The sequence below is a fragment of the Amphiura filiformis genome, unplaced genomic scaffold (genome assembly GCF_039555335.1).
Source record: "Amphiura filiformis unplaced genomic scaffold, Afil_fr2py scaffold_295, whole genome shotgun sequence".
In the NCBI taxonomy this organism is placed as follows: Eukaryota; Metazoa; Echinodermata; class Ophiuroidea; order Amphilepidida; family Amphiuridae; genus Amphiura; species Amphiura filiformis.
Window position 1 is genome coordinate 1 of NW_027305759.1, and position 62,137 is coordinate 62,137.

General features: G+C 37.0%; 1 protein-coding gene across 1 annotated transcript; it reads right to left on the minus strand.

Annotated features, from left to right (window-relative positions):
- Nucleotides 1–4,053: 4,053 nt before the first annotated feature.
- Nucleotides 4,054–29,874, minus strand: LOC140145462 (uncharacterized). Its single transcript, XM_072167173.1, has 9 exons — nt 29,742–29,874; nt 27,015–27,104; nt 25,589–25,708; nt 24,651–24,761; nt 23,600–23,716; nt 9,364–9,504; nt 8,342–8,437; nt 7,206–7,430; nt 4,054–5,914 (listed from the first exon to the last, which is right to left on the minus strand). The coding sequence occupies exons 2-9, from the start codon at nt 27,076–27,078 to the stop codon at nt 5,850–5,852; spliced, it is 939 nt and encodes a 312-aa protein (XP_072023274.1). The 5' UTR covers nt 27,079–27,104; nt 29,742–29,874; the 3' UTR covers nt 4,054–5,849.
- Between the last annotated feature and the right edge of the window lie 32,263 nt (nt 29,875–62,137).

Sequence of the window (62,137 nt, forward strand, 5' to 3'; positions counted from 1 at the left end):
TCGGCACCGATGGCAAGAAACCTTGGTGCTTTTTTTTTAAATACAAGTTTCAAGTTAAAGTAAAAATGAAATGGAATAGCGAGTGCCAGATAGTTAAGAAATAATGTAAGTAGTTAGGTCTAGCGATCTAAATTAACGTTATGGATTCTGACAGTTATCTTATCTAATCCAGATTCCAGACAAATCCTGTCATAATTTCTTGAGATTAACAAAACAGTATTCCCCTTTGCGAAATAAAACAACTAAATGGCCGGCAAACACACTCGTTGGACCGAGAGTGCAGCGGTCTTGCAGGGGCAATTTATTTTTCCGTTCATCATTTTTTATCTGGCAACACTGACATAATCGCGCACAACGTGTACAGATCTGACAATTTCCCACAATGCCTTGCGCATTTCCAGAAGAAGGCCTGGCGATTTCCCACATTTCCGGCAAAATGGTAAACAACACATAACGATTCGATAGGGAAAATGGAGATATCGAAGTCGCATTCTACATCAAACAGCCGCAAGAATAAAACGTTCTGAAGGATCGGTAATGATTAACAGCTGGTCTGCTGTATTTGAAGTGCATATTGAAGTTTGTAAGTTTGTGACTTCGTATGTTATGAGCAATAGATATTACAGGGAGCTTAAAATTGGCAGGCCGTCCTGGAATTTATCGGTGTCTTCCAAGATTGTATCGATGTTCTGGACACGTCACACCGGAAGTGTGACGTGACCACACTGGACATAGATAATCATTGCTGGGGACACTTGATTTTAGAGAACAAGTTTATACGTCTTTTACACGTTTTTATACGTTTCTTTTCGTATCCTTAAAGGACCTTTCAGTGATTCCAGCGAAAGTGCAAAAAAAATTAGAATTTTGTATAAATTGTCTAAAAGTAAAGGATAAGTCATTAAAATTTTGTCTTAAGGGATGGGGTATGAACGTTAGGACAGTATTTATTGTTGGACATTAGAGCACATTAGACATATCGAATTGCATTCTGAATACGAAGAATGTCCTTCTGATATCAAATAATTTTAGCTTTCGGCTGAACTTACTCGGAGAACTCTAGCTCCGAATTTGCACACGATAGTTACGGTGAGCAAATTCTTGGCTAGACTTCTCGAACAAGGCTGAACCACTGTCATAGACTCGCTTGCCAGTCCTATACGCCTAGACTGCGGAACTCAGTCTTCAATGATAGTCAATAATTTATCTGTTGGCCGTTATATGACTATCATATGTGACTATATGACTATATGACTATGACTATACGCCGTGCTTTATAACCCAAAATCTAAATTTTGACGATTTTTCGATCGTCGGGATGAGCAAATCACTAAATGGGTCTGTAAGTGGTACAGATTTCAGTACGCTGAACTGAAATGAATTTTGTAATTAATATTACAATACTAAAAGAAAAACATAACATTCTAGGGCACTTACTTGTTTAGTAGCACTGCAAAACTCAGATCGGGAAAATGATTGCCAGAAAACCTGGAAAGCGTTGCAAGGCTCAACTACCGATGCTGATTCTGGTCAATTGATTCAACAGTGCATACACAGAGAACCTATTCTTGAGAGGGCACTCTATTCACGTGGTTTCTTTTCCAACGCTAAAAGATTACGAATTTTGGTGGTTTGCAAATGAAAAGTGTCCGCACTATCGATTGATTACGTAACTGTTATGAATAATTTATTAGGTTTTTCAATGCAATCGCCTCGACCCATTAATACATATTATAGACTTATTATCTGTATTATCAAAGTACTTGGAATAGCAATCCGATGAGTTCACTGAACTACGCCCTAATACTGATGGAGTTTTAATGGCGTTTCTCCTCTCCATACACAGTTGAACAAATACAATAGATGAAGGTCAACACGTATGACCTCCTATGTGACATGTTATATGTGATGTACAAAAACCTGAATATCATAAAGATCAGTATTCGTTTGTGCATATGAACTGCACGTTTACGTTGCTAAATATTACTCATTATATATTATGATAAATATTGGTATTATGACAATACGGTATCAGAGGATGTTTAAAGACATTCCCACAACCCAATGGGGTTTCTGACCTTGTATGTCTGGCTTTTGTACACATGTGGTATAGTTGATCATACCTTGCATTGGGATTGTGTGCAAATATCTGGTGTTTTCATCCTATTATTAAACATTCAAAACATCGAGACTTAGGAATAAAATTAATGCAGTGGGACAATATGAATGTTTCCTGCAAGAAAATCAAATATCAGTCCTAAGTCTCAACTATTAGCTCGTTGGATGCAGTTTTAAAATTACCATTTTGTGTGTGTGGCAATGGGGACTTTGCCTTTAAAATTGGGTTATATTGATCAAATTTCCCAATCATAGTGCATTGTAGGAATGCCTTTAAACCTCCTCTGATACGGTATATACATTGTATATAAAACGACTAATAGATCCTGCTATCATGGCGTCAGGTCAATGTTCATCATATCCCGTATGTTTCTTAAAATTCACTCATATTTGAGGCAAATTGCTGCGCCCATTTTATAGGTGCACAGGTAGATCCGTGTTGTTTTTTATTTTCATTTCTTTTTAATGAAAGAATTAAGGTTTTCCACTACACGGGGGCCACAAGGGTGATACTAAATTTAATGCTATATTTTCAAAACGAATACGTGTTCCCGGTTGGCTCTATAGCGATTTCACAGAAAAGGTATTTCTAGTACAATGCAGCGTCGGACTCTAGCTGAGAGCGTAGCCTAAGTCATTATAGACTCCAATAATGGCTCTCCATACACAAATGAACAAACACAAAGGAGGGTAGTCTCTTCCGTGGCCAGCTTGATTTCGATGGAGCGAAACCAAATTGGCTGCGGAGGAGACGGGTAATTTTGCCATGCAAATATATATATACTTTTCCTGAATCGTAATGACAGAGGAATATTGATGTGTGGTTTTAAACAAAATTTGACCAATTTTACAATTTAATTTGAGCCCAGTTCAAGAAACATGTTCTTGTATTTCGCAAAATGCATTGTGACAAAATCAATTTGGCTTTTTTTTTACCTTTCTAGCTTTAGGAGCCAATTTTACTGGCCTGGGCATAAAGGGAGTCAGAACAAAACTAGTGGCAGAAGATAGAGAGGAAGAAAATGTGACTAAAAGTCACGAATCGAACCCAGGACCTCAGGTTTACGAGACCTGTGCCTTAACCACTTGCCACGAGAGCTTCATGATTAGGCTGGTTGAAATTCGAACCCATAAGCGGTCACTTAAACTTATCTCCTCCCCCCCCCAAAAAAAAAAATTCCCAGGCGGGATCACTTTTTCTACTTGTCTCCTTTATTATTTACGACGGCGAACCTGGTAAAAAATAATGTTTATTTATATAATTCCCGTCGATTATGCCACTGTTTTTCCGTGTAATATTTCCTCACAGGGAGGATGGCAATTTATTTCTCGCATTTACGGCCCTAGCTACTATGGGCTATTTGCGGGGAGGAGATAAGTTTAAGTGACCGCTTATGGGTTCGAATTTCAACCAGCCTAATCATGAAGCTCTCGTGGCCAAGTGGTCTCGTAAACCTGAGACCCTGGGTTCGATTCCCAGGCGGGATCACTTTTTCTACTTTTCTCCTTTATTATTTACTACGGTGAACCTGGTGAGAAATAATGTTCATTTATATAATTCCCGTGTCGATCATGCCACTGTTTTTCCGTGTAAAAGTCACGTACTTGGCCCAATCGGGACACAAGTCCCTTTCCCTATGTGACAGCCATTATAACCACTGATAAAATAATACAAAAAGACAAATTTTAATTATTGCTTTCATATTGTTTTTAATGAATGTTACATGTTTATTCTTGGATTTTTGTTAGTTTGTTAGTATGAATCTTTGAATCGCAGTTGCGTACCATGGCTTCAGGGACCCGAGCCCATGGTTTGATAAAAACAAATATCTAAAAATCATCGGTGTGTAACCCCGGCTTCCACCGTTGAAGGTTTGGCCTGTGCGGACACCAATTCAAAACTTAAGGGATTATCGGGGAGAAGAAAAAAAAAAAAAAGGGGGTCATTTGGTGAGAACCCAAAAAAAGGGGCCTTTCTGTGAGATTGGGGAAATTTTTACCGAAAAGGGGGGGTATTTTTGTGAGACTGGGAAAAAATGCGGTTTAAAAGGGTTTTTAAGTTTAAAAGTTGACAAGTTCTTTGTATAAAATTGTCAAAGTCATCAAAATTATATTTGTTGTTGAAACATAATTAAATTTTGTAAAGTGAGTCTTTTGGTGACAGTAGAATGTTCGTTTCGTTGGTTAGTTTTTAAACGTTGCTTTCATTTAGATAATTAATACATTCCATGCCTATGATATACATGTTACTGAGAAGAAACTATAGAGATCGACCCTTGATTGTTTAACTAAATGACACATCTGCATGTTTAATAACAAACATGCGCAGATTTTATGCATTAATAATATTTACGATACAATTATGCGACAGTAAACATATACATGTATTAGCATGCGTGTGATTTCAATGCAACAGCAGACTTACTAGGCTTACCTATGCCTAGGTCAGTAAGTGATTTTAAGGTAGAATGTACCCAAATAAAATATACTATCAAAACAGCACTAGCTTTGCAGTTGCTTGTATGAAACTGAAGGTTGGTGAATTATTGTAATTCACTTTTGCTTTAGATATTAATAACTTACATTTGGCAGCCGAAAGCAGCTAAATTTGCTATTAAAACTTATAACATTTGACTTTCTTATTTTTGTCGAAATTGCTTTTTAAGTTTGTATTATTAATCTTATGTAAATTTAGTAACATTCACAACTTTAAATTCCACAAGGAAAGCATGTGCCAACAATATCGGCATTTATGGGTAAGCATGGCAAGTGCGTGATAGAATATAGCGATTCCAAGTTATCGCAACCCTAATGATTTCGGATTTGGTAGAAAATCGCAAAATACATGGTACAATTAAAATATATATATACTTCTAAGAACCACATACAAGCTTAGAATGTGCCATGATGTATAATATAAAAGCCAAACTTCATTAAAAATCACAGGATGAAAAACAACATTGAATCGATTGAACAAAGAATATTATTATGAAGTAAGACTTTCATGCTAGTATGAAGTAAGACTTTTAATACATGCCTTTATTTTTTGGTTTAAAGCTATAGTCCCTACAGCCGTTGTCGAATGTTATTGTAAGCCTAAATTATATTTTTTGCAAACGTTTTTAACAAAAGGATTTGTTACTTCAACAACATTTTGATACGTTTTGTGGCAACAAAGCGTTGTTGTGGAGGTATAACCATGATAACGTAAACCTCACATATTCTGGCAACCTTTGTGTGCTCTTTTGCTAGGAAACGTTTGGTGTTCGATGGGTATAGCACTATGGGGGTCCCTCTTATTGACGGTATACGGGGACGTGCCACGTACCTTTTCAGCGGTTTTGGTATATATCGATGGGCGAGTTTTCAGTGGAGACCAATGGGCGCACTTGGGCAAAAGTGTCCCTAAATCGCCCAAGTAGTACACATTTGGGTGTTTTTTGTGTGACGAAAACAGCAAAACCAGCAAAAGTAGGCATAGAGAAATTCAGCATCCGAAAGTCTGCATGGCACATACCCGTACGAAATTTTCGAAGAACCCTTCCCTCCTAGTACTATCTGACTACCATATGCTGAAGTTTTAACCACAGCATTCAAAAGTACAACATTGCATGACGATGGGAGTATTTGGCTCTGCAGGTTTGTACTTAAAAAGAATTGTTGTATGTGTTATGAATCCAAGGTGTCCATAGTCTATCTCAGCATTAACTTGCACGTGGTCGAATCACATGTTACTCACTGTCAGTCTCAAGCTCACGCTTCAGCCAATTCAATAAACGTGTTTCCTCAGACATCCCTGTTAACACAGATAAGATATAATGCATAATTATTGAACAGAAGGATAACTCCCTCACAAGTAAAAACGTAGTAAATGCAAAATATTAATGACGAAACAAATACTGCCTTTTTCCTAAATATGCATCGTCAAGCAAACAAAAAGCAGTTAGGCTAACTGTATGTCACGACAACTGTATTTGACTAAATAATGCATCGTCAAGCAAATAAATACTGAGCAGATTCTAACTGTATGTCATGACAACTGTGTTTCACTAAATATGCATCGTCAAGCAAATAAGTAGCAGTTAGCCGCGGTTAGGCTAACTCACGACAACTGCCAAATGACTGCGTTTAAATATTTTGAATAAGTCTGCTGCTAAAGTTAAATAGCATCTGATACAATCAATTAACACTTACTAGTGGAAATTTAAAATGAGAATTCTTTCAAACCGATGAGAACTGGACAAAACTACGAGAATTGAAAATGTTCTCTTCAATACCCAAAGACAAACATTTTTTACCATGTAAACTTGTCTTCGAGAAATTACGCTAAAATTATCAAGTTCTCCTCTGTTTGCTCAATATAACAATAATGCCTGGTCCAAATAAACAGCTGCATTCTTTATTTATACTGGTTACATATTGCCTACCATCACAAATGTTACTTTTGAGTTTCAATTTATCCGACAAAGCTTGGTAAAAGTAACACAGTTACACCCAAGTTTCCCATTTTAACGATGAAAATCCGTTGAATATTAATGAAAATCACTGAAAATATAATAGGCCTACGCATTATATTATCTGATGTTTTTCTACACACAAATCATGCAGTGCATATCGTGTGCAACTTTGTTGAAATTCACTGACATGGGTCAAGAAAGAGTCCCGGGGAAAGACTGTGCCTTGTACATTTTGATGACTCTTTTTGTTGTTTTTGACCCAGTTGTTATAGTCTTTGTCAAAGACTACTCAAAATCGAGGGAGGGATCGACGAGCGGCTTCGCTGCGACATCGATCCACGAAGTAGCGAGTCGCGATTGAGGGATGACGAACAGTTGCATTTTATCTGATCTAATACAGATAATAGTCAATGAACAGTGATGAACTGAAAACTGAGCAATTGTGATATCATCCCGGGATATCATACAGCAGGACCAATGACATGCCTTCTTACATACTAAACGGAGAGTGCATGCCTCTGCTACAACTCCTGCCCTATGCATTCTCATGAATATTAAACCAAGCAAATGTGCTAACATGTGGACAAATAGTTCCTGCGCTAGGGCAACCATTGCGAACAAAATACTTACTTTTGTCGTTTCCACTGCACGAGGTTGCCTTGACTTCACAGAGTGTCAGAAGATCAAACCCTGGTAATTCAACACTAATGTATTGTCCACTCAGATTGCATTCTATTTCGATACGATCGCCGGGAGAACTGATTTGATCCATTGATACTCGGCTTTCACATTCTGGGTTCTGTCCGTACTCAGGGTTGGATCCTACTCGTACAATGGCCCCTTCAAGTCGCTCTTCTGCAAAAGGATATAATAATATTCGTAATCTGGATATGATTTGAGATTCCGTCAACGTTTGCTTAGTACAGGAACCTATATCCTATACGTTGATTTTGTTCATAATGGTGGAAAGTAGGGATAAAATTCAAACTGAGAAAAAATTCTAGTATGACTTTATATGGTACAATGGAATCGTAACGCCCTTTGCCCCCGAAGGGGGCTATAGGCACACTGGCCCCTAGTAAGATTTCGTGATTTTATTGCAATCGACGGGGGCGCATCGGTGCGCAATCGTTTCTCTAGGTTTGTGGGTAAGGGAGTTGCCGGGAGTTGTCGGATGCGATATCGCCAAGTAGCCATTGGATAATCTCCACAAACAATTCTAAATGTCATGGTTAGGGACGCACCATTAGATTCTCAGGGGGGGGGGGGCATGGGAGTTTGGGTCAGGCAGAATTTTTTTTCGCCGCCGAAGGCGGCGGAATTTTTTTTTTTTCGCCTCCAAGAGCACCAAATTTTTTTTTCGCCGCAGTTATTTTTTTCAATTTTAATGTACATTTTATACAAAGTTGGGTGGGGAAATTTTTTTTTACACATCAGTGAGGCAAAAATTATTTTTTTTCGTCTCACTAGTGGGCAAAGTTTTTTTTTTCTCACTAGTGGGCAAATTTTTTTTTTTTCAAAAACTCCCATGCCCCCCCTGGAAATCTAATGGTGCGCCCCTTAGTTTGAATGGCCTGTCAGCCTTGTAATTTTTTTCAGCTCGTACATCATGTGTCACGTTTCATATATATACATTTCAGTGGCATACGCACAGCGGGTAAACCTACTACGTAGCCTGGGGGAGTAAATTTTCAAATCGTTTGCGGGTTGGCCACGTGCCCCTGCCCCATGCGCCATTGGTTGTAAGCCTACCAGATTATACCTACCACAGCAATCGGCTCTGTTGTAGAGGACAACTTTATCAACACATTCGTCTTGCTGCATGTCAACGGCCCACCAAGGGTTTCCTACATTATTAAATGCTGAACACATGAAACGAATAAATAGGACATTATTATATTGGTCTGTTGCATCAAATCATTTTGAATCATTAATAATTATACTCGTGTATACATATATACAATTTAAAAAAGTGTCTGCCCTAGTGCTGTAGCGACAACTATGACCATAGCATGTATAGTGCTAGATAATAATGACTATGTATAGGCCTAGGATTGTCCAGGGCCGACAAAGTACCACAGGACCTACTATCAACGAAAAAAGTCTTGAAACGCTTGCGTGTTACCCGGGGCGTGTTAGTAACGGAAAACTGTCACCCCCTCTCCCCGTGCAATGTTGAGAAATACCAAAGTCTTCAGCTGTTTCCCAATGTGTTCCAACATTGATTGATGGGGGAGAGGGGAAGGGTAAATCCTTGTTGTAGATGTCATGCTTGTTCCCAGGAAAAATATACGTCATTTCCATGATCATATGAAATGCTGCACGGAATTTCGACAGAGTGTACCAAGCGTTCCAAGGACTTTTTTCGTAGATTGTAGTTAGTCCGAGGTTGCTCAGACTGATAAATCCTTGTCGCTTCGTACGTAGTGGAGAAGGCTACAGAAACTGAGAAAATACAACAGACAAGTTGCATTTTAGTCTTTTTTACATGTAGTAGACATCTTTTGCGCTGCCAGACTAACAACAAAATCGAGACATTAGGTATTTTCAGATAGTGTGTTTATTTTATTCAAAAGACAGATTTCATACAATTTTCCGGGACAATTTTAGCCTAAGGGGTATCGGTGGTGGTGTGGGACCATAAAATTTTGTTGCCGAAATAGGGGTTGCAATTTTATCATTGACGCAGACTTTTTGTAAATTTCGGCCCCCCCTTTCCGAAGAAAATGTCAGCTCCCTTTACATCCCTTTGTAACAAAGTTAGTTATAAATCAACTTTCGCACTCACCTGTATGTGTGCAAGACTCAGAGAAATAATATCCGTTGGTGTTGCCATCCACTGCGTGGTCAGAGGTGCCCTGGGAAGCATGTGTAGAACTTTGGCTGGTAGGTTTGCCGATCAGGGAAATTTCATTCTGGGGTGGAGCAACTGCATAGTGAGAAAATTAAAGCTATACAACATCAGAATTTTAGGACTACGGATTGGTATAGCATGCTGCACCAGTAGTGTAGTGGGGATTTTTCCGGTGGGAAAAAAAAAAAGGTACATGAGGTGGAGGAGAAGGTAATAATGCCCTTGTTTGCATTGCACTTTTCGATCGACTCAAATATGAAAAAATAGGACCGCGGTTTTTTTTCCATATATGAATTTTAATATAGACCCTAATTGGTATCAAATTCGCAAAAATATTTTGCCTGTTTGTAATTCCTACTACCATGACTACTGACTGACAAGCTTGATAAACATGATAAACCTTATAAAATACCGATCGACTGACCCTGACTTTGGAGCTTCAAGAGGAATGCAAACTTTTTTGATGCCTTCTGGCATGCCAAGGTTTGCATCTAATATGAAAAAATACCGAATGACGATTGGCACATCCGTCACATTTAAGCTAATACCATATCAATTTAATTTGTGCTTGCCTTGAACAAAGGGAAATTAAGGGTGTATGCAGGATCCTGCTTGGCTGGAAATGTTTTAATTTTATTTTCGCTATCTTTTATCTTGTGAAATTTGAAAACAATTACCAATTTTTACAAGTTACGCTTCTAAATGATAAATGTGCATGCATTCATGTAATGGGTGCACGTGTCACCACTTTGCTATGTTATTTGTGGCAGAAGGGGCATTTTGAAGGTTTATCGTCTCAGACCGGAAGTGACCCCTTAATGACCTTTGACCCCAAATAAAAAAATACCACATATGAATTGGGTAACCACAATTCATGTGTGAATATACCGTTACTGTCCTATGTTTTTCTTAGCAAATAAAATTTTTTGGAAGGTTTTTCGTTTTATACCGGAAGTGGCCCCTTAATGACCTTTGACCCCAATTCTGTGAGGACCCCATAGACACTGAGTAATAACAATTCATGTGTGCAAGTGGCGTCACTGTCATACGTAATTTGTGGGAGAAGAAGCATTTTAAAGGTATTTCGTTTTATACCGGAAGTAGCCCCTTAATGACATTTGACCCTAAATAAAAAATACCACATATGCACAGGGTAACTACAATTTATGTGTGAACATACCGTTACTGTCCTATGTTTTTCTTAGCAAATAAAAAAATTTGAAGTTTTTTCGTTTTATACCGGAAGTGACCCCTTAATGACCTTTGACCCCAAATCTGTGAGGACCCCATAGACACAAGATAATAACAATGCATGTGTGCAAGTGGTGTCACTGTCCTACGTAATCTGTGAGAGAAGAAGCATTTTGAATTGAAATCACGTTTTTGACCCCTATTACCCCTGCGTGACCTTTGACCCCACGAGTTTCATATGACATGTAGGGGCATGGTCAATAATGGTTGTGACCAAGTTAGGTTAAAATCGGTGTAAGCATGTAAGTGCTAGAGCAAATGAAGTGGTCGGCAGAAGAAAGAAAGAAGAAGAAACTAGACTTAGCTGTGGTCTAAGACCACGAACACAGCCGTGTTGTGACCCCTTAATGACCTTTGACCCCAAAATATATAAAAACGCCCATAGACATTTGCTAATGTCAATATATGGGTGCACGTGGCACCACTTTGCTATGTTATTTGTGACAGAAGGGCATTTTCGTCTCAGACCGGAAGTGACCCCTTAATGACCTTTGACCCCAAATAAAAAAATATCACATATGAATTGGGTAACCACAATTCATGTGTGAACATACCGTTACTCTCCTATGTTTTTCTTAGCAAATAAAAATTGTTGAAGGTTTTTCGTTTTATACCGGAAGTGACCCTTAATATCCTTTGACCCCAAATCTGTGAGGACCCCATAGACACTGGGTAATAACAATGCATGTGTGCAAGTGTTGTCACTGCCCTACGTAATTTGTGGGAGAAGAAGCATTTTAAAGGTATTTCGTTTCATACCGGAAGTGGCCCCTTAATGACCTTTGACCCTTAATAAAAAAATACCACATATACACAGGGTAACTACAATATATGTGTGAACATACCGTTACTGTCCTATGTTTTTCTTAGCAAATAAAAAAAAATTGAAGTTTTTTCGTTTTATACCGGAAGTGACCCCTTTATGACCTTTGACCCCAAATCTGTGAGGACCCCATGGACACAAGATAATAACAATGCATGTGTGCAAGTGGTGTCACTGTCCTACGTAATCTGTGAGAGAAGAAGCATTTTGAGTTGAAAACACGTTTTTGACCCCTATGACCCCTGCGTGACCTTTGACCCCACGAGTTTCATATGACATGTAGGGGCATGCATGGTCAATGATTGTTGTGACCAAGTTAGGTTAAAATCGGTGTAAGCATGTAAGTGCTAGAGCAAATGTAGTGGTCGGCAGAAAGAAGAAGAAAGAAAGAAAGAAAGAAGAAAGAACCTGTAAGAAAAAAGACACAGCCGTGACTAACGTCACGGCTGTGTAAGAACCTGTAAGACGAGATCTGATTGCGTTCGCCTGCGACCGCGAGCATGCACAGCCAGCAGTGACAAATGAATCTGTGAGAACCGGAAGTGATCCCTGAATTACCTTTGACCCCGCAAAAATATTACATAGTGCTTAGGATGTCATAAGGAATATTCCTGGTGAATTTCAGCTTAATCGGAACTTAAACATGGATTATGATTTTTTTTTAAATTTATGATTGACCTTTTGACCCCCTTAATGACCTTTGAACTCAATGAAAAAAAAACCTTATGTACAACGACAAAATGTATTGTTCCAATTTTAATTTAAAAATTCTATTATGTTTAGTTGTCGAGATAAAAATTCTTGAAGTTATTTTGGTTTTTGACCGGAAGTGACCCCTTATTGACCTTTGATCCCAATTCTGTGAACAACTTTTAGACACTGGGCATAGATGATGCATGTGTGCAAGTGACGTCACGGTGCTATGTAATATGTGGAAGGAGAAGCATTTTTAGTGAAAATCCCAGTTTTAGCCATTGACCGGAAGTGGATGACATTTGACCGGAAGTTGATCATGTGACATCTGTGGCACCACCAAACAGTTCTACTGACCAAGTATGGTCAACATGCCTGAAAGCATGTGGCTACGATGGCTGATTATGATGTTGACAGAAGAAAGAAAGAAAGAACTAGATCTGGTTACAGATCTGGACCTAGCCGGAGCCGGAAATGCTAGTCTTAAAGTTTATGGACATCTCATACCAATAATGGTGCGTCACTGTAGCATGTAGGGGCTTTATCCGTCTTCCATAGGCTGAGATACAGCTACTTTTCCGTAATTTTAAACATTTTTGCAAATTTGACGTTTTGACCTCCTTAATGACCTTTGACCCCAATACAAAAAAACCTCATATACACCGCGAAAATGCATTGTTACAGTTTAAATAAAAAAATCTACTTTGCTTAGTTATGGAGATAAAAATTCTTGAAGTTATTTAGCTTAAAACCGGAAATGACGTGTAAATGACCTTTGACCATAAAAATAAAAATATCGTGCACACATCGGGTAACACTAATGCATATATGAAGTTTATGCAACTCTGGTCTTGTTACGTTTTGAGATAAAAAAAAATAAACATATTTGATGATTTTTGGTTTTTGACCGGAAGCGACCCCTTAATGACCTTTGACCCCAAAACTGTAGACACCCCAAAGACCCTTGTTGGTAGCAATGCATGTGTGCTAATGACAACACTCTGCTATGTAATTTGTAAAAACAGTGATTTTTTGAATATTTTTAGCTTTCAGACCGGAAATGACCCCCTTAATGACCTTTGACCCAAATTCTGTGAATAATTTATAGGCACTAGGTATATCCGGTGCATATGTGCAAGTGATGTCATTGTAGGATGTAACATGTAGGAGAAGAAGCATTTTGAAGATATTTGGTTTTATACCGGAAATGACCCCTTAATGACCTTTGACCTCAAATTTGTGAATATCATATAGACACTGGATATAGCCGATGCATATGTGCAAGTGACGTCATTGTAGGATGTAACATGTAGGAGAAGAAGCATTTTGAAATTTGTTGCCAGAAGAAAGAAAGAAGCAGAAGAAAGAAGAACTAGACTAAGCTGTGGTCTAACCCACGAACACAGCCGTGTTGTTACCCCTAATGACCTTATGACCCCAAAATATATGAAAACGGCCATAGACATAGGCTAATGTCAATGCATGGGTGCATGTGGCACCACTTTGCTATGTTACTTGTGGCAGAAGGGGCATTTTGAAGGTTTTTCGTCTCAGACCGGAAGTGACCCCTTAATGACATTTGACCCCAAATAAAAAATACCACATATGAATTGAGTACCCACAATTCATGTGTGAACATACCGTTACTGTCCTATGTTTTTCTTAGCAAATAAAAATTTTTGACGGTTTTTCGTTTTATACCGGAAGTGACCCCTTAATGACGTTTGACCCCAAATAAAAAAATACCACATATGAATTGGGTATCCACAATTCATGTGTGAACATACCGTTACTGTCCTATGTTTTTCTTAGCAAATAAAATTTTTGACGGTTTTTCGTTTTATACCGGAAGTGACCCCTTAATGACCTTTGACCCCAAATCTGTGAGGACCCCATAGACACTGGATAATAACAATGCATGTATGCAAGTGGTGTTACTGTCCTACGTAATTTGTGGGAGAAGAAGCATTTTAAAGGTATTTCGTTTTGTACCGGAAGTGGCCCCTTAATGACCTTTGACCCTAAATACAAAAATACCACATATACACAGGGTAACTACAATTTATGTGTGAACATACCGTTACTGTCCTATGTTTTTCTTAGCAAATAAAAATTTTTGAAGATTTTTCGTTTTATACCGGAAGTGACCCTTTAATGACCTTTGACCCCAAATCTGTGAGGACACCATAGACACGGGATAATAACAATTCATGTGTGCAAGTGGTGTCACCGTCCTATGTAATCTGTGAGAGAAGAAGCATTTTGAGTTGAAATCACGTTTTTGACCCCTATGACCCCTGCGTGACCTTTGACCCCACGAGTTTCATATGACATGTAGGGGCATGGTCAATGATGGTTATGACCAAGTTAGGTCAAAATCGGTGTAAGCATGTAAGTGCTAGAGCAAATGAAGTGGTCGGCAGAAAGAAGAAAGAAAGAAGAACGAGATCTGATTGGTTGCGGTCACCTGCGACCGCGAGCACAGCCACCAGGCGGTTTTGTTGATAACCGGAAGTGATCCCTTAATAACCTTTGACCCCGCAAAATATTACATACTGCTCAGGATGTCATAAGGAATATTCCTGGTGAATTCCAGCTTAATCGGAATTTATAAATGGATTTTGATTTTTTTTTAAATTTATGATTGACCTTTTAACCCCTTAATGACGTTTGACCTCAATGAAAAAAAAAACCTTATGTACACCGACAAAATGCATTGTTCCAATTTTGATTAAAAAATTCTACTTTGTTTAGTTGTTGAGATAAAAATTCTTAAAGTTATTTAGCTAAAAACAGGAAGTGAACCTTTAATGACCTTTGACCCCCAAAATAAAAATACCGTGCATACATCAGGTAATACCAATTCATGTATGATGTTTATATTGCTCTGGTCTGTTTACATTTTGAGATAAAATTTTTTTAAATTTTTGATAATTTTGGTTTTTGACCGGAAGTAACCCCTTAATGACCTTTGACCCCAAAACTGTAGGCATCCTAAAGACCCTAGCTAGTAGCAATGCATGTGTGCTAATGGCGACTCTCTGCTATGTAATTTGTAAAGACAGTGATTTTTTGAATATTTTTTACACATTTTCATACTTTTACCGAAGTGACCCTTAATGACCTTTGATCCCAATTCTGTGAAGGACTTTTAGACACTGGTAATAGGCGATGCATGTGTGCAAGTGACGTCACGGTGCTATGTAAAATGTGGAAGAAGAAGCATTTTTAGTGAAAATCACCTTTTTGGCCACTGACCGGAAGTGGATGACATTTGATCGGAAGTTGATCATGTGACATATGTGGCACCACCCAATAGTCCCAGTGACCAACTACGATCAACATGGCTGAAAGCATGTGGCTACGATGGTTGATTTAATGATGTTGACAGAAAGAAGAAGAAGAAGAAAGAAGAACGCGGTAAAAAGAATGCACAGCGCCGATGGCGGCTGTGCAAAGAAGAAAGAACCTGTAAGAAAAAAGACACAGCCGTGACTAACGTCACGGCTGTGTAAAGAACCTGTAAGAAAAAAGACACAGCCGTGACTAACGTCACGGCTGTGTAAAGAATTAGCTGTGGTCTAAGACCACGAACACAGCCGTGTTGTAACCCCCAATGACCTTTGACCCCAAAATATATGAAAACCCCATAGACATTGGCTAATGTCAATGCATGGGTGCACGTGGCATCACTTTGCTATGTTATTTGTGGCAGAAGGGGCATTTTGAAGGTTTTTCGTCTCAGGCCGGAAGTGACCCCTTAATGACCTTTGACCCGAAATAAAAAAATACCACATATGAATTGGGTAACAACAATTCATGTGTGAACATACCGTTATTGTTCTATGTTTTTCTTAGCAAATAAAAAATTTGGAAGGTTTTTCGTTTTATACCGGAAGTGACCCCTTAATGACCTTTGACCCCAAATCTGTGAGGACCCCATAGACACTGGGTAATAACAATTCATGTGTGCAAGTGGTGTCACTGTCCTACGTTATTTGTGGGAGAAGAAGCATTTTAAATGTATTTCGTTTTATACCGGAAGTGGCCCTTTAATGACCTTTGACCCTAAATTTTAAAAAACCACATAAACACAGGGTAACTACAATTTATGTGTGAACATACCGTTACTGTCCTATGTTGTTCTTAGCAAATAAAAAATTTTGAAGGTTTTTCGTTTTATACCGGAAGTGACCCCTTAATGACCTTTGACCCCAAATCTGTGAGGACCCCATAGACACAGGATAATAACAATGCATGTGTGCAAGTGGTGTCACTCTCCTACGTAATCTGTGAGAGAAGAAGCATTTTGAGTTGAAATCACGTTTTTGACCCCTATGACCCCTGCTTGACCTTTGACCCCACGAGTTTCATATGACATGTAGGGGCATGGTCAATGATGGTTGTGACCAAGTTAGGTCAAAATCAGTACAAGCATGTAAGTGCTAGAGCAAATGTAGTGGTCGGCAGAAAGAAGAAAGAAGAAAGAAAGAAAGAAGAAAGAACCTGTAAGAAAAAAGACACAGCCGTGACTAACGTCACGGCTGTGTAAAGATCCGATAGCATCACAAGACCTAGCCGGTGTCCCGGCTAGGTAACGAGATCTGATTGCGTTCGCCTGCGACCGCGAGGATGCACAGCCAGCAGTGACAAATGAATCTGTGAGAACCGGAAGTGATCCCTTAATTACCTTTGACCCCGCAAAATATTACATAGTGCTTAGGATGTCATAAGGAATATTCCTGGTGAATTTCAGCTTAATCGGAACTTATACATGGATTTTGATTTTTTTTTAAATTTATGATTGACCTTTTGACCCCCTTAATGACCTTTGACCTCAATGAAAGAAAAAACCTTATGTACAACGACAAAATGCATTGTTCCAATTTTACTCAAAAAATTCTACCATGTTTAGTTGTCGAGATAAGAATTCTTGAAGTTATTTAGCTAAAAACAGGAAGTGACCCCTTAATGACCTTTGACCCCCAAAATAAAAATACCATGCATACATCAGGTAACACTGATTCATGTATGATGATTATATTACTCTGGTCTGTTTACATTTTGAGATAAAAATTTTAAAACATTTTTGATAATTTTGGTTTTTGACCGGAAGTAACCCTTAATGACCTTTGACCCCAAAACTGTAGGCATCCTAAAGACCTTAGCTAGTAGCGATGCATGTGTGCTAATGGCGACTCTCTGCTAGGTAATATGTAAAGACAGTGATTTTTTGAATATTTTTACAAATTTTTCAGACTTTTACCGGAAGTGACCCCTTAATGAACTTTGATCCCAATTCTGTGAAGGACTTTTAGACACTGGCTATAGGTGATGTATGTGTGCAAGTGACGTCACGATGCTATGTTATATGTGGGAGGAGTAGCATTTTTAGTGAAAATCACGTTTTGGCCACTGACCGGAAGTGGATGACATTTGATCGGAAGTTGATCATGTGACATCTGTGGCACCACCCAATAGTCCTAGTGACCAACTATGATCAACATGGCTGAAAACATGTGGCTACGATGGCTGATTTAATGATGTTGACATGATGTTGACAGAAAGAAGAAGAAGTGGCGTTAGAAAGAAGAACGCAGGTAAAACCTTTTGACCTCTTGAATGCATGCATGGGGCATGGTCACCACTGATGGTTGTTACTGGGTGTAAGTATGTAAGTGCTAGAGCAAATGTAGTGGTGGCAGCGCCGATGGCGGCTGTGCAAGAACGCTGAGACCGGAAGTAAAAATTTGGCAATGCACAGCGCCGATGGCGGCTGTGCAAAAAAAGACACAGCCGTGACTAATGTCACGGCTGTGTAAAGACTAGACTCAAGCTGTGGTCTAACCCACGAACACAGCCGTGTTGTTACCCCTAATGACCTCTGTCCCAAAAATATATGAAAACGCCCATAGACATTGGCTAATGTCAATGCATGGGTGCATGTGGCACCACTTTGCTATGTTACTTGTGACAGAAGGGGCATTTTGAAGGTTTTTCGTCTCAGACCGGAAGTGACCCACGGCTTAATGACATTTGACCCCAAATAAAAAAAACACAACATATGAATTGGGTACCCACAATTCATGTGTGAACATAGACATTGGCTAATGTTACTGTCCTGTTTTTCTTAGCAAATAAACAATTTTGACGGTTTTTCGTTTTATACCGGAAGTGACCCCTTAATGACGTTTGACCCCAAATAAAAAAAATACCACATATGAATTGGGTACTAACAATTCATGTGTGAACATACCGTTACTGTCCTATGTTTTTCTTAGCAAATAAAAAATTTGAAGGTTTTTCGTTTTATACCGGAAGTGACCCCTTAATGACCTTTGACCCAAAATCTGTGAGGACCCCATAGACACTGGGTAATAACTATGCATGTATGCAAGTGGTGTTACTGTCCTACGTAATTTGTGGGAGAAGAAGCATTTTAAAGGTATTTCGTTTTGTACCGGAAGTGGCCCCTTAATGACCTTTGACCCTAAAAAAAAAATACCACATATACACAGGGTAATTACAATTTGTGTGTGAACATACCGTTACTGTTCTATGTTTTTCTTAGCAAATAAAAAGTTTTGAAGGTTTTTCGTTTTATACCGGAAGTGACCCCTTAATGACCTTTGACCCCAAATCTGTGAGGACCCCATAGACACTGGGTAATAGTAATGCATGTGTGCAAGTGGGGTCACCGTCATACGTAATCTGTAGGAGAAGAAGCATTTTGAGTTGAAATCACGTTTTTGACCCCTATGACCCCAGCGTGACCTTTGACCACACGAGTTTCATGTGACATGTAGGGGCATGGTCAATGATGATTGTGACCAAGTTAGGTCCAAATCGGTGTAAGCATGTGAGTGCTAGAGCAAATGTAGTGGTCGGCAGAAAGAAAGAAAGAACCTGTAAGAAAAAAGACACAGCCGTGACTAACGTCACGGCGGTTTTAAGAAGAAAGAAGAAGAAACTAGACTTAGCTGTGGTCTAAGACCACGAACACAGCCGTGTTGTGACCCCTAATGACCTTTGACCCCAAAATATATGAAAACGCCCATAGACATTGGCTAATGTCAATTCATGGGTGCACGTGGCACCACTTTGCTATGTTATTTGTGGCAGAAGGGGCATTTTGAAGGTTTTTCGTCTCAGACCGGAAGTGACCCCTTAATGACCTTTGACCCCAAATAAAAAAATACCACATATTAATTGGGTAACCACAATTCATGTGTGAACATACCGTTACTGTCCTATGTTTTTCTTAAAAGTAAATAAAATGTTTTGAAGGTTTTTCGTTTTATACCGGAAGTGACCCCTTAATGACCTTTGACACCAAATCTGTGAGGACCCCATAGACACTGGGTAATAGCAATGCATATGTGCAAGTGGTGTCACTGTCCTACGTAATTTGTGGGAGAAGAAGCATTTTAAAGGTATTTCGTTTTATACCGGAAGTAGCCCTTTAATGACCTTTGACCCTAAATAAAAAAAATACCACATATACACAGGGTAACTACAATTTATGTGTGAACATACCGTTACTGTTCTCTGTTCTTCTTAGCAAATAAAAAAATTTGAAGGTTTTTCGTTTTATACCGGAAGTGACCCCTTGATGACCTTTGACCCCAAATCTGTGAGGACCCCATAGACACTGGATAATATCAATGCATGTGTGCAAGTGGTGTCACTGTCCTACGTAATCTGTGAGAGAAGAAGCATTTTGAGTTGAAATCACGTTTTTGACCCCTATGACCCCTGTGTGACCTTTGACCCCACGAGTTTCATAGGACATGTAGGGGCATGGTCAATGATGGTTGTGACTAAGTTAGGTCAAAATCGGTGTAAGCATGTAAGTGCTAGAGCAAATGTAGTGGTCGGCAGAAAGAAAGAAAGAACCTGTAAGAAAAAAGACACAGCCGTGACTAACGTCACGGCTGTGTAAATATCATAGTTAACGTGCAGCCTGCAAAGAGAATTTCAGAATATAAATCAAATCGGTCGTCATGAGAAGACCACGGGAGAAGAGGCGCTATTTACAAGATCTATCGTTATATCCACACAATGTCATGCTGGCAGGATTAACCAACAAAATGTCATACACGGGGGTCATTCAAAAAGTTCCTCCATCATCATATCTCTGTTACCTTACGTGTCAGGATATTAAAATTACTTATGATTATACTCTTAAATCGTGGTTACAAAATAAAAGTTATTTTATGAAAGTGTGGTTTTTGATTGTTCAGATATGTTGGTTAAAGCGAAAATAGATTTCGTACTTCGGATACGGTAAAAAACCTAAGCCAAAGTTTAGTAAGCATCATATTGTAGCCTTGGATATTAATCTCCATAAAAATGTTTTTAAGGTGCGGTTGTCAAACTGTTTACTCGGGATTAATAATTTGTTACTATTTTGAGCTCCCTGACATGCCTTGGGACTTCGAAACAAAAATAAAACACGTTTCATATGAGAAGGGTTCAACAGACACAAAAATATTAGTGAAATTTGCCCGATTTCAACTAGACTACGTTTAAGGATAAAGAAAGTTTCGAATGGCTTTTCCTCATGACAAATATTATTACTTTATATAAAATGAGTAAGAGCTTCTATGTAAAACACACCACTATCGGACTACTGTCTCATGGGTTGGGGGAGGGTTCTCAAGTTCGGTTTGGGTAGGGGTGTGCTGAAAATAGACCCATCATTATACCATTCTTTTAAAAGGTGAACCCATCGATATACCAAAAGAAGTCAAAATGTTTGGCCAAATTTAACCCAAATTGTCTTAGTTTCTACAAACAGTCCACAAAAATTTAGAGACATTTTTAAAATTGAGGCAAAATTTAGCTATTTTCCAAAAAAAATTGGAAAAAAAGACAGTCCATATGGCAAAAGTGTCTTAGAAAGACGGGTCATTCAGGTACCAAAACGCCAAAAATGCTACCCATGTTTGCGGCACGTCCCCTAATGATTTAATTGGATCCTAGTAGTTGACCCGTTACCGGTATCCCGATTTTACTCTTTTTTACAGCAAATCCGACTGGAATTTGAATGCAGTGGTTTTTAGCCTCGAATGTGAAGCTATCGGTGAGAAAATTCGTGACTAGACACTAACGACACCTTTATGGATATGTGGTGACCTCAATACATGATACAATGGCGAGCTAACTTGTTTTAGTGTGAATTATTCATTTCCGATCGATAGTTTGCCTCGCTTTTAAGGCAAACTAATGGAGTTCGTCATAGGTTTGCGTTGTTAATAACAACCGTGAATTTAGTGTCACCTCTTTGATATGTGTTTTCCCATCAAAGAACCAGAGATAGCTCAAAGAGTAGAACACTGGACTCGCAATCCATAGGTCACCGTTTCGAATACCTCTTCCGGCTACTTTTCTTCGCTGCCATTTAAACAATAATGTAATACATATTTATTATGTAAAAACGTGCTCGTACCTGTAGGACAAGATCGCTCATCAGCGTAGTCTCCACAATCATTTTCACCATCACATTTCCAAAGCTTTACATGAAAAAATATCGAATGACGATTGGCACATCCTTCATATTTAAGCTATTACCATACCAATTTAATTTGTGTTTGCCTTGAACAAAAGGGTCTTAAGGGTGTAGGCCTATACAGGATCCTGCTTGGCTGGAATTTTTTATTTTCGCTATCTTTTTGTGAAATTTAAAAACAAATACCAATTTTTACAAGTTACTCTTACACTTCTAAATGAGTTGCATACATGTAAGTCCATTGTTATTCTAGAGACAATAATCCAGTTACAAATATTTTTAGTTACTATTTTGTCAAAATATGGACCGAAATATACTAACTTTAATTCTTACCAAATTTGGTGATAAATTTGACCATAATTGAGGACCTAATTTAACAAAAATATAATTATGAGTAGACATTTGTCTCTAGATTAAAAATATGTGATTTGTTAGGGAACAACCCAAAAGTTCGATGAAGCCCTATAAACGAAAGTCCTTTCGTTAGAAGGTTATCCCCTCCCCCCTCCCCTCTAACGTAAGTTTTCAAATATCGAAAATTCCAACCCGGATTCATAGGATACAGGACCGTCGCTATCGTGGATGGGGATGTGGAGGGGTGCCACAATGTAAGGATATTGAACACGTTTGTGGAAGAAACCAATATTCTATTTTATTTTAAAATATTTATCTTCATACCTTTTTTGGCACGTAAAAAATTATGACTTGCTGGATTTTCAAATAAAAAAGAATCAAGGTGCGGTACAGCTGATTAAAAATATGAACTTACAAATTGCAGGTTGCCAGTACTGCACTCTATATTGATTTAAAATTATTTTGAAGCAACCACTGGAAAATGTCGATATCGTACCTCAGAAAATACTAAAATTTTAAAATGATATATTAAATCCTTAAAAAATATTAACTTTGACCGATGTTTTAACTACTTTTTTACAAACGTAATCGGACTTTTTGACCCCCTCCCTCCCTAACGAAAGGACTTTAGTTTATATGGCTTCATCGAACTTTTGGGTTGTTCCCTTATAGTTAACCTGTAGCCCGGTCCCCGCACTCCGTGCATCCGGGGGTATTCATGCTTGTCGGTGAACTTTAAAAACACCCCCTTTTGCATCTCATTTCGCGAAGTTTTTAGGGGAAAAACACCCCTTTTTTTAGCGATTTCGCGAATTATTTGCCCTTCGACAATACCCCTATTTTCGCTAAAACGCGAACTATATTTCTAATATACCCTTTTCTGACAGAAACGCAGAGTCTGCTCGATGAAAATACCTTTTTTTTTCAATTTCGCGAACACGTGGTTTGAAAAAACACCCCTTTTTTGTGTGTTTCGCGAATCGCGTTTCTTATTTCGCGAAATTTTCGACGAGCATGAATACCCGCGGATGCACGGAGTGCGGGGACCGGGACCTGTAGCCTCAGTGCTCAAAGAATTATAGGCCTATCAGAATAATCAGATTGGCATTCACCATGTACAAGAGCAAGCGTTTGGTGTAAATCATTATCTGTCATATTATGTTCACATTAGTAAGGGACGCACCATTAGATATTATTGGGTAGCTAGGAAGTTTGGGTCAGGCAGAATTTTGGGTTTTTTTGCCGCCGAAGGCGTCAAAAAAAAAATTCGCTGCCTTTGGGAGGCAAAATTTTTTTTACTCATCAGTGAGGCAAAAAAATTTCTTCAAAAACTCCCTACCCCCCCGATAATATCTAATGGCGCGTCCCAAATGCAGCTGCTAATATCAAAATGTGTGGGTTTTAATACTCTCAAATACTCTGCTGCTCATAATGCTCCGCGCTACTTGAAGCCCCCGGGGTAAGCCCTTTAGTGATTTACTGTTAAAACTACTTTCTCATATTAATTAGTTCAAGAAAGATACAAATGCTTTACTTACCTTGTGGACCCCCTGGACAAATTCCACACGTTACAGGGCATGCATAATTGAAATGATCGTCATCGTCACAAAAATGTTTATTTTCGTCACGACAAAAATCGCTCCTATCCACACATGCTAGGAAAAATAACAAAATATCATAGTTAACCTGCCGCCTGCAAAAAGAATTTCAGAATATATATCAAAACGGTATCTAAACCAGTCAACACCATCCGCCAGGCCTTAGTCCACCCCAAGGACAAGCAACCCAAAGAGTGGACTATGATAAGGTATACTGTGCGCTGAGAGTTTTAACTGTACGGACACTAATACATAGGAGAAACATCCCAACCACTCAGGAAAAGGCTACAATAACATCGACGTTTTAGTTCGGGTCCCACGGAATCTGCGGTTATTTACTTGATGTCAAAAATTACAATACCCTGCATCATGGGCACTTTTCTTTGGTACGCCCATTTCCTTTTTAAAGTAAGTGTTTAAAATAAGTCGGAAAAAAAATGTAAAGGTATGTATACCCTTATATTTTTTAAACATGTGGCCAATTTACAGCGCCACGCATCATTGCATTCAGTCACAATGGTTAATTGTGTAAGAAAAGAGGCCGTTTCTAAAGTTGCACCTGAGTCAATTTTCTTTAACACATGAATAAACCTGACCTACTGTACTGTTTGAGAGTATTGACTCCTATTGACTCAAATGCAACATTAAGACTGTTTAAAACGGTCTCTTTTTTACATAATGAACCATTGTGACGTAACGCAATGACGTGTGAAGCTATAATTTGGTCCATTTGTGTAAAACAAATAAGGCTACTCATACCTTTTACAAGTTTACAATTCGGCAAATATTTATATTTTAAAAAATATTTAAGGGTTAACTTATAAGTTGTGGACCCTATATAATAAAATTCGCATTAGAAATGCAGCTGCTACCTCAAAATGGGTCGGCTTACTCTTCATTACTCGGGTGCCAAGGCCCTTTCGTGATTTACACTGTTAAAGTTACTACTTCCTAATAGTTAGTGCAATAAAGATAAAAATGATTTTCTTACCACAATCTCCACACGTTTTGGGACAGTCAACTTTAAAATATTGGTCCGTGTCACATGTGTCTTTATATGCGGTACAATAATTAGCATCTTCCAGATCCACACATTCCCATACTAAGAAAAGTAACAAAATCTTATAGTTAACCAGCAGCCTGCACAATGATTTTCAGAATAATCAGATCGGTATCGGTAACGGGTGCACACCAGTAAATAGCCCCCATTGACTCAGTTCTTCAAAACTTGCCTTTTCTGCAAGTCTAAGGTCTGATGAAGACATCCATTGTAGAAATTATATACGGAGTCCGGCATTTTTTTTCCAGAAAATGCCGACTAGATACCCCATAGCCTATACAGCTTACGCCACCTCACAAACAGCTTGGTGTTTCTAAAATGTAATATATTTTGAAAGTTGAGCCAAATCGACATAAAAAGTCGGATCCTGCTCATTTTACACAGACAATCTATTTCCCAGGCCTAAATGAGGATTAAATATGAATCAGGGCCTAATAGTTGGGTTTTAAGCTTTTTCTAATGTATTGAATTAAGTCGTACTGCGGCATGTTTCCTCGTTTGAAACACTGATTTTTTCCTCCCAGGGTGTAGGAGACTTGTATTTAGTGGTGTATACTCTAAACCCGGGGGTAAACCTCTTTGACAAGTTCGTCATAAGTAGATGCGCAACTTTCAACTCAAGATCTATCGCTACATCATTATTCTGACATCATACACAAGATTTATATCAGAATAATCAGATCGGCATTCAAGAGCAAGCGCTTGGTGAATCATTATAATACCTGTCATAATATAATATGTTCGCGTTAGTAATGCAACTGCAACCTCATAATGTGTCTGCTTGCGGTCGATTACTCTGTTGCTCATATGCTCCGTGCTAGGTCTTTTAGTGAGTGTTGTGCAAGAAAGATAAAAAATGTTTTTCTTACCTTTACAAACTCCACACGTTAGGGAACATGCATCTTTGAAATATTGGTCGTTGGGGTCGTCACAATCACCTTTATTTTCGGTACAATAATCAGTACCTGCCAGATCCTCACATTTCCATGCTAGAAAAAGTAACAAAATGTCATATAATATAGTTAACCTGCAGCCTGGAAATTGACGTATACTAAATGCGAAATGGGTGAAACTTAGTATAATTATATAAGTATTGTAAACTGTGTCAAAGTTTAAACAAATGTGTTTTTCACAAATACACCAAATATGGCGGCTAGGTATTATCTATATAAATTATGAGAAGTTGTAAAGATCGAAATTGGTCGATCAGGATCAAAATGGGTTGAGAGAAATGGGCCGAAATGAGTCGAAATAGAATGGATTCAGAATACGTATACGGGTATTCTTCCAATTAATTTTCGAGATATTGAAGATCGGTGACATTGCACCCACTTTCACCCACTGAAGAAAAGTCCTGCATGGCTACGCCACTCATTAATCATTATATAAAATCCTCGAAATAAGTCTTGGAACGATTGCGTGTAAAAAAAAGGGAAAACTGTCACCACCTCACCCCCGTGCAATGTTGAGAAATGCCAATGTCTTCAGCAGTTTCCCATTGTGCTCCAACATTGATTGATGGGGAGAGGGGAATGGTAGATCATTGTTGTAGATGTCATGTTTTGTACACAATATACGTCATTTCCATGATCATAAGAAATTCTCAGCATGGAATTTCGGCAGAGTGTGCCTAACGTTCCAAGTACTTTTTCGAAGATTGTTACTAGTTTTTTCGCGGCTTGTTCTGTATAATGTATTTTATTTATTCTCTTGTTTCTGTCCGACGCGTTGCTTGTTATGTGATTTTCCTCTTTCTGTAGGCTCTTTTCTACTCTCTGTGTTGATTTGTATTTCTTTCTTAGGGCTTCCTTCCTTTTCTTTTTTCCCACGCATTTTCTATATTCCCTTGTCCCAGTGGCGGATAGGGGAAATAATTCTTGACTATAAGTAGGCTGTACCATGGATAAGGGAATCAGGATATAACAATAGCTAATTTGCATGTGTCCACATTCTTATGTAAATAGCGTATTGTTATTAATTTTCATACATGTCATGCCTGTCACTTATTTCCCTTATTAAATTAGAGACATTCTTGGAAAAACAAATCACTGCTGCCTGATGGGATCATAATAGTTGACCCCATTTCCGTCCGTCGTGACCGCAATTGATGGCCTTTCTACTCTCTTCGGCAGGTCGATTCGTTAAACTTTCATGTTTTCATGGCCTATTCTTTGATAATCAATGATGCGTTGCAGACTTACAGCGGACGTCTAGTTTTCCCCTATCGCTATGGTAATTAATCCTGTTACATTACTACCATTACTACGAATACAGATCGACTTTTGTTTTACTCACCCCAAACTGAATTTATAATAACGGCAGAAAAAAAGACCACGTACGAAATGACAAACCCCTTCATGTTGTGTGATTGGTAACAAAGTGTATCTGAAGATAGGAAAGAAACAAAACAAATAAGAGCTTTGTTAAGTTTATAATTAGAAATACAATTTTAAAAATTACATAATATGAACAAAACCGCATTTCGCATTAGATTTTGAACTCATAGCGTGTTTTAAGGGAACCAGCTTAGCCGTTATTTTGCGTATATTAGTGTATTAGGAACTAAAACAATTGTTATTGCAGTGTAATCTTCAGCATACAGCCACTGTTCACTGCCGAAGTTATGTAATAATCGAATTAAAGGCCCATTCAGTGATTTGCTCATCCGGACGATCGTAAAAATCACCAAAATTCAGATTTTGGTACTTTGTCAAACAGCCATGCAGAGCATGAACCCAAGCGTACCGGGGCGTACCTATAATAGAAAATCGATACACATGCTCAAGACATGAAACTTGCGTAGCTCGTGTGTCATCCAGGGGGAGGTATACAGCCTGTCTCAAAAAAAAAATTGTGCAAGTGAAAAGCGCCCTCTCTGGCAAAGAAAGTACCGTTGTGACATTAACGTCAAGGGCGTAGTCTTAGCTCTCAAATGCCGTTTGTTCTGTTCAATTTGCTTGTTTTAATCTTGAGATATGTTTAGTTAAAGACGAAAGGGTAAAATCAAAATTGTGCCACTTTTACTAGGGAAGAGGGCTTTACATGTAACAGTGATAGCATCAAGTTTATCAAGAGTTCCTTCGTGAAATTAAAACAATGCATCAATTACACAATACAAAATGTTTTTGAATGTTTTTACTGTTTTATCATGATGCAGGAATGATGATTCTCTTTTACCACTTAAAAGAGATTAAAAGATAAATAAATATTTCACATTCTGCTGTAAAAATTAAATACATGTGCATGTCAATGATTTTATCATGGTAAATACTGTTCTTTTAGTCACTTAAGACATGTTAAAAGACAAACAAATATTGCGCACTTATACATGTTATAGGTTAATGAACGCGTATTACTTGTTGGGAGAGATATTAGACAAAATAATGCACGCGTGCTGATGTTGATGCGTTTAATACATGCGCCCCAAAGGGGGAGTGCATTAGACGCATCAACATCAACTATCATTGATTTACATGTACAGCTCTCTTCCCTAGTAAAAGTGGCACAATTGTGATTTTACCCTTTCGTTGTTAAATAAACATATCTCAAAATTGGAACAAGCAAATAGAACAAAACAAACAGCATTTGAGAGCTAAGACTGCGCCCGTGACGTTGATGTAAGCATTATGTCACAACGGTATTTTCTAATTGCCAAAGAGGGCGCTTTTCACTTGCACAATTTTTTTTTAGACAGGCTGTATATGAGGGGGTCATGAGGAGCGGCAACGGGCCTGATGCTGGGGAGCAAACGCCCTTTTCGACATTTTTTCTATAGGATTGTCTAAATTTTAAAATCTATTGACACTTCAGCCACCGTCTGCAAAATGTGTTGATTTTAAATTAGCCTTGATATCTTTTTCGATTCACAATATCGATGCGGATATTACCCTGTTGCGCAATAATATACAACAATAACTACAACAATAACAAATACAACAACCGATATTGTGAATCGAATTTGGAAAAAAAGAAAGAGTGGAAAAGAAAAGAGAAAAGTGGCTTTGAATATGTATATTGAAAATCATTTTTGCAGCACACAGTATTTTCTTAGAAGTTTTCAAAAAAGTGGAATTACTTTTGTCCAGAATGAAAGTACACGGTATTTGCAGAAAAATGAGAAAAAGAGGGAAAAATTAATTCAACCACACAGGGACTCGAACCCACAAAAATGATTCAAATCAGAGATTCATAGCTAGTCCAGCGCCCTAACCATTCGGCTCCGCATCAACTTACACAATTGCTTTTTTAACTTCAAAACGGCTATATAGTTATACATGCAATTTGATGCAATATCAGTGATTGCAATCACGTCCGCACAATGGCTCTTAGAATAAACTGGCAAATGGCTCTTAGAATAAACAAGCATATCGGCACCGATGGCAAGAAACCTTGGGGTGTGTTTTTTGTGGGTTTTTTTAATACTAGCTTCAATTTGGAGTAAAAATGAAATGGAATAGCGAGTGCCAGATAGTTAAGATTAAAATCTAAATATAAATTAATGTTCCGTAATCAAGATATCAATAATATAATAAAACAAGTTTTTGTCATGCAAGATTCTCTAATAAAAAAATCCAAAAAAAAAACGAGTCCTAAAATTTGATCAGTACGTACTGTATTTGGTTCTAATATATGGTGACAATATTTCTTTGATTGGTTTGTAGCGCAATACAAAAAAAGGAGTTATCAATCACTCGACGTGGTTTTATACAGGGCACACGTTTGAAAAAAAAACACGGAACGCGTTTTTGATCTTGTGAACATGGTGCGTAAAAAGAATGAAAATGAAGGATTTTAAAACGGATCCTGACAATTTATATAAACATAAAAATCATGTAAAGCTAAATGCAAAGCACTCGGCATTTCTCTCACTAGGATAATCATTGCTGCAATCTGAATTTTGATTATTTTTTCGATCGTCACTGAAGGGGCCTGTAAGTAGAACAGATTTCAGTACGCTAAACTGAAATAAATTTTGTAATTAATATTACAATACTAAAAAGAAAAACATTCTAGGGCACTTACTTGTTTAGTTGCACTGCAAAACTCAGATCAGGAAAAATGATTGCCAGAAAACCTGGAAGGCGTTGCAATTAAGGCTCAACTGTCGACGCTGATTCTGGACAATTGATTCAAAATACAACGTAACTGTTCTTCAGCAAAGGTGAGACCAGGTGGGACGATCAGATGATAATCGGTCTTTATATACAGACAGAACGTCACTGACCACGCTGCTATTCAATAAAGCGTGACACTTTTCAATTAAGGCGAGTGGGGTGGCAGTCATATTTATCCAGTTTTACCACTTGGGCTGCTAAACCATCTGCAGTTAATTAAACCATTGCTGTGACGTCAGTCTATTCAATAAACTGTAAATTATTTTCTACGAATCAACACTTTTCTGCACGAATCTACAGTTAAGTGTGGATTCGTACAGAGAAGTGTGGATTCGTACAAAACATGTAATCTGCAGTTTATTGAGTAAAACTAACGGCTGTTTCTAAATTAAGTGATAGGAAAAGGAAAATTATCATGAACAAATTATGAAACCATTTTCACTTAAAAAATACAATGAATACAATATTTTATTTGTAATTGCGCTGAACTTACGTTTTTCCAAAATTATATAATACCGAGCTTCTATAATTGTATACAAAATTGTATTTTACTAGTACATGTATGTAAAATAACAACACAAATTTTGCATTTTAGTGCATTTCGGCCATTACACTTTCATTTGTGTCATAAATCTACTATTCCGCCAATATTTGCATAAGCTCTTTCGCACCTATTAATATTGTTTAAAGAAATACTCCAATACACTAACAATAGCACACCGATACGTCTTTTTATATAATTGTTCTATATGTATAAAAACATACACATATTTAAAAAGAAAATATGAATACCATCAAAGGGAGGGGAGAATCTCATTTATGAAATCTTCACTCGATCTATAGTCAATAACGTTTAAAAACAATCTACTAAAAAAACAACAACAAACAAACAAATAAACAAACAAGCACTGATCGACAACGTATAAACAAAGCAGGATGTTTAAATATCCCCACCTCGGACGACTTTTTGAAATATGTTCCTGATCCTGTTGTTCCAATTATTTTGCAAAAGGTACTGATTAAACTTTATCATACTATGAACTTTAAACATTTCAAGAGCGTTAAAATAAGTATTTTTAATGTGCAGATGCGATATTAATTTGTAAGCTTTCTGGAACGACCAAAAAGGTTAGTATCTTCTTCTTGAATGGTATTCCTATAGGTCTACATATTTATACATTTATATATAATAAAAAATGACCAGTGGTTTCCTAGACTCACTTACTTTAATCATACTGTTGGCCTATTACAGCAAAATAATCAAAACTGGAAAAATATGACTTGAAGTCTCTGACTCGCCTTAATATTCAAATTTATCTCCGATGTGTAAATCTAGTGGATACTTGGATTATTAATTTTTTTGATGGACAAAAGAATTAAGACAATAGCCCGGAAAGGAAACCACCTGACTGAAACGATTATCCTTGGAATGTCTGACAATTATAATCGGATGATGAGATTTTCTGAAAGGATTGAAATCTATGTCTTCAATTTTATAAAGATAATATTATTCTTAATTATATTTCGTGATTTATCTAACTTCCTTGTACGGCTTAAAGTAACTCTCATTGTGTATGGTAATCCGTTTCAATGGTTAATGTAGGCCTACAATTGAATTTATCATGGTTCATCTAGTTTCTTGCATTATACACAGACATTAGCCTTTTTGGTTTTTGACAGGGTATGAGTGGAGTGCGCTGTATGTTGACTTCAAGTTGCAGTATAGTTTGCTGTTGTTTTCAAACTTAATTTAGGTTAGGCCAGGGGGTTCTAAACACAGGCCTTCTGAGAACCTCCTCATCATTTCTCTTGCATTTGATCATATTCTACTCTTCCCTAGAAAAATCATTATAATGATACACTGCACGATTTAGGGAATGGAAAAAGTGCTGTGTTTCCAAACACAGCACGAAAACACAGCAGAATAATAGAATACACACCACTATAATGTAATACATAAGAATGACAAAATTCCGTGCTGTGTTTGCAGTCAATATAATACATAAGAATTAAAAAATTCTTTGCTGTGTTTGCAAACACAGCACTAAAACACAGCGCTATAATATAATACATAAGAATAAAAAAATTCCGTGCTGTGTTTGCAAACACAGCACTCAAACACAGCACTATAATATAATACATAAGAATGAAAAAATTCCATGCTGTGTTTGCAAACACAGCACTCAAACACAGCACTATAATATAATACATAAGAATGAAAAAATCAGTGCTATGTTTGCAAACACAGCACTCAAACACAGCACTATATATAATATAATACATAAGAATTAAAAAAATCCGTGCTCTGTTTGCAAACACAGCACTCAAACACAGCACTATAATATAATACATAAGAATGAAAAAATCAGTGCTGTGTTTGCAAACACAGCACTCAAACGCAGCACTATAATATAATACATAAGAATAAAAAAATCCGTGCTCTGTATGCAAACACAGCGCTCAAACACAGCACTATAATATAATACATAAGAATGAAAAAAAATCAGTGCTGTGTTTGCAAACACAGCACTCAAACACAGCACTATAATATAATACATAAGAATGAAAATTTTCATGCTGTGTTTGCAAACACAGCACTCAAACACAGCACTATAAAATAATACATAAGAATGAAAAAATTCCGTGCTTTGTTTGCAAACACAGCACTCAAACACAGCATCAAAATATAATACATAAGAATGAAAAAAGTCATGCTTTGTTTTCAAACACAGCACTCAAACACAGCACTATAATTAGGGATAACCATCAAAATTTCATTGTGCCACTTTTACTAGGGAAGAGGGCTTTACATGTAACAGTGATAGTGATGCCCCTATTGCTACAAAGTATTGTTTTCTGGATAGAACTCATCAATAGAAGTATTTTGGTGGTTAAATTGTCAAAATCGGTCAAAAACTTTTCGAATTATGAATTTTCAAAGTTTCCCATTCTGACCGGTCATTGGAACGAAATAAAATGACAAGGTCCAAAAATATCAATTGGGAGCAAAATTGGCATATAAGCATATATTTACCGTTATATATTTCTTTATTTTAACATATATGCAAACATGAAACAAGCATATTGTGAAAGTATCAAAGGGTTTCTTATGAAATGGCACTTTACTAGTCAATGGCATAAATTATTTTTACAAATCCAGGCATTGAAATCATGCATTTAGAGAACATTTTGCCAAAAATCATCCAAGATGGCCGATATGGCACAAAATCAAAATTGCAAAATCAAAGTCCAGGTAAACTTTTTTTTTCACAACCAAAAATTTCAATGTTATTGGGTTTAATATGACCAATTAGTAGGTGTATGCAAATTAAATCTTAAGTGTCATTGAAGGTCATTGACTCATTCACAACAATAGAGGTTATCCACTTCACTCATCATGCTCATGTGTGACTTCTAACAAAAGGTGCTGGTTCCCGTAGTATTCCTCATTCAAAACAATTCAGTATCGAAGTTACGTAATGTTACTATGTCAACGGGATCACGCGTTAGAGTAATGAACCACGATCGAAATGATCACCACATAAAGTATATGGCACTCGAAGGCATACCAAAGTAGCGTGATCCGGTAACCAAGAGAATTACGTAACCACTTCGATGCTGAATTCAATACATGACCTCGGAGTTACCTGCATGACTTTCGCGGGCTATTTTGAAACAGTTATGGTTGCACATTCAGGTTCTTCTTTTGAAAGTTCTAAACAAGGTATAGCCAGCAGCAAGTTGTATATGGTATAGGCCTAAATATAAGAAAACGTTTAGGGTTGAAATCAGGTGAAAAATACATCGAATGGGCACGAAACTTCACATTTATGTTCCGAAAGGTGTCTTCTTAGCATGATTCGAAAGGAGTATGGAAATTCCAAAGGAAAGCTGGTGATTTAATTTGTAACTCGAGATCTACTTGTTCAATTTTTTAACCTTTTTACAGAGGGTATGATAGAGGTATTACTGTCAACTCTGCCAAATTACAGCGCAGTAGGCCACGTTTTTTACCTGAAATTATTGACATGAATATTTTGTGCCATTCTTGAGCAGTGCTGAACTCAGCCACTGGCAATTAAGCGCACTGTGGCGATGGACCAATTTTGACTCGCACTTACAGGAAAATGAAATAAGTTATGTTGCTGTAATTTGCAAGATAGTTACAAAATATAATTGGCATTAACTTCCCCAATTTTTACAGAAAAATATTGACAAATAAAAGAATGGTATCAATTTAGAAATGTCTGTGCAAGCAGTGCACAGTTGAGCTCCCTGCATGTCTATGGGAGTGTTCTAATCAAGTTGATGGTTCATTGGTCATCCCTACTATAATATAATACATAAGAATGAAAAAATTCCATGCTTTGTTTGCAAACACAGCACTCAAACACAACACTAGAGCAATTCATGAAGAAAATGGAAACTATTGCAAAAGAAATACTAAAATTGGCATAATTGGCCTGTGCAGATTTCAGAAATGTTGTGTTGATTTTGCACGTTAAGGTAAAGTATGTTTGAGGAAAATAATATTTCTGTATCGAGACTAGGAATTTAGTTTTGCTGGATCTCTTCATTAGCACACTGATCTTGGCAGGATACGGGAGCTGTTGGCAGACACCCGGGGGGTACTCAACTTTGGAAGTGACGGGTATGTGCCTACCGGAGTCGCGAAGTAGGGGTCTATCGGGGACAAAGCGTTATTTTTTAAAAGGGGGTCATTGGGTAAAAACAAAATAAAAAAGGGGGTCATTGGGTACAATATTTTGAAAAAGGGGTCATCGAGTATAAGATTTTAAAAAAAGGGTCATCGGGTAGAAAATTTTGAAAAAATTGAGCAAAATTTTTAAAATTTCGGCATAATTTTGAACAAATGGAGCAAAATTTGACAGTTTCAGCATTTTTTTTTGCATTTTGATGATGCTATTCTAGAAAAAAGGGGGTCATTGGGTAGCCGCAACCAAAAAAAGCGGGTCATTGGGTAGCCGCAACTAAAAAAAAGGGGGTCATCGGGTATGGCTTTTAAAAAAGAGGGTCATCGGGTATAGTCGACTTCAAAAGAGGGGGCCTATTGACAGGCACATACCGTCACTTCAAAGTTGAGTGCCCCCCGGGGGCAGACACACCAGGTACCATACATGCTTTGTTGGAGTTCAGCATCTGTGTCGTATGGTCTTTGATCCAATATCGCTGGTGATAGCTGAGCAATGATGACATATTCAATTTACACATGTTCCTTAATCTGTTCATGTTCTGTTATTAAATGTGTGTTGGATAATTTTCAATTACATGTAACATGTTTAACCATGACACATGCAGTAAACATGGTAAAAGTTGCATCTCTCACATCGAAGACCTGTGTTAATAAATAAACAAGATCACTGAATATTGGAAATAAGATAGACCTGTGAACATTTCCTGGTAACCACGGTGATCAAAAAGCTATTGATGCACACATCACCTTCAAATATTTGGGGCTATTTTTATGACACAAATGTCACAACTAGAATGAAGTATATGGCATACGTAATGATTGGATTTTGTTATTACGAGTATTATCAGTAAACATTCACTTCTTGGCTTTATAATATTTCTCTTGTTACTTGAAATTTTGCTTGTTACTTTGTATGCTTAAATCCTCAAAAACAAAAAGTGCTATGTATTATTCTATACTATAAGATGTGAACGTCGGGGTTTTTTTTAGGCCACAAGACCACTTGGCACTCCGTTGCATGTGGGATCTATGTGCAGGATACGTGTTTGTACCCTATCAGAGTCTGCTTCCAACTCATGCCATCCAAACCTGGTGATAATAATATTTGAGTAAGGGGACAACACGTGAGTAGAGATATTTGAGGTCAAAGGTCATCTTGGGGTCAATTGTGGTCAATGTTGAATACGCGATGTAAATGCGGAAACTGCTCTCCTTTGTAAAAGTAAATTTCAATGTCAAACATTACCTGGTGATAATAATCTCTATAAAAGGGAAAGCATCAAGTGAGTGAAAATGTTTTGAGGTCATAGGTCATCTAGGGGTCAAATTTTAAAATCGTTCGTATTGGGTTTTAAGCTGGTGAACTTAAACCTGAGGAGGAGTAACAACGCAAAGAGCATAAAAGTATATAAGAATTGGAATGGAACTGATGTAAGGAATCAAACTGAGTCATCAGTGTCGGGGAAAAGTGCCTGATTTTGAGGTTTGAATCAACCGAATCTTTGCACTTCAAATTATTTTGAATTTTTCGGTCAAAAAAGAAATATGAAGTTACTCATTGTGAACAACCATGTCCCAGCACATCCCTTTTTAAAGGGATTTTTTTATTAAAACTAAACCATATTTGGGTAAATTTATTTGTTTAATAGATGTACTATCTAACCGGTCACATTATGACAGCCCATTGAAACAAAGTTATAAGCATTTAATAATAGACGAAGGTCCAGTTTTGACATTGAGAAACTGGCCTATTCAAAAATCCACGGACAAGACATGTAGTTTGAGAGTGATGAACATGATGAATGGCAAATGTATGCGTGCTTTTAATTTAAAACAAAACGAACAAAAGAACTGGCAAATTAAGGTTGGTCTGAACCCTGGAATTATGGAAACTTTTGGGCCTCATAACTGCTAAATTGTTGGTCTAAAGTATATAAAAGTATACATATTTAGAATGGCAAAGACTTGATAAGTTCATCTCCCTCCACACAAAAATCCTTGGATTTATGCTATTAAAAGCTATTATATTAAAACTGATTTGGTGAATGAAGTCAACGAGGCAAGGAAATCGGATGAGATTTTCTGACTATGGACCACAATGGCCTCATTCAAGTGGCATAGTTCAATAACCTCAATAAAACAGTCATAGTGCAAAATATGACCTCTAGTTGCAGAGTATGAGTTTTTGTACACAAATTTTAAAAGGTCATTCAATGAATGTACAAATGTATTGGGGTTAAAGAACTGTACCCGGATAGATGAGCATGTAGTGGATCCTAGTGTCTGAAAGGACTGACATATTTTGTGTCTTCATAATTACCTTTCACATGAACGTCTTCAAGATTCGTGAATAAGATTAAAATGAATCACACGGTTAATGACATGAAGTTGTAAAGATATAAAAATGAAGAAATAGTTAAGACAACTCAGGATCTCAAGAATTCATTAAATCTGTTCAATTTTCACGACTTCGCGTTGGTATGTTAGTTGTAAGCTCATGCACTTTTGTTAGGCCAACAAAATTGTTTGCTTGTCCATTCGCTACTTGCACGGTTCCGCCATTATGCACTATGTGCGGGGAGAGCCTCGAACTGGCAGCATACATGAATGGGAATTGAACTAGTCATAACGTTCTGTGTAAGGTTACATAATTCTTCCTTTCATGTATGCTGCCAGTTCGAGGCTCTCCCCGCACATAGTGCATAATGGCGGAACCGTGCAAGTAGCGAATAGATCACTCGGTTGGGAATAGCTTTTTTTTTCCTTATATAACTTATAAGTACCAAAAGTATATGTGAAGTACTTGTATGTAAACATCTCAAAAAAAGTAACTAAACCCCCTTAAATAATGACCATTATTCAAAAACGGGTAATAGTATTACAAATCTGAAAAATTTATTTCTGCACATTTTGACATCTCATTTGTAGCAATTGACTAAATATTGACGTCACAGCAAACATTTAAATTAATGTAACCCAAGTTTTGAAGGTTGCGGTAAATTGCATTGATTTTGTATTCATTGTAATGGAAGAAAATCTGTGTAATGATATCTAAGTGTTTTTGTATTGCAAAAATGTGTATGCAAGTGCTACTTCAAATCTGGACCTCAGTACATTAAATTGACCGGTGTTTTATTGTTTTCGTGGCTATCGTATCAAATGAGGTGTCAAAATGCGCAGAAATTAATTCTGCTTCCACCGCATTTTACAGAATTGTAATACAATAGCCCCTTTTGAATAGTGGCCATTATTTAAGGGGGTTAGTTACGTGTCATGTCAAAAGGAGACACTTTTGGGCAGGATCGTAAATGGAGAAATAGCCAAAAATCTGCCCGGGCGATTTTTTCACAATTTGGGTTTGTTGCGAATTTGTGATGTTATTAATGTTAAAAATATTGCCTGATAGTTTCAGACCGGAATATAACTGCCATCTTTTATTTTTTGAGATATTTTTCAAGGTAATTCCTACTCTCAACATTATCAATAATATTTTTAAAGGCCGATATCTCAATTTCCAATCTTAAAATACCATAACTTACGAACTCAATATCTTCGCTTGGGAATGTTTAATTTCATTGTGGAAAACGGCGTTGTGGAGCAAAATATCTCTTTAGTTAAGATATGTAAAATCCTCAAAATTGATAACCTGCCCAAAAGTGTGTCCTTTTGACATGACACGTCACATATACATATTTCACATTCTGCTGTAAAATTAAATACATGTACTATGTCAATGATTTTATCATGGTAAATACTGTTCTCTTTGTCACTCAAAACATGATAAAAGACAAACAAATATTGAACACTCTGTAAAATTAAAATCATGTCAAAGAAACATTGCATATCATAATTATAGGTTTGAAATTTTACACTAAAGATTTAAAATTCATTGAAATTTCATCAAATCATAAGCACATTTCCGAGTGTGCAGCAGCTGAATCCCTGATCCGACATTGCTTGACATCATCAATTTAGTCCATTTTACAGTTTGGTCTTTAACAATTATTGTTCGTTTACATGGGTCATTCAGAGCCCCATTCCTTCTGCGTGCCTCACCTGTAGCTATGTATCTTGCTGCTCTCGTCTTCAATGCAATTGAATATATGAATACAAAAGCCACCTAAGTCCATACTTAAACCAAATTGAGTTAAGCATGGGAAAGTGTTGCATTACATAGGCCTGTCATATGTATGAAAGAACAACTCAAATTCATCCTCTGTGTCTATTGAGCATGTCAAAAATAGCATGTATGAAAGAATCACCCAATTCCATGATTTGAGTCTTGTAACACATTGATTAAAATCCAGTATGTATAAAAGTCCACTTGTAACACATTCATTGCTAGAGAGTGAAAAAAAAAAAAAAAATGGGTTTAATAAAGGAAAGTGTGTGGTTTATATTACATGGCAGAATGCTTATCAACATTATACATACCTGTGCGCTTTATTTTGTATTATCTTACTAGTGGTAATCGCATTCTAACATTATTGTCTTTGTATATGATTCAAAAAACCACCTAAGTCCAAAATTTAAAATGAACCCCACGAAGTCCCTGAAATGCTAATCGTCATACCTAATACAGGTTAATCCACTCATTTGCACGTAAAACTTTATTGACCAGGTAAATCTAACTGAAGGAATTAAAATGATACACAGGTTTTTCTCTCAAAATCACTTCCCATGGACTTAGGTGGCTTTTGGATTCATGTATTCAATTATACTGAGCAATATTATTGTTACATAATCATTTCTAATCCTACAAATGAATGTTCTTTTATTAACTGTACTGTACAGGTATAACCATGGTAGGTATTAATAGAAGGAGAATTCACGAGCCCAGTTCCCTTTGTACTATGATCGTTATGAGCAAAGAGCTTTTAAATAGAAATAGAGTCGCAATAGATTATATAATCTTTTGTTCGTTTGATGCCGATTAGAAGTTGCGACAGGCTATTCATAAAAGTGGTACCATTGTTTCGAATAAAGGGGTTCCGCCATTAAATTGGTCACTGATCCGGCATCATATTAACGCTCTACACAACAGGCGAGTATCAATAAGTGACCACACTACAGTCATGTGTAAGGGCAGTCATGTGTAAAGTGGTACCATTGTACTCAATGTATCCCAAATGTGTGCTTGTGTGGGTCTGAAGACTATAAGGAGGCTTTAGCTGTCGATGCAATCATCTTTACCACCCACCTGACGATAGGTGTTTCATTTAAATAAATTGAATGCTCTTGGTGATCGATTACACATTAGAATGTATGAAGGCTGCCATTTCCAGTCCATATATCTATATTACACTATAATGGTAATCGCTATACGTATACATGTAAGTATAAGTATAGGCCTATAAAGGTTGTTTTAAGAAATTTCCATTTAATTTTATTTTAAGAAGGAGATTGGTATAGAAATAGTGCCGTACCCAAAGAGGGAGGGGTTGGGGAGGGACAGATTCACCTCTGTGAGAAGTCTTGGGAGGGGGAGGGAGGAGGAGGGATATGGAGAATGAGAGAGGGCTGGAGGAAGGGATAATAAAGACAAGTAGATAAATAGAAATATAAGGAAAATGATGGGAATGAGAGAGAGAGGGTGAGAAGAACAATGAGAGCGAGGGAGTGATAAAATGTAGGCCTAGGAAAGAATAAGTACAGAGAAGGGAAAAGAAAGGAATGATGAATACATTTAATAATAATTATTAGGCCTATATAATAACTAAACACATAACAGCACTGGGCAGCCATTCGACGATGTCAATGCCTTTATTCGTTACGTAATTAAAACGCCCAGTCAGATGTATTTCACACCTACCAAACACAACTCACCCAATTTCGCAAACTGGACGTTGAATGTACACTCTCATGAATATTGATTGGCAACATTTTCCAATATGTCAGCGCTCTAATCGGAAACAATAGAACAATAGACCCTGCAGAGCGTTGGTTATGAGTCGATACTGAGCAATCAGGTATGAATGGTGCACTATCGATTTGCTAAGCTTCTTATCTATTGAGCTTGGCCGGTTATGAACCACCGTTATCGCGACTTCTAAGCAGAATGACGTCATTTTTACCAACAAAGCATTGTGGCCGTGACCATAAACAAAGGAAAACAATTTACTTCCGGTAATTTTATAACGCCAATATTTCTTATGGCCAAGCTTGGCGGATCATAGAAACAACATTGCCAGTCTTAATAACCTTTCCAAATCATTTCCACTGGTTTAAAAGTCCCGTAGACACCCGCCAGTATTACTAATCATGATCAGAAAAAATACATAAATTTTGGAAGGAAATGAGGGAATTCGATCAGGTTTTCGCTAGTAAATCAACTTGAACTCGGAAACACAATGACGCAATCGAAGATCATGTGACCGATGCAAAAGGGCACTAATACCATACATTTCCGGTACGGGTCACCTGGGGGTCTGTTTAAATTAAATTTTAAAATAGATGATCGATATTGTCGCATAACGATCATAAACTGCACTGATTAAATCCATTCAAGTGGTATGGTATAACATTGTATTCAACTTCCTAAAAAGTGGCACAAAAGGGTTTTCATACATTTGTGTTTAGTGAAGCCAATGACGTAGAAAAACATAGATCGCTGAGCTCGAACTGGTACGTTGCCGTTTCATTGACAATCACACACTGAATACGCCATTATGAAATGAAGGGACCTAACAAAATCAGCATCAAATACAACTAAAATGGAAACTGAATTTACTCTAGCATGTATGGATTAATAAAATTAAATAAATTACTTGTTTTAGCATATTCAACTTTACTGTGTACCATTTTTTTATCAAAAATTGCTGAATAATAAAGGCAGGCACGCTCCTAAATCTAGTTCATTCGCCCGTTGCCATGCGGACGCTAAACAACTCTACCACCATGACCACTGAAGGCGAAATTTCGTAAAGTGGTAGAGTTGTTTAGCGTGGCAACACTGATGAAATACCAGATTCAGGCGTGTTTGCCTTTATAATTCAGCAATTTTTTGATAAAGACAATGGTATACTGGGAAATTTAATGCGTTTTAATACATGATTTGTTCAACTTTGTGATCTATACAGCACCCAAACCGGGACCCAAACCTGCTTCACAGATTCGGCGAGCAGGGTACTCTATCCTTTCTACCTCATTGAGTGAAGCAGACAGATCTCTGGATTGCCAAAACCAAAATGAATGAAACAAACCGTGTTTAAAAGTTACGACGGTTCCCGTGACGTTGATGAAAGCATCATATCACAACTGTATTTTCTAATTGCCAAAGATGGCGCCTTCCACTTGCACAATTTTTTTTGAGACAGGCTGTACACTGCACCAACATTTCAGTGCAGTTTCTCAGATCATCTAGAAACACTGAAAACTGAATCTCTATTTGGAAGCACTGAAAACGTGTTTTTTACATCCCAAACTTTTAGATTTGTCATTTTCTTATAAGAAATATCCAATTTTTTAACGTTTCCCGGGTCTAGAAAGAAGGTATAAAAAGAACAATATTAGTACATGATCTATTGTGCAACATACAGGCTGAGTCAACAAGAAGTAAACTCATGTTTGAGGGGCTGTAACTAGAGATCTGTAAGGAATCTGCTAAAAATTAAAACATCATCAGAAAGAGCAAATTCTACAACTTTAAATGATAAACAAATTGTTGCAATTGCTCCCAGCAAACTCAAGTTATACTCATTTGGATTTCTTACTCCAACGCGAACGTATGATCGGTTACTGCAACAACAGCGTCTTTTCGCTTAAACTCGGGACATGTGTATCAATGTGCGTTCAAAAGAAGGGCATGTGTAAGAGCTTGTAACCGACTACATCCAAATGTCTCTCTTTTGTTTAGTCAAGTGGTTGTAGACCAGACCGATTGTAGACTACACAGGTAGCATTGGATACAACACTTCTAGGGCATTGGCTGACATCATCAATCCGATAGTGGGTACAACAGAGCACCATGTTAAGAACTCGTATGATCTTGCGGAGGAATTATGTGGTGTGATGATAGAAGAAAATGAGCAATTCATTTCACATGACGTTGTTTCGCTATTCACAAATGTTCCCATAGACGAGTGCCTTGACATAATCCGCAATAGGTTAGAAAAAGATCAAGACTTGAAAAAACGCACGCTCCTGGAGGTGGAAGACATCATGCAGTTAATGAAATTTGTACTGACGACCACATATTTCACCTTTCGCGGTACTATCTACAAACAGAAATTTGGCGCTGCCATGGGTTCGCCGGTCAGCCCACTTACTGCTAACATCTTCATGGAATGGTTGGAGCAAAACGCCATCCTTACTGCCCCGCTTGAATGCAAACCCCGCCTCTGGAAACGCTATGTGGACGATATTCTGGAAATTGTAAATAAAGACACTGCCGAAACCTTGACAGAACACTTGAATCAAGTGGATACTACCTCTAGTATAAAATTTACCTATGAGGAAGAACAAGATCATCAGATTCCTTTCTTAGACACTTTAATTGTCCGCAAACCTGACAATTCCATCAAACTCATGGTTTATAGGAAGAAAACCCACACTGATCAGTATTTGTCCTTCACATCCCACCATCCTCTTCATCAAAAAATGGGTGTTGTCAGGACTTTACTCGACAGGAAAGACAGAATAGTTACAGAAGAGCAGGACAAGATCAAAGAGGAAGAGCATATTAGACAGGCTCTAGCCAAGTGTGGATATCCTAAATGGACTATAGACAAAGTTAAGAAACAAATGGAAGACAAGCACCAAGGAAAGACCAAGAAAAATAAGATCGTAACTTCTGAGCATAAAAGCAAAGGCCTGGTGGTCATTCCATATGTCGCGGGTGTGTCTGAAAGAATCAGCAGAACCTTAAAGAAACACGACATCGCAACCGCAATGAGACCACACACTACAATCAGGAAAATGGTGGTCCACCCTAAAGACAAACAAGAACCGGTCAAAACTCCTAATTGTGTTTACGAAGTCCCGTGCGGTAGCTGCGAATTAACTTACGTAGGCGAAACCAAAAGAACTTTCGGCACACGGTTAGATGAGCACCGAAGGGAGGCGGAAAAAGCGAGTCAACAGAAATACACCCGGTCTAAACGCAAAGAATCCGAGAGCCATTTTAAGAACTCAGCTATTAGTGACCATGTAGCCAGGGCTAATCATATTATCAATTGGGGAGTCTAAAATCTTAGAGAGAGAGAGTGACAGAAAAGCACGATGGATAAAAGAGTCAATTCAGATCAGGAGGAGGGGGCGAGGAGTAATGAACAGAGACGAGGGGGTCTACAATCTGAGTCATGTTTACGATCCTCTTTTGGAGACTGCGTGTAGGACTAAGATCACTACCGGAAGTGACGTAACAGTAACTTCCCGCCAGTCATCAGCTGTTGGATCACAACATCAACAAGCTTCGATAAAGTCAGTGGTGCACTGACGAAACTGTCAGCAAGAAATAGTAAGTTTCTTCACTGGTTTTGACAAATTAAAAACCTGTTTATTTAGTCAAGTGGTTATTAGTCCCACTTCAAGACAAAAGACTCTACCTTAAGAGCTTCGTTTGAGTAAACATGAATGAACTCGCGATACCACTCAACATGGATTATGTCGGGACCCAGCGTTAATCTCCTTATCATATTATTTTGAAACTAGCTATACGTTTCAATTAATATTCTTACGATAGTTATAGGCCTATATATATAATATTATTTAAGGGTAGACGAGGTATTGTTGGTCGAAGCAACTAAAAAAATCAATTTTCATTATCTAGATCCATATATTATTGAAAAATAACACCTTGATGTTTTGCGAAACATCATTCTACAAATCCTATACCTTGAAAACTTGCTTAATTTATTGTTGTTAATGAGTTATGTTCGTTTTACAAAAGTGTTGTTGTTTCAGCCCTCTTTACAACATAACTCAAGAACCACAGGACCTACCAAATATATCTGTGATATTTGAATTCTTTTACACGTTCGTTATGAAATGAGCAATGCAGTTTTTGCCAAAGCTCACTACCATTCGCAAGATGCTGTGAATGACCAAATCGTAACAGTTTAAAATAATTAATAACCTTAATAAAGGCTCGTCAGCTTTGTCAATTTCATATTCCAATTTACTTCGCAAAGCCTAATGAAATACATATTCTCTATTTCTTTCCCCTCCTTCTGAATCCTCCCCCCCCCCCTTCCCCTCCTGTTTCCCCTTCCCTACCTTCTCCTTATTTTCCCCTCCTTCTCCCCTCTATCTGTAAGCTTCTGTACTCGCTCTCTCAAACTTGGCCCTCCTATAATTACCCACTCGCACTCCTGTTTCCCCCTCCCCAGTGATTTTGTCAGGGTTTTTATGTTAGGAGGGCGTGGGCCGATTCTCAAAGGGAAACGTTTTTACAAACATGGGCTTAAAATGGCAGAAAAAGGCCTAATAGCGTAAAATATCATGGCGGCCAGCATCCAAAAGGGGAGGGTCAAGAAGGAAGACAAGATGTCCCATGGGGGAGCCCCCCCCCCCTGGCTACCAGCAAAGCACCTCCCTGTCCACCTCCCTACCCCCTCTCTTACCAGGCACAACCTATGACATGTTATATATAAAAATGTTATGCACCGGCTTTACTCTTCCAGAAGTATCGTATACTGCTGGCTCAAGTAAACCAGACCATTTTACGGGAACTTAATCCCCTTGGCGTTGAAGTCAAGCTAAAAACTTGGTTCCGCAAACTGATTTGGTGTACGCCATGAGCACACACAAAAGTATATATCAAGTGTGAGGTTTGGAACACAAATTATTTTGATCTAATTCAATCAATAATTTTCAGCAACATGTAGCATGTTTTTTACCCAACCAAATTAGATTTCCATTAATTGGTCTATTAACTTGATAATACATAAGTGGTAATCAGGCGGCGGATGACATGATCGAGCCGGCAACTCGTGAAACCGCCCGGCCGTATGGCATTTTCCATATACTCCGGATAATACTCGGTTAGTTTTGTGGGGTTCATTATCGAACCCCAACGGTTTTAGCTTGTATTTATATTATTTATCAACATAGGCCTATTTGTTTGTGATATTTCAAGCGTTTTAAAATTTCAAAATAATCCCATTCAATTACACGGTTGACGATGAAAATTTACTGAATTTAGGGACTGCACGTCATACACCACCTGGTGGTAATTATGTAGTCTATGAGGAAATAGGCAAACTATTGTTCTAAATTATGACGTATTTCATCATAATTTACGGCACACTATAGATTATCGCGTTAACTTTAACTTCAAGCGGCTTTAATGGCAGAGTGGTTTTGAATACATAATCCTCTATAATCCTCTAGACGTTAAAGTTTGTGGTTTCTAACTTCATTCCTCAAGTTGGCGGGGTTAACGTGTTTACAGTGCTGGCATTATAACAATTGTTGAATTGATCGCTAACTTTTAAATTCGGGTATTTTTCTGTAAAAGCACTACTGTGTTGTTAATATTGACAGCATTTGACGAATGGGGTATCAAAATGCGCGTGAATAAATCATCCTTCTCGCTATGTTGAACAATTATTAGTTTTGAATCTATATGCATGCGTATTTATAACAGCTGAGTTACTTTTTGTGCAGACTTTAGATATATGGTCGAATCCAACGAAAAGTGTACACGGCAAGTTCAGGGCCATAACTTAAAAGTATTAATCAATTAACATTCGTTTTTGTATTGTATTTATTCGCCTTGGTTATACGCTTCGCGCCATATAATTATAATAAGACCCCCTTCTGTGAAAAACTTAGACACAGAGACCCAAAAACATGCTATTTTTACCCATTTTTTTCCAAATATTTCTTAAAGTATTTTTAAAAACATCATGAAAAGAAGTCATCGGATTGAATCTAAATTGATTTCCTGAAAGGTTCAAAGATTCAAAGATTGCCTGTTCGATTTTTCACATATTTGTACATAATTATGAACGTTTTGTGATAATTTTTTGAGTGGTATTTTTTACATTACCTACGAATACAATTTTATAGCACTAAATATATATATATATATAATGGAAATCACTAATAAATGCGCAATTGATACAAGCTTTGATATGTCCAATACTAAAATGCATTGCATTCGGACATCTTTATTATTGTGTTTAGCTGCCAGAAATTCTAAATGGCACAAAGGTAGGTTTGGTAAAAACTATGCATTACCTCCGAATACATGTTAAAAGCTGTGTCCTTTCCACAAACTGAGAGAATAGTAAACAATAGCTAAGCAATAGGTGCAGGGTACCTCTTTATTTCTACCAAGTTTCAATAGCCTGCGTTTAGATATTTCTGAGATGTCAACAATAAAAAGGAAGTATTCGTAGGTAAATTCGGTAACCGAATGTTACCTACGAATACAATTTGACATCATGAGAGTATTGTGAAACACCGCCATTCATTCCAATGCCCATATTGGTACAGAACGAAGGCCTGCATGTTTGCTATCAAATCATATGTCAATGAAAGTTGCGAATTCACATACATGTCCACCATGCACAAACTTAATACGGCTTAATTGTTCGAAAAATATGGACTGAAATAGACGACGGGATACTCATTTGAAAGAAAAATCAGATTCAAAGAAGATTAGAAGGGATAAATACTTGGATTTGTCAGCTGTCATGTGTGTTTCGTTTTAAACGTTTACCAATCTTCTGGTTTCTGAGTTATTTGTGTCCAAATTTTTTTATTCGAAGGTAACTTTTGACGTTTTTGCTAAATTTACCTACGAATACCATGGACAAAAACGACTTTCCTCTTTGTATCATGATCTAGACAACACAGTGTTGGACCCTAGTATAAAGCTAATTGTGTGACCCTTAAGGGTATCCGTAGGGAGAACACTTTGTTTTACGGCCAGGTCTGGCCAGGTGCATGTTTGTTCGCAGTCTACAGGTGTAACTAGGTTGTTGTATATTCTATAATTTTCCTGGTGTGTTAACTGTGATTACATCTAGACACCAGTTTATTTTTTATTTGAACGGGACCCTAATTTAATGAGAAAAACGCCGAAAAAGAGAGGCCCGGCAAAAGCCGATTTGCAGACAATTTTGTAGCTACAGACAGCTCGTATTCCATATAACAACTACGGAAACCAATCAGTGCCAGAAGTGTTGATTTATATTTCATCCACTTAGGTTTGGCTTAACCCACTAAAAGGTAAAACTTTAAGGCTGATCATTAAATGTAGTGTGTGTGTAAAAGTATATTTCTCAAAATGGAGGAGAGCGCCTATGACTATTGTCCGTTCTGTCTACATGGTCTATGATAATTATTTTCTTACCGAAATATATTCACTTAACACAGACCACGGTTGCCAAACAAATGAGGGCAAACCATGGGTCAAATCATTGAAAAGTCGCCCAATATTTTTTTTATCAACCGTTGGTTTCTATGAGATAAAAAACTACCAGAAGTCGCGTAAGCCAATGTTGAAAAGTCATGCAATATTTTTCTTAACCATCAATTGGTGTCTATAGGACAGGAAATTGTCGCGAGGAAAATCTTCAAAACTCATCCTATTGACCTAGGCCTATTAAATCGCGGGTTTGGCAACCCTGCAATATATACAGTTATATAACATCGCACCGCATTGTGAGGTGAACGAACTGAATGTTGACATTGTATTCAGGATTTAAAACAAGAACTGTCTTTAACCAGACAATGCGGTTGGTATAAAACATAGCGTGTGATATCATGATTTCAACTTCAAAATCTAAAAACAAAAGTAAAGAAATAATTTAGGGCGAAATAAATAAACAGCGTACAGCAGGTGCTATCTTGTCAATAATGATAAGAGGAACATGAAAAAACCAGCAGAGAGCATGCACCCCAGTAAAGAGTTAAATAAAGCAAGGAAAAATCATAATGTGCAGAAGGCCTACTTTTCGGATGATATTCACAGAAACAAAAATAAAGAACTAAAGATCTAAAAACAAAAGTAAAGAAAATGAGGGCGAAATAAATAAACAGCGTACAGCATGTGATGACTTGTCAATAACGATAAGAGGAGCATGTACCTCAATAAAGAGTTTAAATAAAACAAGGAAAATCATAATGTGTAGAGGCCTACTTTTCGGATGATATTCACTGAAACAGAAAAAAAAAATAGAAATAAGTTTAAAGAATTATATATTTTAAGATTAGATAATGAACAATCATACATAAAAATGTGACAGGTGTCTGATGATATTTATACACTTCGAGCAAAAAATAAAGAACTACTTAACACGCGACATAAATAAATAGCCATATTTTATGAACGAACTGAATGTTGACATTGCGGACCAGGATTTGAAACAAGAACTGTTTTCAAAAAGAAAACGCGGTTGGTATAAAAACATAGCGTGTGCTATCATGATATATAAACTTCAAAATCTAAAAACACAAGTAAAGAAATAATTTAGGGCGAAATAAATAAACAGCGTACAGCAGGTGCTATCTTGTCAATAATGATAAGAGGAACATGAAAAAACCAGCAGAGAGCATGCACCCCAGTAAAGAGTTAAATAAAGCAAGGCAAAATCATAATGTGCAGGAGGCCTACTTTTCGGATGATATTCACAGAAACAAAATAAAGAACTACGTTAGTACGTTTAAAAATTATATAATTTGAAATTAAATAATGCAAAATCATACATAAAAATGTGACATGTGTCTGATGATAATTATACACTTCGACCAAAAATTAAAAAAATACTTAACACGCGACATAAATAAACAGCCATCTATCAAGAATGACAAGAGGAACATGAAAAAAAAACCACCTAATATATGAGAGCATGCACCCCAATAAAGAATTGCTTTAAAATAAAACAATGAAAAAATCATGACATGTGAAATGTATGTTGATACACTTATAAATAATACTCAAGGGTGAAATAAAAAACACCTTATCTACCGATATTTCCACAGTTAAACATACTCAGTGATCACTTGTACTAAAACAAAAATAAAGAAATACTTCACAAATGATAAGAGGAACACATAAAAATAAATAAGCGAGCATGTCCCAAAAAAAATTAGTAAAAGATAAAATAATGATAAAACGTACAAGAAGGGGCAAAATATTTGTCGCAAAAACTTATTAAATGCTCATTTGCTCTAAGATATTTAATGTTTGCAATTTACTCCTAGTTTATCATTTATTTATTATTTATCTAGGCTTATATATCTTTTATTTATTTATCTATTAATTTATCTATTTATCAATTTATTTCAATATCATTATTATTAAGTGCCTATTTATAATGATATTTAAATCTATCAACATTATGCTTACGTCATCCAGGAGTTATTATCCCACTTGAAATCGCCATATAAACACAAATTAATAAAGAAATACCCAATGGGTGAAATAAAAGCATGATCTATCTTTTCAAGAATGAAAAGAGGATATAAAAATATAACAGAGCATGTCCTATAAACATGATAAAGAATTATTTAAAATCGTACACAAATGTGAAACATGTAATATGACATGAGCGTTTTGAGCGTTTCGACAGTATTTTTTGTGGGAAATGAGAGCACATCAGACATATCGAATTGCATTCTGAATACGAAGAATGTCTTTCTCATATCAAATAATTTTCTTTCTTTTTTGAAATTCACGATATAATGTAAATTTTATGACAAATTATTAAAATTTGATATTTTTCAAATTTTTGATATATAACAGTCCTCGAAGTAAATTTTATAAATCTAATGACATATTCTTAAAGTATGTAGCTGGGAGGAAAAGCCGACGATCAATTGAAAATTTTGACCTTTCATATTGAAGATATGGATTTTATTTCCCAAAAATCCATATCTTCAATACGAAAGGTCAAAATTTTCAATAGATCGTCGGCCTTTCCTCCCAGCTACATATACTTAAAGAATGTATCATTAAATTTATAAAATTTACTTCGAGGACTGTTATATATCAAAAATATCAATTTTAATGATTTGTCATAAAATGTGTATTACATTGCGAATTTCAAAAAATCAAAATTATTTGATATCAGGACATTCTTAGTATTCAGAATGCAATTCGATATGTCTGATGTGCTCTAATGTCCCACAATAAATACTGTCCAAACGTTCATACCCCAGCCTTTAACATAAAACAAAATAAAACGGTCATGATAATATGACATTAAGGGCGAACACCACTAATGAAGCGTCTTGGTTGAAATGCACGTGAAAATTAATGTCTTTCTTTGCTCAATTTGAGGCCTTTTTGGCTCTCACAGTTGCCTGATGTACCCCGTTACATTTTATTAAGAAACAAGGTAGTATAGTTTCTCTCCATTGATTTTGCAATAGGGTCTCCAGGAGGGGGGCTCAGAGGGGCTTTCAGATTTATGCGGTGGGGGGGGGGGGGCTTAATGGCTAAAATCGCCACCGCCGGATTTTACATATCCCTCTAGCGTTGGTTGTCAGTAGATTGCAGTCACTCCTCATCAAGTGTTGACAAAGACAACAGTGGTTGTTGAAACGTACACAGTAAGTGCATTTTCTTGGATCAGATACTACGAACTCTGGTTTACTAGTTTACTCTACCGATCCTGATGAATTTGTTCAATCAATAACGATATCTGGGGGACCAATCACAAGCCAGATTCATTTAAAGATGCATTACATCATGACCAATTTTAGTTAGGCCAGAAATTGGCCTAACTCTCCATAGAATCCCGTGTTAAAAAGTTATCCGCAATCCAAAGTCAGTAGTCCACTTGGGAAGCTAACAAACAGAGGGCGTACGGTGACTGAAAAGATTAGATGTGAAAATCTATCAATTGTGCACAAATAATAATCAGAGTTTTAAGCTTAAATGCAATAGCCAGAAGCACAATTGGCAAGTGGAGTACGGAGAAGTCTAGCTACACCCTGGAAGGGAAAAAAACAGTATTTGAAACGAGGAAATGTGCAATATGACTTAATGTAATACATTAGAAAAGGCTTAAAAGGCAACTATTAGGCCCTGATTCATATTTAATCATCATTTAGGCCTGTAAATTAGATTGTCTGTGTAAATTTAGCAGGATCCGACTTTTTATGACGACTTTCAAAATGTGTTACATTTCAGAAACACCAAGCTGTTTGTGAGGTGGCGTTAGCTGTATGGGTTATAGGTTGAACTTTTTACAATATTTCTGGAAAAAAAATCCTGAAATCCATATATTATTTTTTACAATGGATGTCGTCATCTGACCTTCTGCTTGGAGAAAGGGAAGTTTTGAAGAACTGAGTTGTTTTCCCGGCCCCTGTCTGTACAGAAAGTCAGTGGGGGTTATTTACTGGTGTGCACCCTAAAAGGCCCTTGTCATAACCAATGGTGGCGGCATGATTTTTCCCGTGCATGAGGGTTTAGGGAAAATTAAATTATAATGTCTAAACTTGAGGTTGCATGTGTAAAACATGGTCTTTTTTTAACGCATGTTTGGGGTATTGAAATGATATTTTTTTGGCTTGCACAATCATGGTAAAGATCCATGTCATACATAAGAGATTATAGGACATACAATACTTGGTAGGCCTAATGATAATGCGTAAACTTTGAACCTGTTAGGGAACTGAAATCAGACTGAAAACACAAACGTCATTCGAGGCTCTGTCTCACCAGTTGCATTTACAAGGCCCTTGTTATAACCAGTGGTGGCGGATGATTTTTTTTCTGGGGGAAGGGTCACACAAGGTTCTGAACAGAAACGTCACATACGGACCAACCCACACTACCGAGAACCGCGAATGCCGAGAACCGCGAAAGCCGAGAACCGCTCTAGTTATAGTTGCTATCAAACGAAAAGCCACACGATGTAACTGGCTCCAAGATGGACTTCACAAGTCTGCAATAACGGTTTTAAGCGATTTGTGTGCAATTAAGCAAATTAAAGTCACTTTAGTGCCTTTGTTTCTTACTTCAATCCTCTTTCAACCGCTGTGAACCGACATTAAATATACATGATAGGGTCTCAAGTATCAATAAACGCACATAAAGAAAATAATACATTTAAAGTGCTTTATAAAATGAAGATTTGATTGCGATATCCACCAAAAGTTTAATTCTTACCTACAAATACTGAAATGTTACTTACGAATACAGCATAATACATGACATGTGTAATAAAGTGTCCCTACCAATGGAAATTAATTGTCAAAACTTTAAGCGGTACCCCGGACAATATTATTATCCATATACGGATTCATTCAACAATAATTTATTATGTAAATTTGCTGTTTAACTACTTCTATATCAAAATGAAGTGTTCAAAATCTTGCTAAAAGCATCAAAAAAATTTTGATCTAAGGTAAAAGCACTTATTCATTTAGACGTACCATCTGAAAGAGATCTAAAAACTACCATTTTATTCATTCATTATCATAATAGCAAAATGTGAACCTCTAAACTCAATATAGACATTCTTTAATCGCTCATGTTACCTACGAATACCCGGGTTTCTTTACCTATCATTTTATAAAGCATTAGGTGTATGCGTATAATTCCTAATATTCTTGAAAACAGATATCCCACTCGTTCTTATACAATATGTAAATTTATTCATACTCATCTGATAAATAAAATACAGAAACTTAATGTCCGAGAGACTTCCGTTGAGGTAAGACGTGCCTACGCTGTGCTCCCGTATACCGATCGATTTTGCTGCTTATTACTATACATGTGGATATTGTGAATTGGATTTTATATTTTGCGTCCGACTATTTGTCATCAATATCATTTTGGATTTGATATATTTTTGCATCAATATTTACATCTATATCATCTATCTACTGAAATAAGCATCATGCGTCAATGCTATGACTGTAAAAAGACTAAGAAAGATGTGGCAAGTAGACAATGTGACTATTATCTCTGTAATGATTGTGAGGCGATAAGAGCAGCTAAGATGGCAGCTGTAAAGCCAAAGACAACTGCAAAACCTGCACCCAACAAGATCACTACTGCGAAACCTGCACCCACCAAGATCATTACCGTGGAAGATGCTGCTAAAGTGATTAAACTGACGCATGAAAAATCCATAGGAACTATGAACTTGCAACAACTCCGTGCCTTCGACGCAGATGCAACCCGCAACTCCATACAAGGGACACTAGCTTCTCTCTTGCCTTTGGGTCATGACCCAACTGTTATCGCGAACACTAGCATAACAATTCTGAATGAGCTTGTAAACTGTGTTCAGAGCCGTATTACCACCCTCAACAAGGACACCTTGTCACCTGCAACTTTTGCTGAGAGACTTTTACAAGCTACGCCACTACGTAATTTAAACCCTATAGCATCAGTCAATGAGCAAACTATCGCTTGTCTTGTTTCCTGCAAGTTAACCAAGGGAGCGGTGAAAGGCAAACCAGTGTCATGTAGTTTATGCCAAGGGGAATTTCACCCGCAATGTGTTGGAATTAGTACCAGTGGACGCAGAGCCGTTTGGTTTTGCTCTTCATTTAAGAACATACCTAAGACTATTGGTAGCCTCCAAAGCCAACTAGCAAATCAAGTCGCTGAAAATGAATCTATGAAAACAACGATTGAACAACAAGCAAGTTTGATATCAACGTTGTCTGAGCAATTAGCTATGAATATGAGTGCAGCATCAGCATCGCCGGCGGCAGACAAACCATCACAACCCGCAGACATTCAGAAGATAAGGAATGACAAACCTCGCGATCATACTCATATGGATACTTTACTTGTTGGAGACTCTATTATAAAACACATCAACGAAAAAGGACTGACAAGTACTGAAGTAAGGTGCATTCCTGGCGCAAAAATGGAAGACATAAGATCATCTCTTGCCTCCAAACCTATGCCATACAAAACTGTGATCATACACGCGGGTACGAATGACTGCACCAATGATGAGGACGTGAAAGCAGCTGTTGACACTATCAAAGAAACTTTAGAGGACATCACCAAAAGAGCTCCAAACGCGACTAAGATAATATCAACAGTATGCCCAAGACGAGACAACAAAGAACACCAGGAAAGAGTTAAGAAACTAAACGCGAGTCTGAAAGAAAAAGCAGCGGAAACAGCGAACTGTGTAATTGTGGATAACGACGAGACGTTTACCAAAGACGATGAAATTAACCGGGACATGCTCAATGGTGGTAAGCTTCATCTTTCAAAGGTGGGGACCAAAGCGCTTCTCATGAACATTAATGCCACACACACCGTCGTCAAACCTTCCTCACGAAATCGGTCTGAACGTGGAAACACTGAACGCAAGTCAACACATCAACGTAAACATTCTGGATCTTCCTACCATGGTCGTTTTGATCATATTCGCGTAGAAGGCCGACGCGACAGGCCTATAAATAATGGATATTCACGCGGACAATATAATCAGTTTCATGAGCATGCAGTTGAACATCGTGATCGCGCGTTTCCCAGAAGTCGTGCTCGTGGATGCTATTTCTGTGGAGAGGAAAATCACCAGAGGAAAGACTGTAGGCACTCAAAACCCATACAATGTTTTTCATGCGGTACCTTTGGTCACAAACAGAGTCTGAACATGTGTAAATATTTCTAGACTTTAGGCAAAGAAGTGTCTGATGCCGCTTCTGGTATACAAGCCAGAGAAAGTATTAATTTTGTATTCGGCGGCAATGATATTGGTGTTTCAAATTCATTTAATGTTTTGTATGATGAATGCACTCGTTCAAATATAACTTATGTAAAATGTACTGATTTTTATCATGTAAATGAAGACGATGTCTCTGGAACTGATAACATGCCTATTTGTAGTGATCACATTACTCAAGATGTAATATCACATACCAACAAGTCATATGAAGGTAATAAGACTAGTAAACGTGGTAAAAGACACAGGCGAGGTAAAGGGAAAAGACGTGTTAGTAATAGGCCTGTTATCGGGTGTAATTTTGCGTTTAATAACGTTAACAGTTAGCAGCCTGGACAACCGATTCTTTTGTTTAGCAAGGCCCACTCAGTCATTTAATGTGGCAATACAAACGATCGAATTTGGTGTTGAAACGAGCTAAATTTTGAGTTACACCTTTTCAATGTAAAATTAATTTTCTCGGCCAAATGAAATGCAATCATTTTCATTTTTTCAGTAAATGTCAGGTCAAATTGTAGTGCTTGATACTTTTTTTTTTTTTTCAAATCCTAGTGTTAAACTTAGGCGTGAAATTCAGTCATTTCGTGTAAGATTTTCGATTTTGATAGGCTTAAACTCTGCCCGCGAGCCTTTTCTTGGATCAACCTTTTAGCTTTTCAAAGTTATATAGTACGCTAATGAAGGATTTTTCCCAACTTTCTAACGCACATCACCGTGAGCGATATATCATAGTTTTGTCAGAATTTACGTTTTGATTTCACCATTTTTTCACCGGCTGAAATTTTTTCAAAATCAACGCGTGAAATATAAGGCTAATAATACTAGCATTGTGGATCGATATCCCTGGGTTTAATAGGAATACCGGCATGATACAGTGTTGCCAGAACTTCAATATAGCAACGAAATTCCCAGGCCTAATAGCGCTCCTATACTGATCATGTTTATAGCACGATGAGGATATTTCATCATCACGTGAGTGATTCGGACCAATGTGTTGAAATTTGCTTCTCCTCAAAACAACTTTGCCCGAAGGCTTACATGCAATTGGGCAATATTTTAAACAAAACTTTCTTTTACAAAACATTATATTACGCTGTATGTTTTATGATCAAGCAAACTATTTGGAACACACTTCCAAAGAAATAACCTTCGTAAACGCCAGAAATAGATTGTCCTTATAAGAACCATCAGAGATTGTGGCTTATAAGAACCGTTCATTATCATTGTTAACTTAAACAGGTTTTGTTTTTAAACATCTTTATAAATTGATTGTTTTTATGTTTGTTTGTAAATTTCGTGCTTTACGCGCTTTGAGTTCCTCATCAGAGATTGTGCCTTATAAGAACCATTCATTTTCATTGTTAACTTAAACAGGTTTTTGTTTTTAAACAAAAACCTGCCTAAAAACAGAATAACTTGGATGTTAATACTTGACGTAGTGTTTCAATTGTCATGAAGGTGACTGGGTATGGTGCCTTTTGTTTGTGTTTGTTTGAAACTGCTTTTGGAAACCCACCGAAAGTCATAGGCCCTAATGAAGCAGCCAAAACAATACCAGGTTAAACATGGAAGTTTATAAAAACTTATTAAATAACCGTAAGGAAAAAAAAAACATTTGTGGCAACAATAAGCCTTGCATTGAAAGTCATGGTTAAAGTGTGTTGATTACCACACCAAAGTTTACCTACATACACCCCCACATCCCACCTTACACACCTCTGCACCCACCCCACCCTATAGGCTTACATGTACATGATATTACATAATAATATATAGCATAGCTATACATTTAGGTATAGCGCTTAATTATGACAAATATGGTTAGGCCTATATATAGGCCTACATGTCAAATTAAAAACAAACCCGAACACTGATGAATCTCTACAGAAACCCGAACACAAGTCTGAAGGGTGTAATGAAAATGGCAACCCGCGATGGGGGGGGGGGGTAGGTCATACAAAATTCACATGGAGATAGGAGGGACAGAAGATTAAAATCCCCTATAATAACACGCTAATTTTTCTAGGTTTGGACCGTGGATTTTCATGAACCTCAAGCGTGCGTCTCTTAATACTGACTAACCTAGGTAAACAAACACACAGACAGACAAAATGGTTTTCATAATCATGGAATGCATATAAATTGAAATTGCAGGCTATCACGGGAGCGAATTTTAAAATTCACCTCAGGCCTCATTTACCAATTGGGGATTTGGGCTACCAAATCGCTAGTCGGGCAATCTTCATGATCTTTGCTTTTCAATGGAAAATTGCCCTGGATGACAACAATGAAAATATCGACTATTTCTGCTGGTTGCGCACGAGATAAAAGCACCGAGTTTGACATTTTCAGAGCATGAAGGGAAACAGGGTAAAATAAAAACGGAAACTCTGACAAAACTATAATATATAGACCCACACGATGTGCTTTACAGAGGTGGGAAATATCTTTCTTTAGCAAACTATATTAGTTTGAGACGCTAAAAATCAATTCCGTAAAAAGCTCGCAGGCGAACTCAAGGCCTATAAAAATCAAAAATATCACACTAAAAGATACAATTTGATGCTTAATTTTAACACCAGGATTTTAAAAAAAAATGTATATCCAAGCACCAAGTTTTTAACTGACATTACTGAAGAAAAAAATATATTGCTTTATATTTGACCGAGAAAATTAATTTCATAGCAAAAAGGTGTGTCTCTGAATTGTGCTGATTTTAACATGTATCGATCGACTTTTAGCGCGACTAAGCATTTCTAAAGAATCGGTTGTCCAGGTAGGTGACTGTTAACAGAGTTAAGAACAAAATTTATGACATAAGTGATCTGTTGAATAAAGATAATATAGATGTTATGGGTTTGGCCGAAACCTTTCTTGAACATTACGATGGTATTGAAGTCAAGGGATATAAATGGTTTGGTAAGAATAGATCCCACAAAGGTGGTGACGGAATAGGTTTTATTGTGTCAGATAAATTAAATGTAATCGATGATAATTTTCTTGATTCTAGTAGTGATGAAATTGAAAGACTATGGTTAAAAATTTCTATGGAAAATGGTCCCATTTTTATTGCGGTTATATATTTTCCAGTAGAAGGCGTTGACATCGAGCGTGTAGATGAACTTTATAGTCAATTACTTTCTGATTGCATTAGAATTGAGGAAATGTGTTAATTAATGATCCTAGAATCATAATTATGGGTGATTGTAACGGTAGAATTGGTAAAGAGATTCCGTTTTGCGATAAGGATATTAATGTTAATGGTCAACGTCTACTTAATTTTAGAGACGATTCTGGTTTACTTATTATGAATTGTACAAAGTTATGTAAAGGTAAATTTACTTGGTTTAGGCACGATCAGAAAAGTGCAATTGATTACTTTTTATGCTCGGATAGTGTTTTTGAATATGTTAAAGAATTTATTGTAGATGACGATCGTAATATGAATTTGGGTAGTGATCATAATATTTTATTAATGAAGTGTGCTTTTAAGAAACCAGTAACTTATAACCATGATCAAAATCAGAAAAATCGTATTATATGGGATATTAGTCCAGACCAAGACTGGTCTGATTTTCAGAATGAAATCTCTTGTAATTTTTCGGATTGGAATATTGACCATTTAGATGACATGGACTCTATTTGGCACTCTTGGAAAGATAAAGTTATTCAAGCAGCAACAAAAACCATCGGTAGCCGTAAAATAAATTCAAAACTGCGTAATTGGTGGGATAAAGATATTGATAAATGTATTAAAGATCGCAAAGAGGCTAATAGAAAACATAGAATTTGGTGTAAGGGTGATAAGAACGATAAAGAACTAGGTCAAGATCTTTGGAATGACTACCAAACAAAGAGGCACCATGTGAAATCAATCATCAAAGAAAAGATCATGCATAAACGTGTTGAGAAATCGATCAAGGTTGCCAATGAGGGAGGTCCCCATTGTCGCAATTTCTGGCAATCACTTCGTGGAAACAAACCTAAGCAGGATATCTATTCTTTGAAAGATCCAGGTACTAATGAGATTATTCACGATAATAACAAAATGAAACAATGTGTATTATATTATTGGCGTACTCTTGGTAAAATGAATAGGGAACTTAAAGATTGTAATAATGATGTATCGACTCGTAATGTTAAAAAGATGGTAAATCAATATAGGATTCAAAATAATCCTGTTAATGATAATCAACTTCATACACTTGAGATAACTTATGAAATGGTATATGATGCTATAAAGAAGTCTAAGAATAATAAGTCAAGGTATTGATTGTATTTCAAATGAACTTTTAAAAAATGGTGGCAGTTGTTTAATAAATTCTTTACTTAAATTATTTCAAAAGATTGCTGCAACAAATATAATTCCAAAAGAATGGAATATAGGTGTTATCATTCCTATTTTCAAAAAAGGAGACCACAAAGATCTCAATAATTATAGGGGGATAACGTTAACGTCCTGCATTTCGAAAATCTTTAATAGAATTATTGCAAATGAAATTTCTCTCTTTCTGGATAAAGATAATATACTTTCGGAAGTCCAGGGAGGTTTTAGAAAGGATTACAGGTGTGAAGACCATATATTTACCATTCAGAGTATTGCAGCTACAAGACTTGCTGAGGGTAAACCTACCTATATGGCCTTCCTGGACTTTCGTAAGGCATTTGACACAGTATGGAGGGATGGACTCCTTTATTCCGCATGGAATATTGGCATTAGAGGAAATGTTTGGAAGCTCATTGATGCTTTGTACAGAAATGTTCAATCAATGGTAAAATTTGGCAATATTCATACCGATTTTTTCGAGATCGAAGAAGGTGTTAAACAAGGATGTGTACTTTCTCCAATTTTATTCTGTATCTATATAAATGAATTCACAAAGTTACTCGAGCATCATAAATTAGGGGTAAATATTTGTAATGTCCGAACTGGTAGCCTCTTTTGGGCTGACGATATTGTACTTATTGCAAATAGCGATCATGAACTACAAAGGATGTTAGATCTTGCGGCTAACTTTGCTAACGCGTGGAGACTAAGCTTTAATCATAGTAAATCCAATGTATTGATTGTTGGCAAACGATCGAATCCCAATAGAATATGGAATTTGGGAGAGAGTGTTATTAAGGTTAAATACAATTGATTTTCAAGGCTTGATTCCAGAGGGGCGTAAGTTAATAATGGAAACAGCCATGCAGAAAAGAATGAACTCACGCGTACAATAGTGTATCAATCTGAACTAGGGCCACGGACAAACCGCGGCTCGTGAGTCATCCTATATGTTGCAGGGGTAGGGAAGGGGCGACCATGATAGGACCATATGGGCTGATGGGGGGGTGATTGTGGGCAGCCGTTTTCGGCAATTTTCCTTTGGATTTTCTAAATGTTCAATTTTTAAAATTATCCTGGATGATATCTGTCGTGAAATAAATCAATGCTTCTATAGGCTATAATAGGCCTAGTATGCCTATTTATACACTGATTATGCAATATATAGGCCTACAACAATAACTACTACAACAGTAACAAAACCAACAAGCAATATTTTGTTAATCTAATTTGTAAAAATATATTCATAGGCCGCGCCTATTAGACTAGTATAGCCTAAAAATTCCTGAATTATATAATGAAAAAAAACCGGGCAAAAAACAATCAATCGCTGCAGTCAGAAAGAAAGAAACGAACAAGAAAAAAGAAAAAATAAAATAAAATAGATGGAATGGACCACATAGGGACTCGAACACGTACCAAAGTTTTCCAGCTTAAAACTATAGTATTATATAGTCGAACGTAAGACTTGTGAACATGGTGCGTAAAAATGATTTAAACGAAGGATTTTCAAACGGATTCTAAAAATTTGTATAAACACACAAAAATAATGTTAAGATACATCCATGCACCAACATTTGACTCACTGCGATATTTGATTGCTGAGAAAACGCGGTTTTAGAGAACAACTTTATACGTCTTTTATACGTTTTTATACGTTTCTTCGTGTAACCTTAACGAAGTTGATAGGTATAAGTACATAGGTTTCACTATCAGTAGAAACATGACAAGTCATTACCATATCGAAGAAATTATTAAAAAGGGGAATCGTATGATTGGTTATATAAAATCGATTATAGATGGCCAGGATGATTTTAAACGTGTGTATTACGGAGATCTTTTATGGAAAAATTTGGGTATCACGAGTATTAATTATGCTGCCGCTATATGGGTACCTAATAGCCTAGATGATACTAGAAAACTTGAGCGTCTCCAAAATCAAATGGCTCGTTCAATTTTAAAAGCGCCCAGGAATACACCGATTTAATGTTTACTGGGTGATCTTGGTTGGCAACCAATCTCTGTTCTCCAAGACAAAGTACGTGTGAAATACTTTGATAGATTAAGATGTATGTCTTTGCATCGTTGGCCAAAATTGATGTTTAATGTCACAAGCACACTTTATAATTCAACAAAGCCTAAACAACTTCGCTGGTTATCCTACTTACAAAATGTGTTTATTGAATGTGGTATGGATCATGTATTTAAAGATGTTTCCGTGAGCAATGACTGGGTTAATAATTTGACTAACATTCTTTTGGATAATTCACTTCAAAATTGGTTGAAAAATGTTGCCTCTAAATCGTCCCTGATTGATTACCAATTGATTAAATCCACGCCTAGTCTCGAAGAATATCTTTTATGTAACTTTGACTTTTATGCTGCATCTCTTAAGTTCAAAGCACGTTCACATACGTTACCGCTCAACGGTAGAACTCGTTTATGGAACAATGGAGCGGATAGTACAGAACTGAAGATATAAGACATTTCATGTTTGTATGTAAAGCACTCCAAAATATCAGAACTGCCGAATACTATAATCTTGAGTATCAACTTAATGTAAATAGCTTAGATCTTATATGGCAATTTTTTATATGCAGTGATCTAAATGTAAATACATGTCTCATGCTTGGGATTTCAAGTGAAATATTGTTTGATGT

What these genes read in the sequence shown, in the direction of transcription:
- LOC140145462 (XM_072167173.1), bottom strand. Translation starts at nt 27,078, where the DNA reads ATGAAGGGGTTTGTCATTTCGTACGTGGTCTTTTTTTCTGCCGTTATT. An exon ending in AACGTGTGGAGTTTGTAAAG is followed by an intron (nt 24,762 to 25,588) that starts GTAAGAAAAACA and finishes TACTTTTCTTAG; the next exon opens with TATGGGAATGTGTGGATCTG. An exon ending in TGAGTCTTGCACACATACAG is followed by an intron (nt 8,438 to 9,363) that starts GTGAGTGCGAAA and finishes TCATGTGTTCAG; the next exon opens with CATTTAATAATGTAGGAAAC.